Below are 72,089 nucleotides of genomic sequence, written 5' to 3' on the forward strand. Positions count from 1 at the left end.
TTACTATGTGTGAGTAGTTTTCTTTCTAGGGTTATGGGGATCCATAAATAATATGAAGGGGTAATTTATTGTTGTTGATTGTCAATGCTAGATTAATTTCCTATTGATTGATTTAATGCTCTGTGACTAGATTTGCGCAGATCTTTTATGCATGAGTTTAACAATATTGATTCGAGATTCGACAGATGAGAATTGATGTTTAGGTCTAGTTTCAATAGGCAGGTTAATTTATAAATGGTGAGGTCAAGATTCGAAAGATGAGATTTAATACCGGTAAATTAATTGTGTGATTATAATACGTAGCGAAAGCCCTTTATAATCTGATTAATACATGCATTGATGAATGATTATTGTATTCTACCCTGGAATATTATTTATTGGTGAACCTATGCTCTAGATCCTTTTATATATTATTCTCTCCTTATTCTTAATCTTCGTAGTTTAGTTTTACATTCAAATTCACATATTGGTTACCTAATAATCTATATTATAATAGTTAATTATGAATAGAAAGACTTGTTTCCCTATGGAGATCGACCCTACTTCCCTATCTACGTTAGTTAGAGGACTTAGGAATTACTTTTGATTAGGGGATACGACTTTACTCTGTCAGCGGCGGCGAAACAAACCCATTATTAGCAACGTCCTGAAGAAGACCTGCCGGCGCTGAGGAGTTAAATGCGTGAACGATGTTGCTGCCCAATCCGAAATTCCCAAGGCGTTGAACAAAGTCGACCCATGCCCTTGTTGTTGGCTTTGATGATTAGCAGCACCAGAGGATTGCCCCACCTCGAAGGAGGAATTCGAAAATCTATGCTGCGGAATAGGGGGAATTTCGGCCCTTTGTTGAGATTGGGTTGGGCTCCAACTTGACGGGGATCCGGTTGTAATCTGTAACCAGCCACCAAAGCATGTCATGGCTAGTTCTTCATCTTCAGATGGGCCCCTTCTAGGCCCCTGTTGCCGCAACGGGAAAAATTAGGCATATGGATCACCCTACAGCCCATAGTTTATTTGTTATACCCACGCTTATATGAGGTTTTTAGTTCAATGATAACTAATGCAATTAGGCACAAGGGATATGATTAAGTGTTCTATATGTAAGAATTAATTATTATATTATATTTAAGCTATCTATATACATTGTTATAATTAAGTATTAATGTATGTGTATATGAACACTTTGTTTGATACATGAGATTGTCAAGACTAAATTAAAAAGCTTGCATTGTAAAAGGCCGGTTGTTGAATTTATCATACCTATATGCAAGGATTAACGGGAGGTTACCTTTGTTTATTGTATGTAATCCTTGCACATATATGATCAATAATATATATTGATGATCAATTTTACACACATTTTAGTTTAAACGACGTTGATGCAAGGAATTATTAAATATATACATTTACACCATCCGGAAGATGGATATGAAGAAGTACCATTGCTTATATGATTAAGACATTATTCAATCAAATAAAAAAATTGATATATACCCAGATTACATAGGAAACTCCAGAAGAGTGACATATGATGTCCAATAAGATTAGCATGTATCAAGATTATAAATATACAAGAGCATAAATTACTATTAAATAGAGTATCAATTGATCGTCTTAGTAAAAACGTAACTCATATTAGAGTTATCATATCACATTATATACATGGTCATGCATTAAATAATTTGTATAAAGAAATCAATAATAGAAAGTTATCAAAATAGTTTGAAGTTAGATTTGGGAAAATTATTTGATGTGATATAAGTAAGGTCATCCGAACTTACAGACTTGTTATGAAATCTTGAAGATTTATTTGATATATATAAATAATGTGCTGACTTTATTTCCTGTCATAAGTGTAAAATGAATTGAAAGAACACTATTTGAATAACGTGAAAAAAAAAATCAAGAGATAAGTATTAAAATTGAGCAACTTTGTATGCAAACAAGAAATAGGTGACCAGAAGTTCACCACAATAATTTATATGTAGCCAAGCATTAGGTGACTTGAAGATCACCATATATAGTGGTATATATATTATACAAGTAATTTAATTAGTAAAATGATCTCTTGATTGGGGCTATCGTGTGTCAGCACATAAGAATTAATATAAGAAAGATATCACTGCACAATTCATGACCCCCCCTTCCCCCACCATTGATATTGATCTCCAGAAGAGAATAAAATTATGAAATATTTATCAAAATACATTTGAAAATTACATTACTCTCTAGAAGAGATAAAAGTTTGTTGATTATGGTTCTCTTAAAGGATGGTATTTGTTGCACATAAAATTACATGCTAAATTTGTTAAGAATTTAGCGCCCCTATATTTAGGATATTTTACCAAATTAGGGGGAGAAGATTGAAAGTTGGCAATTATTACTTGATCCCCATAATTGGAAATATAATTAATCTAAGAGGCTTATATGTCATCTTTTATCTATATATATTATCAAGATATATTGTGAATAACTCTACGATTTGATTTGTATTCCGTTATGACTCTATTCAGAGACATAGAAGATATATTTTGGTCATAGTGAAATTATGTGCGTACACTGAGATAAATCTTGCCATTATCTATTACTCAAATCTCTACGTACACCTATAGTGTAGATCATATGATCAGTTCCAATATAAAGATATGATACATGGCAAGATAGTGCAGTTAATATTTTTGGATAGCATAAAACATTGTTAAATAATATTGTATGGAATACCTTATAAGTAAAAGATCAAGATATATCTAAATTATAAATGTTGGCCGAAAATATGAGCAAAGTATGATGGCGGAAGATGCATTCAGATATCATTGTTTATATAGCATTTAAATGTTACATGAAAGAATTTTATGATACCGGTATACGATGGAACTGATAAATATGCATATGCATTAAGTAATGGACTTGTGAAGAGGGGATGTAACACCCCCAAATTACTCTCTAATAATAATGATACAAAACCTGATTAAGAGAGTAGTTTAGGAGCATTACCGCCACGTGATTATGTAAGGCTTTTCAAAATACAAATGTTTGTAGCGGAAAAATACATACTTAACTTTTATTAAATAATAATAGTTTTCAAAACTGAACCACACGAGAACTCTTCATGCAAATCGTTAACCAATAAATCTAGACTAAGTGATTATCGCCCTTTGTTGCCAATGCAACATTTAGATCACGTCGACTCATCATCGCCACCTATCTACTTATCATATGTGATAATTTGTAGGGCCAAGCCAAAAACAAAAGAGAAATACGCGTTAGCAAAAATGCTAAGTACATAACAATGCTAGATACGTAAATCATCAATTTTATTTAATTAAACATGCTTTTGTAGATTTCGCATTTTGTAAATAATCGATCATTATTCAAACCTTTCATAAATAGAAATTTCATATTTAGAAACATTCCATAATCAACAACTTTTCAAAAGTAGATTCCAATAGAAATGGAAGATCAACATTTTCGTAAACTATTTTTCCAACCTAAGTGTGCACACCCCTCAAGCTAGTAACTCATTTACATAGTCTATACTCGAGGAAAGACTAGATCATACAAAGCTCATAGTCTTATCATTTATCTCCGCATAGTGGGAGTCAAGAAAAATCCAATAAACACCTTTGATAGATCAATCTTCCAATTCCCATGTATGGGATGATTAAAATAATAACATTTCCTTTTTAAACAATTAAGTAAACAAAGTAAGTTTACAACCAAGCTTATAAAGCATTTAAATATTTAAGATCAAACAATCGTTTTTATTGAAACAAGCTTATAGAATTTAGATTATAAACATTCATAAATCATTGTTCAACATTCAAACATAATTCATCATTTAAAACATAAAACACATTTGCATATAAAATCATATAGTTAAAAATCTAGCCACGAATATGTACCTTGATCTTTTCACATAAGTACGGAACTCCTAATTACGAACTTGAAACTCTCCCTACAATAACCAATAACTCTTATTCAATAACTCTTCAACAATAAACCCAGAGATATAGAATACAAACTCTAAACTAGTTGTACATGAACAACTTAAATAATACACCCTTTTTATAAAATTAATACTTACTTTTATAAACTAATCTTTGGTAATCCATTAATAATAATAATAATAATAATAATAATAACTAGTAGTGGTGCATAGGTAGTAGTATATAATTAGTAGTTGTAATTAAACTAATAATAATAAGTAAAGAAAATAATAATTATTTCCAAACAATTAGTCCAAAATAGAAGTGTTTAGGAGAGCCCACTTACTTTTAAGACATTTGGTGGGTTTTTTTATCAACTAAATTAGGAGAATATAAAACTTAACACTTTTTTTTTTTTTTTTTTTTTTTTTTTGGTTTTGTTTCTACAGGAAGCACGAAAGGGTGACTTGGGTTGGTGGTGTGGCTGGCTGGGCAGAAGGTGGCGGCAGTGGTGCGCCGGTGAGGTGGAGGTGGTGCGGCTGGTGGCGCGCGGCCAAGGGATGGTGGTGCATCGGTGGGCGTGGAGGAGAGAGAAAGGGGAAAAAATGGGTTTTGGGTATTTATAATTTGCTGAAATTTTGTGGTTATAATTTGTAAATGAATTTGTTCAAATCCTTGCTCTATTAATAGGGAAAATTAGGGATTAAAATAAGATTAAAGGTTGTAACTTTAATTTGCAATTGGTTGTTTTGGAGGTGAAACTTTGAATTGCAATTGGTTAATTTGGGTGGTGCATCTAATGGTTGAGAAGAACTTGATAATGGTGATGGAGTGGATGAACTCCAAGTGTAAGAAAACATTTTTATCATTAGATTAATAGACTAGGGGAGGTAACATTTGGGGAGGTAAATTGAAAGAATCTTCCATAGTTATGGTGTATGAACATCATACGTTGATGTTGTTGATTGGGGAAGATGGGGTGGGTTTCTATTTTCTTTTTCCTTTAATTTGTGGCTACAAAAAAATCTAATTTGGGTTATGTGTAAAATGGACTTCAAAGTATTCTTATGGGCTAGGGAAAAATGAAAGTAAGTCATTGGCCCAATAACTATGGTCATGGTTTAGAAAAGGGTTTAGACTCATAGAAATTTTATTTCTTTAAAGTCTTAAAATAATAAATTTATAAATAAAGTTTAGCAAAATATAATTTGCTTAATAAATCACTTTGAAATCACAAAGTTTAGAAACTATTTATAAATAAATAACTCAAAATATCTTAGGGAACACACCTTAAAATAAAGTGTATAATATAATTTGAATAAATAAAGGTGAAAATCTTATAAGAAAATAACTTTTCTATAAGGGAAATTAATTAAACCCAAATTAAAACATATTTAAATCTAATAAATATGATTAAAATTAATTAAATAGGCTTTAAAATATGGGGTATTACAGGGGATTTGTACTAAACGTCCATTTGATGAAGTCGACCTGATTGTGATTATGAAAACTTAAAGAGCTCAAGGACCTGAAGTCCAACAAATTATGGATCCAAAAAAAACCACATTGTACAATGTTTTGCATTTTTGAGTCTTACATTCATGTCCATGTATGTATAGGAAGTAGATATGCATCATTCGTCATATACATATATCATCTATATTCTATCATTGTATGATATTACTTTATTCACATATCTTTACATTTCATATTGCATTTAAAATTATTATCATTCCTTCCAAATTAATTATGACTTTGATATATAAATGAATATGTATGGCAAGCATTGTAAGAACATTTTGCATGTTTTATGAAAGCATATAAGAAAAGATTCAAACTCCAATTGGCTAATGGTTTTAGAAGCATATAATGTTCTAATAGCATGTGTATGAACCATGAATGAAATCAAGAACTTAGACATTGTTTATTTATATGATTATCTTTAAAAAATTTACTTTTAAATATTGCAATATTGATGAGATTTTATCCAAAACTCTAAAAAGATTATTTTGGACTAAATTCATGACATCTCAACCTGTAGTTAGAGCATGTGAGAGTAGTAATGTTTTATTATTTGTATTCTCAAGAGAACTCTCAAATTAAATATAAAATGTATAAAGAACTGAAATTATGCAATACTAATCTGTGTGAATCATTTGTTCCGATCTGGAAGAACCAGAAGGGGTGCATTGAGATGATTCATGTTATCGATAATTCTTATTTGATAATGATGATATCAATATGTTTTACGAGTGCTTGATCAAATATTGATAAAAAATTCAACTATTTATTAATGACCTCCGGAAGAAGGTACAAATACGTCAAATATATAAAAATGGATAAGAACCGTGATTTGTGTATATGAAGATATGTGTTATTATCATGGTATATGAATTTGAAATTTTGTCAAAACGTTGGTACATAAGAAAGAGATCTATACATCATTGCATTATATGTGTATTATTATTCTCATATGTCTGATGACAAGAAGATATAATTTAGCGATTCAAGTAAAGATTTAAAGACTCGAGTGAAATTTGGAAATTAATTATCAACGAAGATTTTGCTTCTACATAGAAGAACTTGCTTGTGTACATATATTGGATTCATTCATTGAAGATCTAAAGTGATGTAAAAATTAGGGGGAGTAAATGCGCTCTACACTCTTTTTCCCTTAACCATAGTTTTATCCCACTGGGGTTTTCTTGTTAAGTTTTTTAACGAGGTAGCATCTCAAGTGTATTATGAAGAAGAATGATGTACTCTTTTTCCTTCACTAGGTTTTTATCCCACAAGGCTTTCCTAATAAGGTTTTAACGAGTCACAATCTTAAATAATGGACATCCAAGGGGGAGTGTTATGAAATAGAGTTATGTATGTCCATTAAGTCTTTGTAACTCCCTAGCTTTATTACTTCCTTTTTAACCCCCCTTATGGCTTTACTTCCTTTGTAACCCCCTTATGTTTTTACTACCTTAATCCTTCACAATATGATGTCTTTACATATTTCTCACATGTATATATACGTATGACATGGCCCAATGAAGAATGGATATAAACAATGAAGATAACTCTCTACATCTTTCTTTACTCTTCCTCTAATCTCATGTAATTCATAACAATTTTCTGATTTTTAAACTTTTTTTTAAGTGTTAACCCAATTAGAACGGGAAACGCGTCAAATTAATAACGCCAAGACACCATTGTTGATAAAATAACTTAATTTTCGTTAACGGATATGGCTGACAAAGGGTATTGTTGATAAAATATCGTGAGGTGGAGGGCACAACTTATAACTTTGAAAATGCATGAGTACATCTTAGAAACCGAAGAACTTGGGGGGCATAGCTTAGAAAAACCCAAAATATAATTATTCTCCATCCATTTCAAAATAAACTAGTGTGTGGCCCGGGCTTCGCTCCGGTCGATACTTTAAATAATTTCACTAAATTAACCCCGTGCGATACACGATTTTAAAATAAGAATTGAATTATAACTACTATTTCCTCAATTTTCCTAACTAATTTCTAATTAAATATGAATATAACATTCCCAAAAGTGCATAATTTCATATTTAATTAGAAAATTTCAAATAAAATATATTATTAATTATTGTTAACAACTGGTAAATAAGGGGGGCTTCTGGGGGGTGTAATGGTCTGATTAATCGGCGAAAAACCAAAAATACTGATGATATGTATTACGGAAAGAAAGTCTCATCCTTCACTCCCTGGGGGAATATTGATGAAGTATACTATCGTTTCGTTCGCTTTAACCTAGATGAATGGTTTGGTTAAAAATGTGAACCCTTGGGAGCACCAACCCTACTGAGGTTTCCAGCAACCCCCCAACCTTTTGGGTTGAGCACCCGCCTCCTCTTCCTGTAGGGGTCGGCCATCCATCGTATCGGATGACTGTTCAACAAATCTTAATAGCGCATGCGCTATAATAGCATAATATGTGTAGAAACCCAAAATTTAAAATTTAAAAATTCAAATGGAATATATTTTCAAAGCTATGTTAAATAGGGTAGCTTAAAAAGGAAAAAAAATATGACATCATCCTTCCATTTTGAAGGGAAAAAATTAAATAAAAAAGTGACACGTAGGCACTATGTGGTTTTATCCATCACTCACCCTAACCACCAAAAACCAACCCACCACCAGGATACCTTCCACCGCCCACCCAACCTAACTACCTTAAACTAACCCACCACTATAAACCCATCCAAAACCACCACAAACTGTGTGAAACCCCCACAAAACCACCGCTAATCATTGTAACCCACCACAAATAGTTGAAACCCACAAACCCACCACAAAATAGACCCCTACAAGCCCTCGAAATTCACAAATCCACCACAAAACAACCCCCTGAAACCCACCACAAAAACACCACAAGCTTTCGAAACCCAACCAAAAACACCACAATCAAAATCGTCGAAACCAACAATCCCACCTTGAAACCAAACCAAAATCCCACCACAAAATAAACCTATAAACTTCTAGCTGTCGAAACTTTTGATGAGGGGTTGGTTGTGACTTGAATCTTAACGAGGAGGGGCAGGCGGAAACAACTTTGATCTTGACGAGAGATGACCATGAGGTCGGTGGTGGTGCTTATAAAGGAGGATAGAGAAAATATGGTGGCGGTGCGATGGTTGTGAGAAAAAAGAGAGAGAAAAGTTATCGTGAGTGAAGGTGGCTGAGAGGGAAGAAAGAAAAAGTGTGGTGGTGAATGTTGTTTTGAAGGAGGAGAGAGAATGTGGAATAGGGTTTTATTATGGGATGATTAATTAGAATCATAAGTTAATACCATATGATTAGTGTTAATTGAATTAAAGTAACAGTTTGTTGGTAAAATTACACAAAATTTTTTTCTATAAAATAAACTTTTTTTTTGTTTGTTGCATATAAATCGAACCATCCATTTTTGGCAAAAGTTGTACAAAATAAGTGACGAAAGTAGTAGAAGGTGTAGATATACAACTTATGAGTTATTACTTATGATTTTTGTACATCATATTAGGCTAGGTGAATTTGCACGAGTATATATAGTAATTGTAGACACCCATTTGTGTCTCCCCAAAACCAAAACCAGTGATGAATACCTTTCACGTCGAATCATAATCGAATGAAACGAAAGTGTGGAAAAGTCTAGTGTTGCGGAAAGTTTTATTTCTTTTCTCTTCTCTCTGTTTTTGAAAACTTTATTTTAAGAAAACAGCTAATCCAGTTTGGTTGGTCCATGATATGGGTCCAATAGTAGTGTAGTTGGATGGGGCTTGCAAAGACCTTTCCAACGATATATTATAAGCCCAATTCCGATGAATATTGAGGAAGTTATGGCCAATTTACCAAACTGGGCCCGGTTTGAGCCTAATATGCGGCCCAATGATCTAGAGGAGGGCCTATTATTAATTATCATTCCTAAAGCTATTAGGATTGATTATAGTCTTTTAGAATACTCTAGAAGGTTCTTTTAAATCCTAATGGAGTTAGGATTGATAATTATGTTTTAAAGAGTTTGAAATTGAATAAAACTACTCCTTTTAAGAATCCTTGTTTTGTACGAAGTGGAATATATTCAGATTTTATTTTCGTGCCTCATAATATTTATCCAAATTTTATATGGTTGGATAGATCTTTAAATTATCTTTCCAATGATATATTATAATATTAAATCCGAATTATAACAAAAAAGATATGAATGAGACATGAAACTTTATCCAAAACTGACACCCTTCCACTATTTTGGCCATATCTTTTTATCTACAAAATATTTTAATCTGATTCTAATTTGGTTGTAAAGTAGACTTTAATAGCTTTCCAACGACATATTATATGCCTTATTTGGACTTCCGGATCAAAAGATATGATAAAAACAAAAACGCGTTAAAAACAGGCTTGGCGCCTGACTCAGGCATTTGCGCCTGGAATCAGACCTGGCGCCTGGCGCCAGCCATTGGCGATTGGCGCCAATAGCCAATGCCTGGTGCCAACCTCGTTTTGCGTGCGCCAGACTCTGTTTTGTTAATTTTATCTTTTTGGCTGATTTTCTCTATAAATATCGTATTATAAACTCCGTTTTGATTCATCAACAATCAGTTTTCTTTCGCAATCATTAATTCTCTAACTCTCTCTTAATCATTCACCAACTCTCATCAAGATTTTCTTGATTATTCTCTCTCTCTCTCTTTTTCTAAACTAGCTTTTTCTCAAATACAAAATTCCGCATTCACAAGACTTAGAAACACCTAGCCATATTCGAAGTTGCCTTCGCCCTAGACGTGAAAGGTTTTAATTTCTGAGGGTTTGGTCCCAAATCTCTATTTCAATTATTTAATTTAATTGTTTGTTTATTATTTTCCTTGAAGTTACTGACGTGTGTATTTTGTTATTAGAAAGAGGTACGAGGCATCAAAGTAAGTACTTTAATTGATTAATTGATATTATGATGTAGAAATCATGTTTATATTGTTATTATGATATTCCTAGTATCATGTCTAGGTTAATTTTAATATTAAATATGATTGCTATGATGCCTTTTATTCTCTTCCTAATATTTATTCATGTTAGTATCATGTTAGGGTTAAAGCTTTGATTTTTATTATTTAGTGACATGCTAGGGTTTGTTATTAATCTTATTAGTATCATGCCTAGGATCTTGCTATGCTTTAACATGATTATGATTATGATTGATATTATTATCATTAATGATGTTGATTATTTATTATGTTGCTTGACACATATTATTTTATATTGTTATTGCTTGATCACCTTTATTGCATGCTTAAAGGGAATTTGTACTTGTAACCACGCTTAATAAGATAATTAATAATCTTGTTAGGGTTAATTGTGATTATAATTCAAGTGATCGCCAATAATATTTTAGTTGTGCATTAATATTCAACCAACATAGATTAAACAGGTTTAGGGTTAATCCTATTGATTGTATGTTAATTGGAAAGCGCACATGAATACGATCAGAATAAAGTAGAGGCCTATTATTAGGGCAGGTTCAATCTCTTTTAGGTTGGATTTGTACCATCATCCCCGAACCCTTATTTGGTTCATGACCTTATGGAGTTGACGATCTCTTGGATCGTTAAGGGGTGTAACCTTCACCTCGTGATGGTTTACAAGTTCCTTAAAAACTTGTTGGCGACTCTTTTGCTCTATCTTCTTCCCTTTTGGACGCCACCGTACTTTAGTGTATGATCACAGTGAGGTTCAAGCTAGTGGGATTTTTAAGGCTTGAAATTATTCCCTATAGTAATGCAATTCACTGTTACATTGTGGGCTACTATCTTAGGGGGGGGGGCAAGAAGGATGCCTAAACATTAATGACAAAGAAAACAAGGTTTGAACCGTCACATTACATTGACTAATAAGCTACATCTTTAATAAATCAACTCTAACCTAAAAAACATTAAACTTTAAACTTTAAAATGTACGAGTATCAAATAAATCAACTCTAACCTAAAAAACTTGGTTTGTAATCCTCAATTTTGCTTGAATTTTTTTTGGTTTCCAAATTAGGGTTTTATTTTTCTTTAAAAACATTATTGTAAAAAGGAAAATTCCGTATTTCGTAACATTTAACTTTGGTAGAGACTAGAAAGGATACGATACGACTACACAAAGGGTATAAAAGCTAACCCTCGTCCGTGGCATTATCGCCACCCGCCCACCCTCCAAGCAAATTCAACAATTATACGCACCTCACATAAGCAAAACCCAAAAAAATACCAAAAAGAAAAAAAAAAAAAAAAAAAAAAAAAAAAAAAGGGAAAAACAAAAAACAACGAAACACACCAAAACGGCAAAACCCCAGACTCTGGCCTTTCTCTCTCTCTTCCCTCTCTCAGTTAATCAGAGCAAAATTGAGATTATACTAAGAGAGAGACTGATTTAAATCCCTTAAATTGGCGCAAATTTCTGATATAAATCATCAAATTAGCCGTTGAATAAGAAACCCTTTTGTTCATTCATTCCCGCCATGGTTACTCAGGTGGTTGAGGCCAATTCTTCAACCCCACCTCCTTCTCTTGATCATGTTCAGAAAACCAAGACTTTGATTTGTGCTCTTAATCTTCTCTCTCGTGACATTCCTCTTCCTCCTGAAGTTTTCGCCTCGGTTTCTTCTATCTATCGCGGCGACGATGGTGATGTTGATGAGGGTGTTTCGCCTTCCGGTGATGCTCAATTGGGTGATTCTTCCTCTAAATCGAATAAAGTGAGGATTTTTTTTTTTATTTATTGTTTTGGATTTATGATGAGTTTTGTTTGAATTTTGATTTTGTGGTGAATTTGGGGTGTTTTTGTTTTTTATTTTTGTTGGAATTTTGTTTTTTTCTTGCTGATTTGATTGTTTAGGTGTTTGTTCTTTTGATTTTTCCGGGTTTTCTTTGATGGGTTTTGTTCAATTTGTGATTTTGATTGAATCTGAGCTGCTCTAGTTTTGAATTTTTCAGAATTTGGTTTCTTTGCTTGTATTGGAATTGTTGTTTTTTGCTTGATTGAATTGTTTAGTTGATATCTTTTTGGGATTCTTGAAATTTCTGATAATTTTTTATTTATGGTATTTAATTGGATTTTTGGGTATTAATATTTTGTTGGACATTGTTCTCCTAAGTTAATCTAAGCTGTTTGTTGTGTGCTTGCTGTTGTATTTGATTTGATTGGTAAAATTGGGTTGCAGGACGCATCTTGTATCTCTAGTTATGGGGATTTAATTATGGAATTTGAGGATGCTGTGGTTAAGCAACGACCGAAATGCATGTCCAGTAGCGCTCTGACAGAATTGAATGAGAGCCGTTTTCAGAGCCGGGTTGAGCATCGTTTGACTGAACTTGAAGGTTGGTGTATTTTATCATACTTTGTATCACTGTTAGGTTATGACCTGTTATTTGAGTTCTTTTCTGTTAGCTTTTGACTTGTTATTGAGTTGTTATTCATAAATAGTATATTGTGCTCTTTTATTCGTGAGTATGAACTGTGTGGCTTCATTGGGAGAATGCTTACTCAAGATTCTTGGAAGATGTTGAGCTTCAAAATCGGTCACATCTCACATGATTGGTTTAATATATGGGCCTGTAAAGTAATTTACTGTTCCCAATGGCTGTTCTTTCTGCCTGTGAAGATCCTCTTGCTAATGGAGAGACCATTAATTACTACTTTCAGTGTGATAAATAATTGTGCTAAATATGTGTATCGTAAACTCAGCTGTGCTTGTTGAACTGGTGTTTGATTACTGATGACGAAAGGGTATTCTAAAGGATTTACTTTGTCCACATTGTGGTGCTTTCATGCATTTGCATGTAATAATCTTTGAAAGTATACATTTAGGGCTTGTAGACCTTTAATTCTCAGCTGTCCGCTTTTCAAGCATCAGTAGCCCAATGTGTCCTCTTTTCTGGCAAGGTCACAATGTCTTAGGCATTGATGATTTAAGACAATGAATTGATGTATTATTGACTTTATTTACTAGCTCTGTGAATGTGAAATGTTACTTTTAAGTTTTAACTTTATTTTCTGGTGAAATGGGTTATCTTTAGTTGGAAGGAATTTCTTTTGTGTGGGGTATAACTCTGTTAACAAGGTATTTATACTTTTTTTAGGTAAAATTAGTGCTGATCCACAGTAAACCAGATTTTTGTGTGTTATGGACTGCAGTGATGCGTTTATTGTCTTTACTTGCATGGTTGAACTTGATGGGCTATATTAGGTTAATTTCGCTACTAAAATTGAATTTTTTATTAAATACCAAGTAAAGTTTCCCTTAAAGTTTGCTGATATGTTGCACTATCCATTTCATACCGTATGAGAATTTAATATGTTGATTATGCTCTCTATTTTACTAATTCTTTATTATAAAACCAGAGCTACCTTCAAGTAGAGGCGAGGATTTGCAATCAAAGTGCTTGCTTGAGCTTTATGGTCTCAAGGTAAATGCTATGCTATTTCTTTTGTGAGCTGTTTGGTTAAAGCCAATACAAAATTGGGGAAGTACCTACCTCCTGAGCTTATTGTATCAAATCTTGGCTACTTTATGAGCGTTATGACTAGCTTTTGAATCAAGAGCCAGGACTGTTAAGATCTCAGATGTCACTGAATTCTCTTGGGTTCTTTCAATTTTTTTTGTTTTTATAACCATTTGAATGTGTAGTCTATCCAATATTATATTTGAACTGGCTGGATAACATGCTCTGTTTTGTCTATTCAATCAGCTTGCAGATCTGCAAAGTAAGGTCCGTTCTGAAGTAAGTTCAGAGTATTGGCTGCGCCTCAAATGTGTGCATCCTGAAAAGCAGTTATTTGATTGGGGGATGGCACGATTGCCCCGTCCTTATTATGGTGTAGGACACCCTTTTGCTAGAGATGCTGATGATCAATTGAGGAAAAAAAGAGATGCAGAGGTGATGTGATTACTATTTCTGTCTTACTCTCGTCCATCCCCTCCTCTCTTACTTGAGTACAGTCTTCATCCCCTTCACTTCTATATGTTTTGCGCTTAGTAGAGTTTCCATCTACTGCTTCAAAAAAGTTGTGCATGTGATAATGATTAGCTGACTAACATTTGAAATCAGAGGACAAAGGATTTAGTGAAGGTCTGATGAAAGCACACTATCTCCAAAAGGGAATAGGTTAAGTGTTGTTATGCATATTTTAGTTTCCTTAAAGGATGATTCAAATTTGAGTCGGAACTTTCTATTTCAAATTTAGTGTCATTGTTATGTTCAGAAGTAAGCTAATAGTTGGTGTATAATATTGATTTGGTGAACTGTGTAATTGCAGAGATTATCCAGATTTGAAGAAGAGGAGAAGAACTTTGTGGAGACTAGAAAAAGGAAATTTTTTGCAGATTTGCTCAATGCAGCTCGTGAGTTCCAGTTACAAGTTGGTTCTATTTCAAAACGCCGGAAACAGAGGAACGACGGGGTCATGGTATTTTTTGTTTTTCCATTTGCTGTCAATTTTCTGCGACTTTGATAGCTGTAAATTTTTTTGAAAAAGTGAGGGAAAGGGGAAGGGGAAGGGCCAGGGCCAGGGAATAGAGAATGTGGAGGCATTATTTAGTATAAGATATTTTCTGAATCATTGATTTTCTAGGCGTGGCATGGAAGGCAAAGGCAACGCGCTACAAGGCAAGAGAAAATGAGGATGGATGCTCTCAAAAAAGATGACCAGGAAGCATACATGAAAATGGTCGAGGAGAGCAAAAATGAGAGATTAACTATGCTTCTAGGGAAAACAAATGATCTCCTTGTTTCTCTTGGAGCTGCAGTTCAACGACAAAAAGATGCAGAACATTTTGATGGCATTGAGCCATTAGATGAGTCTGATGTTGATATTCAAGAATTAGATGTCTCGAAAGATGGAACTCCTATCCCTGATGAAGATATTGATGCAAGCGAAGAAGATTTTGGCAAGGCAGGCAGTTTACTTGATGGTCAGAAGAAGTATAATTCAGCTGTCCACTCCATTCAGGAAAAGGTAAACAAGTTTGGAATTTGGAGATGGGTCTTTGGGATCATAATAATATTTACTTAATGTTCTATTGCTAATTTAATTATATCAAAAATGAAATTAATGATCGAAAATCTATGAAGTCATGCTGTCACTGCTTTGATCATAGTTGTTTGGTGTCTATCCTTGGAGGTGGAAAATGGCACCTTTAACTGTTCCAGGCCAGAAATCTATTAATAAACTTTTGGACCACTTTCTTGGCATTGCTTTGGCTTGTGGCAATTATGTGGTAGGGGGATATCTCTCCCTTTTGTAAAATTTTCTTTTATTTATTTATTTATTAATTTTTTTCATTTTTTTTACTACGTATTTTAATTTTCAATAGGGAAGCTTATCATCAATTATATGGAGCACTTATGTTAAATTATAATAACTATTCTTGTGATTAAAAAGAATGCCTAAATGCAAGCTGAACACCGAGCTCTGCTTACAAGTATTACAACAAGAATGCCACGAACATAGCAGAAGCAGTTGTGATCAGTATGTTATTTTAAATCCCTGCTTTAGAGAACACCCATTTGGCTCTAGATACTCTGCACTTTGCCATTCTTTTTTTCTTGGCCACTGATATGAAGCAGAACAAGTCTAGAATCATATACTTGACCAAAACTTCAGATCTTAGTTGATATTCCCCCCTTTGACAGTATGGCTGCAAACACATTGCTGCCTGAGCTTCCCTTGCAGGATTCTCTGTAATTGTATTAGCTTTTATTGTGGCATTCTTGTCCACGAGGCACAAGCTGAGCAAGCTGACTACCTTTTCCTTAAATTATTGAAAGGAAGCTTGAGCAGCTGGCTGGATCAAACAAAATGATTTGATATTTAACAGTTCTTATTTTCTTCTAGAACTCTACAGTAGTACCTGAAATCAGATCTACCTTTGAGGCAAACACCTGAGCCATGGAATTTACCATCTAATTTAATACCAAAGTGCACACCTTTTTCCGGGCAACTATAGCAGTTTTCTCAAAAAAAAAAAAAAAAAAAGCCTTGTTTGGTCACAAGTAAAAACGTTTAGATTGCACAATCATTTGCGAAACTCTATGAACTGCAGTCTCTCTTCTGTGACTAGAGGCTGTTGAATCACTTATTCTGATATTAGAATTTGAGGCAGGTTAGCCAGATTCCATCTGCTTATATGAAGTAATATATGTGTGGTTTATGACTTGAAAGTATTAACACAGCACACTGTAGTTGACCGTTAGACTGTTGCTCCCTACATTATTGCTTTATTAATTTTGAAGATGATTGCATAGAAGTTTTAAAGGTTATGTTGTACCCTAAGCATGACCGATGCAGTATGGAAATTCTTTGCTAATACTTGAAAAACAAATTTTAGAAATAAGGCTTGTGCAATTTTCTACAGGTAACAGAGCAACCATCAATGCTTCAAGGTGGAGAGCTTAGACCATATCAGTTAGAGGGTCTCCAGTGGATGCTTTCATTGTTCAACAACAATCTGAATGGAATATTAGCAGATGAGATGGGATTAGGGAAAACTATTCAAACCATCGCTTTAATTGCATACCTATTGGAGGTAAAAGGCGTGGGTGGGCCTCATTTAATTGTAGCACCGAAGGCTGTTTTACCTAATTGGGTTCATGAATTCCAAACATGGGTTCCCGGGTATATAATTTCTGCTTAGTTTCTGCCATGTCATTTCCTAAATTTCATATTCCACAGTACTTATAGTCAATTGATTTTTAAATATAATTTCTTTTTGATTTAGTATTGTTGCTGTCCTCTATGATGGGCGACAAGAGACTAGGAAAGCAATCAGGGAAGAATACTTCGCTGAGGAAAAGTTCTGTGTGATGATTACTCATTATGACCTTATCATGAGAGATAAGCAATACCTCAAGAAAATTCACTGGTATTACATGATCATTGATGAAGGGCATCGATTAAAAAATCATGAGTGTGCTCTTGCGCGGATTCTTGTCTCAGAGTATGTTCTCTACTTATTCTTCTCACTGCCTTGCTCTTCCAAATTTCTATATGCATCAATAAAATATAACAAATGAAGTGCTGGATGAACTTATTGTGTTTTTTTTTTTTTTTATTATTATTTTTTTTTTATTATTATTTTTTTACTTTTTTTATTTTTTATTGATGACAAGTGATAGTCTCCATGTTACCATTGAATTTCTTTTTTTTTTTTTTTTTTTTTTTTTTTTTCAATTTTTCTCTAGAGAAAAATTGTACAGTAGTAAATGATAGAACTTGAATTTTTGTTGAAGTAGGAGCTAGTGAGTTACCATGACCTCGTAAGAATGAGTGCTCAATTATGGTTGGATGCTGTACATTAGTGTTAATGTCTGCAACTATTTCACGTTAATTCTAAATATCCCTGGGCATAGTGTCCTTGACCTATGGTCATCACATATGAATTTGAGTGTGGGTAACAATATCCTATAATTGGACATGGATGTGGGGACTTGATATTCATAAAAAATATTCTTGATTTTAGAAGAATTTCTGTACGTGAATTTCACATTACAAATACATACAGACATTTCAAGCTCACTTGTTTCGTAGTTCTTGTTCAAACTTTCTCAAGCCCTTTGTAAACACATTCAATTTATCACATCATTTCCTCCTCTTTCCCTCTGAAGACTTTTTTTTATTCAAACATGTGATTTAGTATCATTGGTCTGGTTGAAAGTTGAAGTGTTGAGTAAGGATTACATACCCTTGTCAGAGTGTCAAATGTCCGACATGAGTGTTTGAGACAAGATGAAGAGTCAGAGTAACCTTATTATTAATTTATTCTCCTCTATTATGTTTGTCTGCATTTTGTTAAACTTGCCCTTTATGTAAGTCATGTGGCTTTATGAAATCGTGCTTGTATTTTGGACTTGAGCTTGCAGAGATGTTCTGTTATAATGAATCTGTGATCACTCTTGGTGAATGTGATAATTCAGAGTGCTACTTACCTTTTGCCTAAAACTTTTGCTAATTGGTATTCATTATTGAATTTTCCTCACTTAATGCAATTTTTATATATATCCAGATATAGGATTCGGCGCAGACTTTTGCTGACTGGGACTCCAATACAGAACAGCCTCCAGGAGTTGTGGGCCCTGCTCAATTTCCTTCTTCCCCACATTTTTAATTCTGTTGTAAATTTTGCAGAGTGGTTTAATGCGCCATTTTCTGAACGATCTGAAGTTGCACTTACAGATGAAGAACAGCTATTGGTCATTCGACGGTTGCATCATGTGAGTGCCCATTCATCCTTCTAGCCTATGTCCTATTTCATAACACCATGATTTGTTTTGCTCATTAAATTTTCTGTGGTTAGGTTATAAGGCCATTTATTCTCAGAAGGAAGAAAGATGAAGTGGAGAAATATTTACCTGGGAAGACGCAGGTCATATTGAAATGTGACTTGTCTGCATGGCAGAAAATTTATTATCAACAAGTTACAGACATGGGCAGAGTAGGCATGGATTCAGGTATTCTATTGATTCCTTAAATTCTAGCATTTCTTTGCAGTGAGCCTGCTATATATTTGATCCAATGAAATTTTTTTACGCAGTTGCTAGTATGGTGTGCTTTAATATTTTTTGGTTTGATAGAATTTTTTCAGATGCTTCTCTCCTGTAGAAATTAATGCAGGATAAGATGGGCTGGGATATAGTCTACGGAGGGAACTTACATTGGAGGTTTAATTGTTAATAGTTTTATGCCGAAGATTTTTAGAGCTATATAGCAATGTGGTTACATACTTTTGTCCGCTTTCATCTCATCAAATTCCTGTCTTTGTTCCAAATTTTGCGGATGTCCTTTTGACAATTCTTATTAGCTGACCCCAAATCATTTTGGGACTAAGGCTTTGTTTTTGTATTATAGCGGTATGGTTACATTTTCTTTTTCCTGTAGATGTTTAATGGTTCCTTGAATATCGGCTTTCCTTTGATAATACATAATGCACTCTCTCTCTCTCTCTGAACATTCAGATGTGTAATGCTGAACTTTGGACAAAGAAGTAACTTATTAATTACACATTTTTGCATGAATTATAAGCTACTCCAGTACTCTTGGGTTGGGGATGGAAGAGCCATAGCTTGGGAGTATAGAACAAAGCCAAGCCCATATAACAGATCTAGGAAGAGCCATAGCTAGGGAGTATAGAACAAAGCTGCTCCATGTCATTCCCAGTGGTTTTTGACCCAGATCTAGGAAGAGCCATAGCCAGGGATTATGACGGTTTCCTTACCTCCACACTTTGTCTTTTATTATAAAAACTTTCTGAATAGGTATCTACACAGACATACACAACACACGACACACAACAGAGAATACACACACACACACACACACACACTGGTCCCTCTCCAGTCTCCATTTCAACCCAGTAGGTTTTTTAATCCACCAAACCAGTGCAACTATTGTCAAAACAATGAAGCCTTTATCCACCGAAGATAGTGCAACACCTAGAATGTAAAAACAATGCAGCCTTAATGACTCGGATCACTGTAACAGCCATGCACTAGTCTTCATATAACAGTTCTTATTATACCTTAATTACTATAGATGTCTTATCAGATTCAGTTATCTTATCATCTAAAAACTAACAAGATTTATTTTATCTAGTTATATTTATATCGAGAGATTTTTCGAATTCCCTATAATTACTTGTCTCAGTTCTTGCTCCTTGTTAGGAAAACTAGTGTAACACACCGCACAACAAACCGTTGTAGGATAGTCATTAAGGAACAAAGGGAGTATATGACAAACAATAGTAATTATGAGGCAGTATTGTGGATTCATATCTTGAATTCAAGAGAGTATAATGAAATCAATCAATCAAACATACATTTAACTTAAATGACAATTCCCTCGTTATTGGTTTTAGGATAATTATCTATATTGTCTAATTACAATTCTGATTGGTTGAGAGTGAGGGATACTTAGTTGGTTAGAGCTTCCCATCACCCGCCTTTGTGGTTCTCTAAATACTTAAAAGAAAAAAATTCCGATAGTTTAAAAATACAAAGTATTTGCTTCCTTTATTACACATTACTTACAAGTTTTGGAATTCGTTATAATATTGTGAATCACAACTTAAAAACTTGCAAAAAAATGTGGGATAAATGAAGTACTATTGTATGAAACTAATCCCAAAACCCAATTTAAATCTTACTTAGGATATGTGATAAGTAAAACATAGATTCGATTAAGCAAGAATCAATATCATATATATGTACCAGAATAATTATCGGATCTCTGGCAATGTATTTATTATGATAAGTAAGTATGTATGTATTGGAACTATTACAAAAGTAATAAGTGAACTTAATAATGACATATAAGCAAAAAAATCTTGAATGATGATATTAGAATTCAGGATTACCCGATTTAACAATCACCACAATAATATTATTGCTTCATGGCACGTATTAAAGAGAAATACTATACCTTTGAAATTTTTAAAGATTAATAAGAAAAATTGTGTAAAACGATGATCGTAATCAGCTAATAGTCATTGATATTCGATTAGAACCTATTTTAGCAGAAACGAGAAATAGGAATTTTGTTTCTGCATTTGCTTTAACAAATATATTAAAAAAAATTATAGATTTCTTTTCATTTTATTCCTCTTAGTTGTAGCACGTAGGTATTAATATTCTACTACTTAAATTAATAATGGTAATACTCCTCCGGTTTTTTTGCTCTACTTACTTTCCATATTAGTCCCTTTTTTTTGTTGTACTGACTTTGCTGTATTCTATTTTAAGCTTACCCTATTTACCATCTTACCCTTTAACTCCATATTAATTACACATTTACACCTTTCCACACTATCTTTTTAATCTATTCATTTTTTTCTTACATTCACCTACCTTTGTACACTCTATCTTATTTTATCCTACTTTATCTTATTCCCACTCACCTTCTTCTAGCATTTTCTTAATTTGCTTATCTATATTAAATGAGTAGAAGAACATAAAAAACAGTGGGAGTACTTATTACTATTATTGTTGAACTTATTGTAGCAACAACAATAACAATTATTGTCATTATATCAATGACACACAACAATGGCAAGTCATAACTGGAAATACAAATTTTTTAGAACATAATTTTGATTGTATTTATAACAAGAAAATGAAAATTGTTTCCAAACCTAGCTTCGTCTTTCATTTTTTAAGTTGAAAAGAATAAAGCTTTAGTCCAAATGCAATTGTATTTACTTTTGCTTATTTAAAAAAATAATTAGCTACACTTTGGACATTTAGATGAAAATTATGTCAACCATACAGTTTAGATTAAATAGACAAATGGATTGGAATAAAGGTTAGTAGCATATTAAAAGGCGATATCCACATCACACAAAAGTAGTTGATTATAATTAAGAGGGTAATAGCATCTAGGATGGAATTTTTCTGTTAATAGTATGTGTGAGGAAGAACTGGGATCTTCTCCTATTAACATAAATCTGCTACCAACTCTTAACTTCTTTAAAATTTTTGTAAATGTCTCTAAAGCGAGTGGGTGCACTAGAGGTAGATATAGCTTTGTTGCTTGTGTGGCATAACTTATGTCGTATTGCCATGATGACTTAGACTGTCACCATCAACTCCCCCCCCCCCCCCCCCCTTCTATGAAGATTAAAAAATCGCATGAGTTTTCCCCACCATTAAATGAATGATTTTATACTTATCTCCTAATATCAACTTGGTTGCTCTTGTTGCCTCATAACTCGTATATGGGGTGTTACACTTCATATTGGACCAATATCGCGCATAATTTTAATTAATGGCCATGTCTGACACTTTGACACTTGCCCTTTTCAAAGTCCAAGTAACATAGTTTTTCGGGAAAGCTTTTTGATATAGTCTCTACTCTAGTTCAGATCTTTTTTATTTTTGCCTTTGTAACTATTTAGTTTTAACCAAAAGAACCCATACCTTTATGCGGGCTTTCAAGAGATTGGGCTTGGATTATATGTTAACAGCCACAAGGAGAAAGAAGTTGCCCTCATACCCTTTTAGCTGCTGATTGGGGGTGTTTTTTTGAACAATGATAAGGACACGAAATGGAAAGAATGAAATAATGCATTGTTGAAGCTGAGTAATCTAGGAAAATTTTCAATAACTTGAAGGCAGATTAATGACAATCCTTGTGTTTTAGATATGCATTTGATGTGATCCTTATATATTTGCTTGGGTTTGTTTTCTCCTCGCCTCTCAGCAAGGTATGTAATCGCCTTATAACATCCTTGTTGTGAGCCAACTTATAACATCCTTTTTGAGAAAAGCAAGCTGTGATGATTTTATAGATTTACTATGTGGGAACCGTCAAAGTCACTACTTGTGTGTGCAAGATTAATAATAAAGCTGACAACTTTGTTTGCCACCCTTAAAAAATGTGATTTATTTATTTTATTTTATTTTTATTTTTATTATTAACTTTAGATACCCAATATTCGCATTAGTATAGAAAAGAAAGGATCAGCAGATATTGGTTCCAGACCTGGAAGTATTAATTGCTCAAGAAAGAGGTTAATTATTACATGACTGAATTAGTTATTTTGTATTAGGACCAGATTAGTATACCGTTGTATCTGAGTTTAAAACTGAAGTATTTTTTCAATTGCTCCCAGACATTGTTCTGCTTGTGCTCATGGGTGTTGGTCCTTTCTCATCTTTTCTCTCCTTCCAGTGATGGTGGAACTGTGGAAGTGGAGGTGGGAATTTGTATAGCTTAGCTTTGTTAGAATTCTTATGCTAGGTGTATATGCAGCGTGAGGGAAAAAGAAATGAACTTATGGCATATGTAAGGGTTGGAAAAAAAGGGGTTATGAAAACTGAGGATCAAGACCTCTTTGAGCACAAGATTTGAGCGGTTATTGGAGAGCACCAAACTCATGTGGATGTCTCTTGATTTAGTGGGCACTTAATTTGTGCTGTTTAACTGCTAAACCATGTTAGTATAATTTATTCCACTGCTCTTGTGTTAGTATCTTTGATCTTTATTACTTCGCTTATATATTTTTGGTGGTGCGTGTTTGAAGACAGTTTGACTCTCTGGACCAGTTTGTCTACTACTGATAATCTGATAACTTGCAAATGTTCCTGTGTCTTTCTTATGTAATACTTTAACATTATCTCCATACTTAAAGGCAAGGCATCTACTTATAGTGGTTGTGTTGGATGTACAGAACTTCTTTATTTGCAAACAGGATATTTTATGGCCTAAGAAGGAAATTTAGTACCATAAAAAAAGGGTAAAAATGAATGCATTCAGACCTTTAATACGGTTGATAATAATCCCAAAGGTTGAAACTGCCCTGCTATACAACGTAAGTAGAAATGAGTGCATATATATATATATATATATATATATATATATATATATATATATATATATATATATATATATATATATGCCTCAAGTTTCGTTTCACTAGGTATTAGGGTATTGATGAAAAGGAACCCAATTGTCCAAAATGTAATGACCGGTGCAAAATATTCCATATGTACAACAAATACATGTATGCTTGCCTTTGGTATGGAGATTATGATTTGCTGTTAAGTATGAGTTCAAAATTTGTAGTTGTTGTGATTTACTTTGTTGTTATTGGTGTTATTTTTGTTGTCGTCTTTATCATTGTCGTAGTGCCTTTTGGATGATCATTAAATCTATAATTGAATGTTGCAGAGCGAGGGAAATCAAAGGGCCTACAAAATCTGTCAATGCAGTTAAGGAAGTGCTGCAACCACCCTTACTTGTTCTTGCCAGAGTATAATATATGGCGTAGCGATGAGATAGTGAGAGCATCAGGAAAATTCGAGCTACTTGATCGACTGCTTCCTAAACTGGCTAAATCTGGACATAGAGTTCTCTTGTTTTCACAAATGACTCGTCTCTTGGATATTCTTGAAGTTTATCTTAGAATGCGTGAGCACAGGTTCCTTCGACTTGATGGCTCATCAAAAACTGATGAAAGAGGGACTTTACTTAAAGAATTCAACGCTCCAGATTCTCCATATTTCATCTTTCTTCTCAGTACTCGCGCAGGAGGTCTGGGTTTAAACTTACAGACTGCAGATACTGTGATTATATTCGACAGTGATTGGAACCCCCAGATGGACCAACAGGCTGAGGATCGGGCCCATCGTATTGGTCAGAAGAAAGAGGTGAGAGTTTTCGTGTTGGTTAGTGTTGGATCTATAGAAGAGGTAATTTTGGAACGCGCAAAACAGAAAATGGGCATAGATGCCAAGGTAATTCAGGCCGGGCTCTTCAATACAACATCAACAGGTATGCTGCCATCTCTCTCTAATTTTTTTCCCTTTCTTATTGGAGCCTCAAGCATATTTCCGTAATTTGATTTTTTAATAAAAAAACTGGCATTGCTGTCGTTGTCCTGCATTCTTGTGCGTTGTGCCTACCATCTGAGTAATTTGTATTATAGTGTTTTCCATGAAATTTCAATACATTTTATACATATATTGAACTTATGAAGATAATGGAATTCTCCCCTTTCTTTATGTTCAAGGGTGGAAGTATGAGAAGTGGATAATATATTTCTGTGATAGAGACCCAGCAATTCTTGAAGCATCTTTCCTTTTCTTTTACCTCTCATTTCTTTTGCACATGTGCTATCCATCCCCTGCCTCTATATCTGTGGTTGTCAAGTGATTGACTGAATGCAGTTTATGTTTAACTCATGACTCTTGAGACGCTTGATTTATTTATGGCTCTTCATCTATTGTATTGTACCTTTTGTAGTTAAGTACATGCCATGTGAAAATTTTATTTGGTTCATGCAGCTCAGGACAGGAAGGAGATGTTGGAAGTGATTATGCGTAGAGGAACAAGCGCGCTTGGGACAGATATTCCGAGTGAGAGAGAGATCAACCGGTTGGCAGCTCGAACAGATGAAGAGTTCTGGCTATTTGAGAAAATGGATGAAGAGAGAAGGCAAAAGGAAAACTACAGACCTCGTCTTATGGAAGACCATGAGGTGCCTGAATGGGTGTACACTGTTAACACTGATGCCTCTGAGCGAAGCAAAGGTTTTGATCATGAAGTGGGCAAAATAACAGGTAAGCGGAAGAGAAAAGAGGTGATTTATGCTGACACCATCAGCGACCTACGATGGGTAAAAGCTGTAGAGAATGGAGAAGACTTGTCCTCAGCTATTAACAAGAAGAAGAGGAAGGAAGCTGCTTCCTCTGAGAACTTGAACTCGCCAAACAATAATCATGGAGCAATTGAAAAGGTATATGATCTTGGGGATGATGATATCACTAGTTTCAGTGATGGAAAGAGTGAAGAATTTCCTCATCCTTCCCCTCGGAAGATGAGGATGAATGGGCTGAACTTTGGAACACCCGAACATGAAGATGATGGCGGATATGGATATGAAAATGGAAGTGGAAGTGGAAGTGACGCTTGGAATTTGACATGGAAGACCCATAAAAAAAAGAGATCAAGTATTAATGTTTTGGGATCTTCAACCTCTATGTCTGAATCTTCTAGGGGTCAGAATTCTAGTGGCCGAGGAAACCGATGGAGTTGATTTATTTAGTTTCTGCCCTTCCATCGTCCCCTTGGAGGCAGTTTAATAGTTGATTGGTTTTCACCTGGGGATTTCTTTAGGATTGTGGTTGAGATATTTGATGGCATTGAAAAAGCTGAACGGAGAGGATCGATACTAATGGCCTTCTATCAACCCCTGATGAGCATTGACGAAGGTTGAGAACTGTATCTAAGCTGTTGCACCTGGGGACTTCTTCTGGGCTGGGATTGGATGATCGGCTTATATTTTGCTGTGATTAGTTGTTATTAGGCTCTATTTAGCGATTAATTGTGAAGCTTCCTATCATTATGAAAATCTAAGTAGCACTATATTATGCTATATGTAAAAATTAAGAGAATTTTCGTTAGTTTTGGTGGTAGATCTTATTATCTCTAAACTTGAGCTTAGGGTGAAATCGAGTTTTAAGTTAGAGGTTGCCAAAATGTGGTACGATGCTATAGCATGGTGCTCCTTTCTTAAGCATAGGTAAACTTCGATAATATTTCAATTAACAAACTAATAAATGTTTATAAACGTTAATTATCCCTACAAAGTAGAATTGAGCGTGCTTATTTGTTTGGAACTACAGTTACTTTGTTATTTAGAATAAGGAGGATCGAACCCTCAACCTCTTATAAAAGCAATAACTAATTTACAATCTAAGTCAATTACCAAGTATGTTATTAATATGTAAAAAAAATTATACAAGTGCAAATCATAAATTTTAATTGAAAAAAAAAAAATCAATTTTAGTTTGACAATGACAATTACAATTTTAAAAAGCCGTTAAAAAACTCACTAGTTGATGTAATCAATTACAGATTTACAGTTGTATGTTACAATATGGACTCTTTTTATGGACTCTTGGTCTGTTGGATTTGGAAAAGAATCTTCAAATATTCCAATTACTTTGTGTCCTTAGATGGAAAATTGGTAACTATACTAGTGTTCTATTCTTGATAACTGTTGCTCTTCTGAAAACTTAATTACTATGCTTAATTTAGAAAATTCGGATATCAACCTGATCCAAAGTGAGTAACTTTTACTTGAACATACCCGACCTATCGTAATACAATCAAAATTCCTCTTCATTGAACTTTTCAATTATTCACTCGAAATTATTTTTCGCTTTCACTTTCATTATTGCCAATTACGAAGTAGTTTTTACTCGTATTGTCCTAATCACTATAAACTAAATCTACTAATATTTCATATTTAGCTATTTGTAAATTGGCAAGGAGAGACAACTTTGTTACCTATTACAGACAAGTATTTGTGAGAGTGAGGGGATAACTCAAGTGGTTAGAGCTTCCCTTCCGGTTTCGGGAGATATTGGGATTGATTCTCACCCCCGCCTTTGTGGCTCTCTAAACACAAAAAAACAGATAAGTATTTGTATTTAAGCATCTTTTTTCTGTAATTGTTTTAGTGTTAATAATATTCGGCCAGTTTATATGAAAAAAAGACAGTTTAGTGTACTATTGATAAATATTTGTGATATTAAACATTATTTTAACACCTTTTTTTTTATTGGTGATTAGTGAGTAGCCCGGGAATTGTCCCAAAATACTATTGTCATATTGTGCTACTGTTAATTTTAAAAACATTTAATAGTATGTATGTAATATGTATTTTCAATATTTTTATTGTATAATATTATTTAGTGTGCAATATTAAAGCATAATTGGTTATTAGCCTAGATGGTTAAACAATAACCCAAGAGGTCAAGTGTTTGAACCTTAATTGGATAACAAGGGGTAAGAGTGTAATTGCACATAGTTTAGTACTTGATGTTAGAGTAGTACTCCGTACCATTGAATATTCAGTGGTACTAACTACGTACATACTAATTGGTCATTTCATGCGGGATTTAAAGTTTTCCATTTTAGATTCAGTGGTATAAAATATAATTTTAGTGGTATTTAAAAAAAAGGTTCAAATGTCTAATTAGGCTGTCAAATAATGTCATTACAGCTCAGTGGTACAAAATACACTCCCAGTGGTACTCAATGCGGTTTTAGTGGTACTTATAAAAATCCTCAGTGGTACAAAATATATTCTCAGTAGTTGTGGTCCCAATTTTTTTTTTTTTGTCGTTTTTGCACGTGAAACCATTTCTGAAAAGTTTTAGTGGGGCACACACCACCTTTTTCACTCTTCCTATCTCTCTCCTCCTTTCTCTCTCTTCTTTTTACTTTTATGTTATTTTAATGGTTGTGAGACATTTGCATTTGTTTCACAACCCTCCATTTTTACTTCCTCCTAAAACTCCAAGGCATGGAGTGGCATTATGCCATGTGTCAATTTTTTTTGGTCATTTTGCCACGTCACTTTTACAATTTTATTATTGTATTTAAATGTGTTTGATTTACACCTTAGAATAAATGAAGTTATTGGTTTTAACTTTAAAGAAAGAGAAGGTGTTACTTGCAAAATTTTGATTACAATTGAAAAGTTGAATAATTATTACAATGTTTTAAATTGCTTAGACCCATTTAATTTGTAAAATTGTAACCGATATGTATTCAATATATTTATCTTTATAAAATAACTTTCCAAGGGAATGATACACTAAACGGTCTAAACCTCTTGGAGAAACATTTTACTGGGTGATTATTGTGTTAGGTGAGTGTTTGTTTACTATACCTTTCTTGGTATGCAATGGATATATTATTTTTAACTCATATTTTAACACTTTCAATAAATCACCCCAAACTAATATGACCTATATATGTTGTAAGCTATAAGTAGCATTTTGGTTTGATGATTGTGTAATTACTATAATATATAGGATTTGCTATATTTTGATATGAGATTTCATTGGTTGATTTGCTTTATAGTTCACTAAAAGCTCTCTAGGTTAGTGCGTGTAAAATTCTTCATTACTCGATCACTACTCTCGGTGGTTGAATATTGGTTTGATGGTTCATTTGTTCATCCAATTTAAAATGGGTATTACATTTATTTAATGCATGTACGGAGTAATTATTTGTCATTTATTAATTTGTCATGAAGAAGAGAAACAAACCTGGGACATTGTCCGGGTCACTAACTAGTTTTTGAATGAAATCAAATCGTTATATACTATTTTATTTATTTTTTATATTTTTTTTTTAAAAAAAGACTTAATGGGTACCGAAAATTTGAATATGGTAGTTCTTAATTACTCCATATATTGCGTCCCATGATTTAAAATCAATTGACAAATCATCATCGACCATATATCCATATGCATGTTTCATTAAACATACGAAGTAATAAGTACATTATACTAATTACAAAATCTTATCATAAATATTATAAATTGCCTTCTTAGCTCAGTGGTAGAGCGCGTGGCTTTTAACCACGTGGTCGTGGGTTCGAATCCCCACAGACGGCGATGTAGAGGAAGAACATATAAGATTAGCAGTATTCCACTGTCACACTAATTGATTTTAGGATATAATTTTGGGGTCTTTAATATTGAATTCATAAGAGTGATTATAATATTTCAATCTTAGGGAAATTCTACATGGTGGCCTCCTACTTTTAAGTTTTCCACGTGGGAGACACACTTTTTTCCAATTCTCTCAAGTGGCATCCAAGTTTTGAAAAATTACATACAGTGCCCTTTTTTAGGTTTTATGGCTAACCTTTTGATTTTTTGGTTAACCACAATTATTTTTTTTTTTTAAAAAAAAAAATCAAATTCTTTAAAAAAAAAAAAAATAAAAGAAAGAAAATTCGCAGCCCCCATTCCCCCAACCTACGACCACCCTCCCCACCACCACCATCCCGGAAGGCGGCGACCTTCACCATTCCGACAACCCAGCCCTCCCCCACCCTTCGCCGCCACCCAGACAACCTTCACCATTCCGACAACCCAGCTCGTCCACCTACCCACTAAACCCACCACATGAAACCCCCAAATATCCGACCCAAAACCCGAATAAACCACCCCCGCCACTTTAAACCCCAAAATAAGGACCTTTCCCACCCTCAAAACCTTGGGCGTCAGAGTTTCAAGGGTGGGGGAGGGTCTAATTCGGGGTTTAAATTGGTGGGATAGGGTTTTTAAGGGGTTTCGAGTTGGGTATTTGGGGGTTTCGGGTTTGGGATATGGGGTTCAGGTGGTGTCGTGGTGGGTTCAGTGGGTAGGGGGACGGGGCCGCCGGCGCGGGCGCGGTAAAAAGGGATTCTGGGCGCCGGTGGTGTATGGGGGTTGGGGTTGTGGATGGTGGACGTGGTGGTGGGAGGGTGGACGTGGTGGTGGGAGGGTGGTCGTGGGTTTAGGATGTTTTTTTTTTTAAAAAAAATTCTTTTTTTTTTATTTTATTATTTTAAAATATAATTTAATTAATTTTTAAACCAAAAAACCTAAGGTTAACCATTTTAATTATAAAAGTTAGCCATAAACTAAAAAAAAGGACACTATACATAATTTTGCAAAACCATAGTGCCACTTGAGAGAGTTGGAAAAAAGTGTGTCTCCCACGTGGAAAACTTAAAAGTAGGAGGCCACCATGTAGAATTTCCCATCTTATTATTCTTTAAAAATTATAGTTAAAACGAGACTAGAACCATCACATTCAAGGGTGAATGTTTTATTTGAACTATTATTTATTGATTAACAAAGTTAATGGCGTATAAATATAATAATTTGTACGTGGTGTCAATTTTCATACACAAAATATGAACAATTAATATGCGAATATGAACAAATAATATGCGAAATATGAATGCTAACAAATTATTATATAAAATAAAAAATCAATTAATTACAATATTATATACTTCACACTTTGATGGTATATTACCATACAATTAATTAATATTCTTAGAAAGATATACCTATTTTCAATATTTGTAATTTTAATATACACAATATCAATATAATATTTTTTTACATTAAAAGTCATGTGTTGTACCACTAAGCTTATATAATCAGTTAGATGTGTTACAAAACTAATATGTATCCAATAAATAGATCGATTTAAATGAAACATAAGTATTTTAAAGCATTTACTTTTTACTTAGGAGTGTCCGCTCTAACACAAATACCAAATGCCAATATCTATTGTTGTATAATGTTTCAGAAAGTTACACTGTTAGGGTAAATTATTTGTAAAATAGGCATCTTATAAGATTCTATTTTATATGTATATCTATATGGTTCTTAGTTGATAAACTAGTTTTAGGTACGTCCTGGGTCATTTTTTATATATAAAAAATTATAATAAATTAAAGTAATATATATTTGTATTTTATAATTTAATAAAATATTATTGAATTTTTCAAAATTATGAAATATGCAATAACCTAACTTTTATACTTCATATTAGTTTGTTTTATTTGTTACAGGAATCTTTATATATATATATATATATATATATATAAGTTGAATAAAAATTTAGAATTTATGAACATAAATTTTTTGTGAGGAAACATTGATGATCGATTTTAATATGACATGAGTCACATGACCCCACATTATTTATCAAGTCATGACGACACATGGCAAGAATCATGACACGTGGCATGATTACAATTCTTGCCATGGGTTTTAATATATAGATTATCAAACTCATCGTCATTTCCTATATAAGAAAAAATATAAGCGGAAACGAATTTTTATTTATAACATTAATATAAATATTGAAAGATGTTTATTATAATCAACATAAACATTAATAAATTACTAACTTTTTTCGCATAAATATTTTCATCTTCTTCCATGCACCATTTCAATTCACTTTTCAACTTTTCATTTAACCCGTGAAAGGGTTAATTTTAGGATAATATTTGTTTTTTAATTAAAGAATTATACTATTGTGTATTTGTATTGTTATTAATTTTTTTAAAATCATAACATCTTAGATATAGATTGCATTTTATTAGTAAAATAAAATACTACGTAAATGTAATGAAATATATATATTTTTTTTAAATTAAAAAAACAACGAAAAAGTTTGAATCTTGAAAAGAAATTTGAAAAAAAGAAAAAAGAAAAATGAGCTACAAATAAAGTTGAGAAAATTTACATTTGATTGCTCCATTAAATTCAATACCACTATTCTTGAAGTTTATATAGATGATAATCATAAAAATATAATAGAATAAATATTAATATTGGAAGCAATCCAACAGGAATCCCTCAAAAAAATATATGACAAGCATAATAAAAATCGTTAGAAAAATAATAGAAACAAAAGGAACATGATTCCTTACTTTGATTTTGTTTGTCTGTAACCACAAAATAATAAACACATTAGTAACTTCAAGGAAATTAATAAAACGATAATTGAAATTAAATTAAATAAAGTTGATTTGAGGCCAAACCCTCAAACAGTTCTACCTTTCATGCCTTGGTTTAAGGATGGAACCTCGGGTAAAGTATGGACTTCTTGGAGAGCTTGGGGGAAGTACTGTAAGAGAATAGGGTAGACTAATGTTTAGGCTAGAGCATAGAAGAGAGAATAGAGAATTATTTGATGCCCCGAACTGCAGAAATGAGGCTCGTATTTATAGAGGAAATGAATAGGGGATGCACGGAACCCTAGAGCTGCAGATAAACCCTAATTTAGGCACCGTGACACTGTGTGTCTGTCGCAACACGACAATGGGCATCGTGTCACGGTATTTTCTATCGTGGCGCAGCACAAAGTTTTGCCCTAAATACGTCTAAATTGATAAAGAACGTGAAGAGTTGTGAGCGGAGAGTACGCAGAAAAATCCCATGGGGCAAAGGACATCGCAACGCGACACTGTCCACTGTGGCGCAACACGTGGAGCCATGTCACGGTGTACAATTTTTCTTGAAATCCGTCCAAATTCAATTCACTTGCTTTTAACCTAATTTAGCTTTGTATTTTTAAGTGTTGTTTTAGAGTTTTGGGCTATTTAGGGTTATTATTCATTGATCGGGATTAATTAATAAGTAATACAAAAATGAATTAATAGGGTTCGAGCCAGAATACAAATTGGACTATGATTTGACTAAACATTAGGACTGATCTGTTGACTATTTTTGTGAATTGAGTTTGATTGAACATAAGCACTCCCGGGATTAAATACTTAACCCAACCAATAGTGGCGGTGAAAGGTTGTTCATCATCGGGTTTGATTTTAGGAAGATATTTTTAGGTGTCTACAAAATGTCATACCAAAAATAAAAGCACAATCTCATTATCTAGCCAAAAATTAAAGTAAGGCTTGTAGATTTTTAATTTTAATAATTAAAAATTATCAATTAAAACTCTTAGAAATTTTTTATTTTAAATATACATATATATATATATATAGAACATTTGTGTGAGTAATATGTTTAGAACATCTAATTTAAGAATTAGAACAAGTGATTAAAAATTTATAAAATTTGCTTTATGAAATTTTAAACATATGAGTAAAATTTAAACATATGATTTAAGATTATGAACATGTGAATAAAAATTTAGAACAAACTGATATAGAATATAGAAAGTGTGAGTAAAGAATTTAGAACATACGAGTAAAAAAATTGAACATACAATTTAAAATTTGGAACATATAATTAAAAATCTTAAAACACACGTTTTAAAATTTAGAACATACAAGTTAAAATTTTGGAACAAGTTATTTAAAATTTATGACATCGAACTTAACTAAATTATGGTTTAGAACATGTGAGTACTAAATTAAAATATTTGATTTAATTTAGAACACCTAAGGAAAAATTTAATAAATAAAGAGTGTTCTCACATAAGAAAATTTCTCACGAGAGCCTTCCCATATATATATATATATATATATATATATATATATATATATATATATATATATATATATATATATATATCAATTAACCTATACTAAAAGCGAACCTAAGATGACATTTGTCATGATGTCATTAATAATTTTCCCTCCTTTTTGCACTTTCCTTTTTTTTTTTTTTTTTTTTTTTTACCAAATTTTAATGACTTCCATTTTATAAGCTACAATAATACTTATTTCTATTTTGACAACATATCTAATCCAATCATACTCAATTAATATTTTTTTTAACATATATTCTATATACTATTAATCTTTTAGTTACAAGTATACAAACATAGATTAAAAATAAGGTATTAAATATTAAGGAGTATCAATTTTTTCCTCCAAGCTCCAACATTAATCATTTGACATTAATCGTTATGCAATGTGATTATTAAAATTAAAATAAAAACCGCTACTACTCACTATAAATACATTTTAAAAAAAGTTGATTATGGAATACTAATTATCGTAAAGTAATATAAATCAACTAAATTTTTATTTAATGCCGGTCAAAGTGTGTCAACAAAAATATAAGGACAAATGTATATGAGTTCGTATGTGGGTACTAACCTTTTATTTTTTTTTCCCTTTTTTTTGAAGACATATACGGGTACTAACCTAAGCTTATATTTTCGTTTTCTTATATAAAACCCAATAGTTTCTAAATTTCTATTAATAAATTATTTTTTATAAAATTCAAAACAATAACCTTTACGCATTTGGTATAAATTAAAATTCAAGTTATTTTGTCACAAATTTTTTTTTTTGATATATTGTTAAATTAACAACCATTCTTTATTCCCCTCAAAAATAAAAATAAAATATAATTAAAAACCATTCTTTATAATTTTTGTTGTAAATTTTAATTATAACCGTGCATGGCACAGGACTTAACCTAGTATATATATATATATATATATATATATATATATATATATATATATATATATATATATATATATATATATATATATATATATATATATATATATATATATAGAGGGAGGCTCTCGTGAGAATTTTTCTTATGTGAGAACACTTTTTATGTTTTAAATTTTTACTCGTATGTTCTAAATTTTAAATATGATGTTCTAAACTTTTTCCCAGGTGTTCAAAATTAAATCAGATGTTCTAAATTAGTACTCACATGTTCTAAACCATAAATAAGTTAAGTTAGATGTTATAAATTTTGATTGACTTATTCCGAAATTTTAACTTACATGTTCTAAATTTTAAAACGTGCGTGTGTTCTGTGTTCTAAGATTTTTAGTTATATGTTCTAAATTCGGAAGCATATGTTCCAATTTTTACTCACATGTTCTATATTTTTACTTATATGTTCAATATTCTTACTCCCATTTTCTATATTTTATACCAAGTGTTCTAAATTTTTTTATTCACATGTTCTAAATATTAAATCAGATGTTCTAAATTTTAATCATATGTTCTAAATTTCATTAAACAAATTTTTTAAATTTTTACTCACATGTTCTAATTCTTGAATCAGATGTTCTAAATTATTGCTCACACATATGTTCTAAATTATTAGTCATATGTTCTAAATTTAAATTTGAGTCGCATGTTCTAAATTTTTACTCGTATGTTCTAAATTTTTACTCATATGTTCTAAATTATACATCAGTTCTCATATAAGTATGCATGAATTCTCACATATGAACCTATTTTCACCGGATCCCTCCCCTATATATATATATATATATATATATATATATATATATATATATATATATATATATATATATATATATAATTTCCTCATTAAAGCTTTAAAGTGTTATCACATATCAGTAGTTAAAGGCTGGTCTCGAGACCTCGTAAATATTTATGGTCCCTCGTTCAAAAATGAACATTTACTATAACAAAAATGAACATTTTCTAATTAAACATATTTTACAATAAATTTGTATTTCTCAATAATTAAATGTTTATTTTCATGCAGTATGATGTAACTTTTTAATAAATAAATGTTCATTTATATATTAGATGTATATATATTTTTTCCCACTGAACATTACTAAATGAACATTTACTTACACGAAAGTGTACAAAATAACATGTGCACTTTTTATTGCATAAATGTTAAACAATAACATTAACGAGACTATGAAATGATATGTTTATTTTTTACAATTGAAATGTTCAGTTATATAACATTTTGCACAATCTTTTTTTTCAGTTTCATAGTCTCTTTATTTTATTTTTAATATTATAAAGGTTCAATTACTAAATGTTCATGTTTCTAATAATTGTTCATTTTTTCTAATAAATGTTCTGTAACACCCCAATAATTCTCTCTTTAAACCTGTGAGTAACCTGAACAATATTCAAGAGAATTACTGACGTGCTACCGCCACGTGTTCAAACATTAAGGCTATATTAGAAATTAGCAGCGGAAAACTAATTCAGTTATAAATAAGTTTCAAAACCAATAAATAAAACCAAGTTAAATCTTAAAAATTGGAACCATTAAGGGCCTTATTCAAAACCCAAATTAGTTAAAGTAGTATAACATGAAATCGTGTTTAAGGAATTCAAAAGTAAGTAGCAAAATAAATTGTGAAAAGCAACCAACACTCCACTTAAAATCCCACCACCAAGATGCGGATGCTGGATTTGTAAGAACATGTGGTTAATCTGCTCCCTAATATTAGGGATGTCAATGGGGCGGGGCGGGGCGGATGTTGGCCTTCCCATCCCCATCCCCACCTAATATTTTCATCCCCATCCCCATCCCCGCGGCGGGTCCAATTTTCATCCCCATCTCTGCCCCACCGGGTACAACTCCAAAACCATCCCCGCCCCACCCCCCACTTGGATATCCATCCCCACCTAATCCCCACCAAAGACCCGCCTAATCCCCACCCAAGATCCACCTAATATTTGTATCTCAAATACACAATCTTACATAATTAATACGAATTATAAAATAAAACATTCTATACACATTTTTGTGTTATAATATAAGTGTCTGTAGACACCCATTTGTGTCTCCCCAAAACAAAACCCGGTGATGAGTACCTTTCACGTCGAATCATAATCGAATGAAGCGAAAGTGAGGAAAGTTTAGTGTTGCGGATAGTTTTAATTTCTTTTCTCTTCTCTTTGTTTTTGAAAACTTATTTTAAGAAAACAGCCAATCCAGTTTGATTGGTCCATGGTATGGGTCCAATAGTAGTGTAGTTGGATAAGGCTTGACAAGAGCTTTCCAACGATATATTATAAGCCCAATTCCGATGAATATTGAGGAAGTTATGGCCAATTTACTGAACTGGGCCCGGTTTGAGCCGCGGCCCAATGATCTAGAGGAGGGCCTAATATGATTTATCATTCCTAATGCAATTAGGAATGGTTTTAGTCTTCTAGATTCTTCTAGAAGGTTCTTTTCATTCCTAATTCAATTAGCATTGATAAATTGACTTTAGTTGACTTTTCAGAGTTTTAATTAGAATCAAAGAGCATTTTTGAGGAAAAATACGATTTTATCCTCATGTACTGCAATTTTTATCTGATTTTAAGAAAATGCGTGAATTTCCAAATCAGCGCCAAACGCCAGCAGTAGCGCCTGGCGCTACGCTTGGCGCCTGGCCCTAATGTTGGCGTCTGGCGCCAATAACCAGCGTTGGCGCTAATCAGGTTTTATGTGCGCCAGAACTCTGTTTTGATATTTTATCTTTTTGGCTGATTTTCTTTATAAATAACGTCGTAAAAACTCCGTTTTGATTCATCCACAATCATCAACAACCAATTTTCATTCATCTACAATCTACCAACTCTCATCAAGATTCTCTTGATTACTCTCTCTCTCTCTCTCTCTAAACTAGCTTCTCTAAAATACAAAATTTCGCATTCATTAGATCTAGATACACCTAGCCATATTTGAAGTTCCCTTCGCCCTAGACGTGATAGGTTTAATTTCTGAGGGTTTGGTCCCAAATCTCTCTTTCCATTATTTAATTTAATTGTTTTGTTTATTATTTTTCTTGAAGTTACTAACGTGTGTATTTTGTTATTAGAAAGAAGTACGAGGCATTCAAGTAAGTGCTTTAATGGTATTTATTGATATTATGATGTAGAAATCATGTTTAGGTTGTTATTATAATTCCTAGTATCATGTCTAGAGTAATTTTAATATCAAATATGATTGTTATGATGGTTTTTATATTCTTCCTAATGTTTATGATTGTTAGTATCATGTTAGGGTTAAAACTTTGATTTTTATTGCTTAGTGACATGCTAGGGTTTGTTATTAATCTTGTTAGTATCATGCCTAGGATCTTGCTAGTATTATGCTTTAACATGATTATTATGATTATGATTATTATAATTGTTGTTATGATGATTATTGTTATAATGATTATTTTAATTATTATTATTATTTTAATTATTATTATTGATTATTTATCATGTTGCTTGATATTTATTGTTATTGCTTGATCACGCCTTTTATTGCATGCTTAAAGGGAATTGGTACTTGTAATCACGCTTAATAAGATATTTAATAATCTTGTTAGGGTTAATTTGATTATAACTCAAGTGATCGCCAATAATAGATTTTTTTGTGCATTAATATTCAACTAACATAAATAAACAGGTTTAGGGTTAATCCTATTGATTGCATGTTAGTCAGAAAGCGCACATGAATACGATCAGAATAAAGTAGAGGCCTATTATTAGGGCAGGTTCAATCTCTTTTAGGTTGGATTTGTACCTTCATCCCCGAACCCTATTTTGGTTCAAGACCTTATGGAGTTGACGATCTCATGGATCGTTACGGGGTGTAACCTTCACCCTGTGAACGGTTTACAAGTTCCTAAAACTTGTTGGCGACTCTTTTGCTCTATCTTCTTTCCCTTTGGACGCCACCGTACTTTAGTGTATGATCACAGTGGGGTTCAAGCTAAGGGATTAACGCTTGAAATATTCCCTACAGTGTCGTACAAAGTATTATAATTAATATTGTATTTCATGTAATTATTTTATAAATAGAATAAAAGTATGTAACTTTGCTTTAAAAGATATATAGATGTGAGTATGAGGTGGGGATGGGGCGGGTACGAAGTGGGGCGGGGCGGGGCGGGGATGGGGCGGGTACAACTTAAAATCCACCCCCGCCCCATCACCCATGGCGGGTATGGTTTTTATCCCCATCCCCGTCCCACCACCCGCCAAACCGAGACCCATCCCCGCTCCATTGGGGCGGGGATGGGGCGGGTCTCCTACTTGACCGCCCCACTGACATCCCTACCTAATATTACAAGTGTAAAAATTGGATCATCACAGGCTCATTGAAAGGCGAAGGCCATGACCAAAGAAAGACACACAAAGCACGCAATCAGCAAATCTGAGTACAAACAAGCTGCGAAACATAATAAGAAACCCCTAGCATGCTACTAATAATCAATCATCACACATCATTAATTTGTAGACTCAACACATGACTAAACTATCAATTTACTAAGACTTCCCTAGTTAAAAGTAATTAACTCATCATTTGTTTTTATTCATTGGATTAAGCAATAGACAAGGTTGTCCAACCCATGCTCCATTTGGAACATCAATAAAAGAAAAACCCCATGCCTCCTTTAGGAAACATCAATAAACATCCAACGACCACGGGCGCGACTCCGTGACCGTAGTTAGTATGAAATCTCACCTAACTCCTAGTTTTTAAAAAATATATTTGAAATAAGAGACTCGTAGATCAGACGGCCTCGAGAAAAGTACACGGCTAATACCCCATGTACCCCAACCCCTGATTGTCATTACTCCAGATGTGCACCAATCCAGAGTTTTATTGCTCATCCATCTTGCACTTTACGTGATTTACAAGTTTAGACTTGGTGATGACTCATATGCAAACAATACAATCAATCCAATCAAGTAAAACAACTTTCCAATTTCAATTCTTGATTTATTAGTGACAAGCAACATTTATTATTTATTCCTTTACTACCTCGGTGTATAAACACCTTGAGTGCATAAGGCACCCAAAAAACCTTGACCTCGTCTTATAAGACTTGAATTCTTCCTTTACTCATTCTATTTCAATAATCATGAATGATTAATAAATAAATCATTTTACCAATCACATACCTTTGCCTCTAAGCGCACCTTGCATAATTAGAGCATAAACAATACTTGCAATATAGAATAGTGCACATCATATGAAATTCACAATGTATAACCAAACAATTTAACCCATTCATCCCTATACATGATACTAAGTTCTCGGTTCGTCCTTAAACATGCACCTAAAAGCAAGGTTTCGTAACTTGTACGTACCTTGAGTAATAAACAAATTGGTAAACCGCTTTTCCAACTAAAAACACCTTCTATAAAGTCTTCTCCTAAACCAAACAATAAGATTTCGATCAATATCCAAACAACCAAATTTACAGCAATACTAACTTAATTTAAAACCTTCAAAATCCAATTAAACAACACTTTAAAACCTTCCCTTTAATTGAAATCAAAAGCTTATATATAGTTTTTAAAGTTTCCTTCATAAAAATACATCTTTGTATATGAAATTACAGCATGTTTAAGCTACTAAACAAATCTGAAAATTTAGTTTATACGCATCCTTTACAAATTTACCAACCAATACTTGTAATAATGGAATAATAGCTTAAATATATATGTAGAAACCTCAAAACCTATTATTTTTTATACCAAAACAATAAAATTCAGATTACAAAAATCTGGAAAATTAATTTAAACCTTAAACTTGATACATTAATAAGCTATTAACATAAATCAATCATAACGGTCGTATAGTGTATAGAAAACTCTAAGAAACATGATTTAAAATGTTTTAAATTCCCAAAGCTACATTTTAAATAATCTGAAAATTAGTATTAATCACTAAAAATATAATTTTAACATAATATAAACACTATATACTTACGAAACTTGACTAACACGTTTTAAGCCCTAAAATCATTAAAAAACCAAGGTTTAAACCCTTATTTTCTTAATTATACAAATCCGAAATTTTATTCAATAAATTAAACATAGTATAATTGTAGGGAATATTTTCAAGCGTTAACCCCCTAGCTTGAACCCCACTGTGATCATACACTAAAGTACGGTGGCGTCCAAAAGGGAAGAAGATAGAGCAAAAGAGTCGCCAACAAGTTTTAGGAACTTGTAAACCGTTCACAGGGTGAAGGTTACACCCCTTAACGATCCAAGAGATCGTCAACTCCATAAGGTCTAGAACCAAATAAGGGTTCGGGGATGAAGGTACAAATCCAACCTAAAAGAGATTGAACCTGCCCTAATAATAGGCCTCTACTTTATTCTGATCGTATTCATGTGCGCTTTTTAATTAACATACAATCAATAGGATTAACCCTAAACCTGTTTATCTATGTTTGTTGAATATTAATGCACAAATAAAACTATTATTGGCGATCACTTGAAATTATAATCACAATAACCCTAAACAAGATTATTAATTATCTTATTAAGCGTGATTACAAGTATAAATTCCCCTTAAACATGCATAAAAGGCGTGATCAAGCAATAAAAATAATAAATATCAAGCAACATAATAAATCATAATAAATTATAATCAAAATAATCATAATAATAATATTCATAATCATCATAAATTATAACAATTATAATCATAATCATGTTCATGTTAATATTAAAGCCCGCATAATAAAAATAGCAAGATCCTAGGCATGATACTAACAAGATTAATAACAAATCCTAGCATGTCACTAAGCAATAAAAATCAAATCTTTAGCCCTAACATGATACTAACAATCATAAATATTAGGAAGAAAATAAGAAGCATCGTAACAATCATATTTAATATTAAAGTTACCCTAGACATGATACTAGGAATATCATAATAACAATATAAACATGAGTTCTACATCATAACATCATTAAAGCACTTACTTTGATGCCTCGTACCTCTTTCTAATAACAAAATACACACGTTAGTAAATTCAAGGAAAATAATAAACAAAACAATCAAATTAAATAATTGAAAGAGAGATTTAGGACCAAACCCTCAGAAATTAAACCTTTCACGTCTAGGGCGAAGGCAACTTCAAATATGGCTAGGTGTTTCTAGATCTTGTGAATGCGGAATTTTGTATTGTAAAAGCAAGTTTAGAAAAGAGAAAGAAAGATGAATGAATGAATGAATTAGAAGAGAATGAGAATTGAAAACTGATTGTAGGTGAATATTAATTAAAACTGATTGTTGATGAATGAAAACGGAGTTTTTAATACGTTATTTATAGAGAAATCAGCCAAAAAGATAAAATATCAAAACAAAGTATTTGGCGCACGTGAAACAGAGCTGGCGCCAGCACCAGCTGATTGGCGCCAGGCGCCAGGCCTAGCTCCAGGCGCCAATGCCTGGCGTCAGGCGCTAGTCCTGTTTTTGACGCGTTTTCGAAAATCAGATAAGTTTGCCGTACCGGAGGATAAAATCGTATCTTTTCCTCGAAAATGTTTTTTGATTTTACTTAAAACTTTGAAAAGTCAACAAAAGTCAATTTATCAATGCTAATTTAATTAGGAATGAAAAGAACCTTCTAGAAGAATCTAGAAGACTAAAACCATTCCTAATTGCATTAGGAATGATAAATCATATTAGGCCCTCCCCTAGATCATTGGGCCGCATATAAGGCTCAAACCGGGCCCAGTTTAGTAAATTGGCCATAACTTCCTCAATATTCATTGGAATTGGGCTTATAATATATCGTTGGAAAGCTCTTATCAAGCCCCATCCAACTACACTACTATTGGACCCATATCATGGACCAACCAAACTGGATTGGCTGTTTTCTTAAAATAAGTTTTCAAAAACAGAGAGAAGAGAAAAGAAATTAAAACTATCCGCAACACTAAACTTTCCACACTTTCGCTTCATTCGATTATGATTCGACGTGAAAGGTACTCATCACCGGGTTTGGTTTTGGGGAGACACAAATGGGTGTCTACAATAACTCATAAATTTGTAGTCTTTTACAATTCATATACATATTAAAATCATAATACTAATAATTAAAAACAAAAACTTAATAAAAGATTGAAACTTGAAATAATTTAACAAAAGAGAAAGAAAGAAAGAAAGAAAGAAAGAAGGAGAAAGGAGATGAGGGGCGAACTGTTGCCAGGTGGCTGGACGGCGAGGTCGACGGTGGAAGTAGGGGGGAGGTCGCCGACGGTGGTGTTGCGGTGGCTGCAAGGCTGCTTTTTTTTTTTTTTTTTTTTGTTTCTTGCTGATTGTGAATGAAGGGGGAAGGCAAAGGAGAAATTTTGGGGTTTTTCCTTGCTTATTTACGTAGAATAGGTGATGAGTTTGGGTACAAATTTTTGCCTAAACTCTAATGTAGGCATCAATCCCTACATCCCCCTTTTATGACGCAGTATCTCAAATCTCAACCCCACTTTACTGCTGCTCCTTACATCCTACTGCTCCTGCAGCACCATCTCACGCACCTAACAACTTCCACGTTGCCACAATTAGGCCATTCTCACCAGTGGCGGATCCAGGAATTGCATCCAGGGGGTTCGAACTTCATTAAAAACCTGATGTCCGAATGCACGGATATAAATCGGGAATTCAAGTATAAAATAAAGTGTTCAAATGAATACCAATACACAAGTACCCAATAAAATAAGTCCAAATTCCAATAAAAAATGCAAAATAAAAATGACTTACAGTACTCTACTGCAATACTGCCCATTTAATAGTTAACAATACAACAAAACAATCAACCTATTAACAATTAAGAAATTGAAAAACTCAAAATAGATTATTCATTATTAAATTAACAATTTACAATTGACAATAATTCAATTCATTAATCAATCAACTAAACAAGTAACAAAATTAACAATTTATATAGGTAATAATTAGTAAATAGATTTAGATAGAGTGAGGGATAGCTCAAGTGGTTAGAGCTCCCCTTCCGGTTCAAAGAGATGTTGGGATCGATTCTCTTCACCCGCCCTTGTGGCTCTCTAAACACCAAAAAAAAAAGATTTAAAATTTAAAACAGAGTTAAACATATAACACTACTAATCTACAATTTAAACAAGTATAAAACGTACATATTAAAACATTAAAGAAATTGAAAAGAAAAAAAAAAAGCAGACCTGCCGACGCTGCTAGCAGATGTCATGGGTGAGTTAAGCAGCGACTAGGTTTTATCTTTGTCATTAGACAATGAGAAAAGAAAGAGAAACTGATTAACTGAGGAGTAGGGAAAAGGAGAAGATTAAAAAGAAAAAAAATAAAAACACAAAACGCGCTTGATGACCCTCGAACATTCAGTCCGAAAATTAATAACCTTACCAACTGAGCTGCGCCCCATTACATTGAATATCTATGTTCTGAATATTATTTATATAGTTTTTCAGTTTTTTTTAAGAAAATAATATTCCCTGTATATTTTTTAAGAAAATAATATTTATATAGTAAGCAAAGAAGATACCGAGTTCAAAGTATTGCGATATGATCGTAATAATGAGAATTTAAGCCAAGACCTTGATAAACATCCAAGAGTTATGAAATTGTTTTACAACAAACTCCGAAAGAAAACCTTATGAAGTGTTCATAAAAAGGAGCTATCAATCTATATGAGATATATTTTGATAATGGATGTAAATTACCTATCTTCCAACCATTGTTCAAGGGATATACTTTTAAGATAAGCTACAAAACTAAACAAAGAAACATAGGTCAAATCAAAATGTAGCAAAGGTTTCATATGTGATATGGATAAAAAAAGTTCTTATTAAGTCTTTCTACAAAGCAAGGAATAAAAGTTGTATTAAATCGTTTACTGCACAATCAATTCCTATACAGAACACAGGGTACTACTACACAAACCATACTTAGCACAAAATGTTTGTTGCTCAAGTAGGTGCCCTTATGGAAATTGTTCCAAAAGATCAAGTGGGAGTAGTATAAATCTCGAAAGAGTTCGAGAAAAGCAACAAACAAACAAACATGGTTCAAACCATGGTTGGCTCACCCTATGAATGTGCCTCCTCAAAAGGCAAGTGGGAGTATAAGAATCTCGAAAAGTTCGAGAGCCTTGAATTTCAAGAACAGTGAATTCGAAAATCTTGAAGAAATTTGAGAAATAATCGAATAAAAGCAACAATATGAGAATGATTCACCTCGTGTTACAAATGACAACGCCTGGTCTCATTAAGTGTAATGGGAATAATAACCATGTGTCGAAGTTAGTACATTCCAAGTGCACATCCTCAAATTGTCATTTCTCATTGAAAGCTAAACAAAGTTGTTGTATGAGTTTCAATTGTTGCATAAAAACTCACAATGATGACTAGCAGACGTAAAACTTAGCCAAAGAAATATGATTTCATATTGACTAAGAGTTCTAAAATATTTATTTTGGAACATGATGATTATGCAAGTAATGAAAATGATTTGACAAGTTATAACTCCAAATGGTTTAACAACTAGGAAATCTGAAATAGATTCTAAGTCTGTAAGCAAGCGTATGACACTTGAATAATTTGCCTAAATTGGGTGAAACCCATTATAAGCAAAACAGACAAGAAAGGAAAATGTTTTCTAACTAAGCAAAGACTTGTTAAAGGATCCAACTAATTCATAGTATGACTATGATTACGATGAAACCTTTACATTAGTGTAGACACCCATTTGTGTCTCCCCAAAACCAAACCCAGTGATGAGTACCTTTCACGTCGAATCATAATCGAATGAAGTGAAAGTGTGGAAAGTTTAGTGTTGCGGATAGTTTTAATTTCTTTTCTCTTCTCTCTGTTTTTGAAAACCTATTTTAAGAAAACAGCCAATCTAGTTTGGTTGGTCCATGATATGGGTCCAATAATAGTGTATTTGGATAGGGCTTGAAAAGACCTTTCCTACGATATATTATAAGCCCAATTCCGATGAATATTGAAGAAGTTATGGTCAATTTACTGAACTGGGCCTGGTTTGAGCCTTATATGCGGCCCGATGATCTAGAGGAGGGCCTAATATGGATTTATCATTCCTAATGCAATTAGGAATGATTTTGGTCTTCTAGATTCTTCTAGAAGGTTATTTTCATTCCTAATTCAATTAGCATTGATAAATTGACTTTTGTTGACTTTTAGAGTTTTTAATCAGAATAAAAGAACGTTTTTGAAGAAAATACGATTTCATCCTCCTGTACGGTAATTTTCTATCTGATTTTAAGAAAACGCGTCGATTTATTAATCAGCGCCAAACGCCAGCTGTAGCGCCTGGCGCTACGCTTGGCGCCTGCGCTAACGTCAGCGTTTGGCGCTAATCCTCGTTTTACGCGTCAGAACTCTGTTTCGATTTTCTATCTTTTTGGTTGATTTTCTTTATAAATAGCGCTCTAAAAACTCCGTTTTCATTCACCAACTCTCATCAAGATTCTCTTGATTACTCTCTCTCTCTCTTTTTCTAAACTAGCTTCTCTCAAATATATAAATTCCACAATCATTAGATTTAGAAACACCTAGCCATATTCGAAGTTGCCTTCGCCCTAGACGTGAAAGGTTTAATTTCTGAGGGTTTGGTCCCAAATCTCTCTTTCAATTATTTAATTTAATTGTTGTTTATTATTTTTCTTGAAGTTACTAACGCGTGTATTTTGTTATTAGAAAGAGGTACGAGGCATCCAAGTAAGTACTTTAATGGTTTTAATAGATGTTATGATGTAGAAATCATGCTTAGGTTGTTATTATGATTCCTAGTATCATGTCTAGGGTAACTTTAATACCAAGTATGATTAAAAGTATGATGCCTTTTATGTTCTTCCTAATATTTATGATTGTTAGTATCATGTTAGGGCTAAATATTTGATCTTTATTGCTTAGTGACATGCTAGGGTTTGTTATTAATCTTGTTAGTATCATGCCTAGGATCTTGCTATATATTATTATGCTTTAACATGATTCATGATTATTTTTATAATTGTTTTGATTATGATTATAATTTTATGATTGTTATAATTATTATTATTATGATTATTTTGATTATAATTTATTATTATTTATTATGTTGCTTGATGATATTTATTGCTTGATCACACCTTTTATTGCATGTTTAAAGGGAATTTGTAGTTGTAATCACGCTTAATAAGATAAATAATAATCTTGTTTAGGGTTAATTTGATTATAATTCAAGTGATCGCCAATAATAGATTTATTTGTGCATTAATATTCAACAAACATAGATAAACGGGTTTAGGTTTAGTCCTATTGATTGTATGTTAGTCAGAAAGCGCACATGAATACGATCAGAATAAAGTAGAGGCCTATTATTAGGGCAGGTTCAATCTCTTTTAAGTTGGATTTGTACCTTCATCCCTGAACCCTATTTGGTTCAAGACCTTATGGAGTTGACGATCTCTTGGATCGTTAGGGGTGTAACCTTCACCTCGTGAACGGTTTACAAGTTCCTAAAAAACTTGTTGGCGACTCTTTTGCTCTATCTTCTTTCCCTTTGGACGCCACCGTACTTTAGTGTATGATCACAGTGGGGTTCAAGCTAGGGGTTAATTCTTGAAATATTCCCTACAATTAGTCATGTTGCAAAGATCTATTAAAGATATTTTATTGATTACTACCTTATAAGATTTGGTAGATGGACTTCAAAACACTTTATTGAAATTGTTCATGAAAGAAGATTTGTATATGATACAATCAAAAATTTGAAGATCCAATAATCCCAAGGATGCATAGCATCATGGAGTTAGTGTTCTTAATTTTGTGAGTAAATCAAATCGTTTGATGTTCTCGTAAAATGAAGAAAAGGTCTTGTGTGTACAAGATGTTTAGTGAGAGCTATGAAGTCTTCTTGGTCTAGTATAAAGAGCAAATTATTCATTGATTGAAGAGTCAAGTGGCGGGTAGTGCATTTTGTATGAAAAACCTTAAAGAGGATGATGAGTACATTTGAGATTCAAGATCTATAGTGATAGGTCTCAAAGGATGTTTGAGTTTGGTTAAGCAGCTTATATTGCTAAGATTCTTATAAGGTTCAACATTATATTGAAACGAGTTTCAATCCCATGTAACATGACAAGTTGCTTAATGATTCAATGCTTTGAGAAAGGTTGATGAAATTAAGGTTTTAAGTGATGATCCTCATGCAATATTCAAAGGATGCATCATGCATGTCATGGACTATACTCGTCTATTTGATTCACGTGTTTTAAGAACAAGTGATGATATATTTCAATCTAAATACAATGTGATGTTGGAATACAAATTAGAAATTACTAAGTTCCTTGAGAAAGGATGAAGGAAAATTCTTAGTGTATGGAGGTGAATATTATTATAAAATTTAGAAATAGCAAAATTCATGTTTATGAGAATGTCTCATGAACTCTACTTACTAAACCCCTTCCATAACCAAGGTATGAGAGTCATACTAAGGTTCTTGGATTGAAGCAAGTTATGTAATTTAAGTTATGTATGTTTTGAGAAAACATATTACATAAGTAATACATTAACTTGCTGAATTATGTTTATCAATTGAAACAAAGTTTCAATCTTATTTAATTATGGTTTTCGATATTAAATAAAATGTCCAAAATAATTATGAATTGATGGGCTCATCAGGTTTATGACCTAGTGAATGAAACCCCACATGTGAACTAAATTCATATATTATTTAAGTTCCTAGTTCTAAATCATTAAAGTGGACATAAATGATTTCAATAAATGGACTAGCATGTAAGATTGATTGGATAGCGCAGTTTCATGGGCTATAGGAGGGTAGTGAAACTCGGTCAATCACATGGATATGCATGAATGATGCATGATCGAACAATAGACCTACTTTGAAGTTCAAGTATAGAGCTTCCGGATATATTAGTGGATTCCTTTGACATGAGTGGAGCACTGATTCCATTCAATGGCTGATTTGACTGTGGTACATTCAAACGTCTGCCCGTAACTGGAGATTATAAAGGATGTTTCCCGGTTACTTCAAAAGTTGAGTGGGAGCTTTGGTTGCCACAATATTGGATTGAGTCTACCTATTTAATTAGGAATGTGTCTTGGCTCCTTGAAGAGGGAGAATTCAGAAAATGCATGGCCATGCTCAAATACATTACATAGTAATCATTTGTTCTGTGAATATAACTCAGTTTTTCAAGAAAAGATTTGTATACAGCAAGATCCGGGCTAACGCCTGGCATCTCTTCCACTTTAAAGGCAAAAATGTCTTTGAATTCTTTTAGCAATAGGTTCAGGTTTGCACCTAGCTTAACATAAGCAGCCGTCCCAACCTTGACAGTACGCTCTGGATGGCTATCGTCCAGAGGTATATCAATATGTTCTCCAGCCGGTTGGGGACGGAGCTCATCTGACCGTTCCCCGGTCAGTGATTGCTACTTTTTCTCTTTCTTCACCTCCACCAGCAGAGGAGCCTTTCTTTTCTTCCCGGCTGCTGGTGGGGCTGGGGCGGCATCCTTGACATTGTCAAGGTCTATTGGTTCTTGCCCTTGGCCGTCTGGGGCCACAGTATCCTTGACGGCTGAGAGGTAGCACTCCCGGGCTGTCTTTTGATACCCATTCAAGGAACCAACAGAGCCATCATCCCTCTCATACTTGATGAGCATGAGAGAAGGGATGATTACAGCCTTAGCTTCGTTGAGGGTTGGTCAGCCTAGGATAATGTTATAGGTGGTCAGTTCCTCAACGACCAACAATTTGACAACCAGGTGTCGTCCTTTTCCTTTTTCACCCAGCCGGATAGGTAAGTCGATCCTACCGACTGGTTAAACCATCCCACCCCCAAAACCAACCAAGGGGTGGGTAACCGGATGCATGCTGCTGAGGTTGTATTTCAGCTTTTGCAGACACTGGAGACTGATGATGTCCGACGAGCTGCCAGTGTCTATAAGGATCGTCATGCGGACAACGGACAGTGCCCCTATCCTTCTCAGTGATCAGAACATCTGGGAAGGAGGAGCTACCTGCCGCCTGATCATCATCATCATCATTGTCCATCTTTCGAAGATGGCTCTTGGCCTCGGATGGTAGGGCCACCACATGAGAACCCGCCTGCTATGGTGTAGACCGACTCCTTATCAGTGTCCGAACTACTAGTAGGCTGGGGTGTCTTAGATGACTTCCCGGGGTTCTTCTTATTAGTCCCTTTGGACTTAGAAATGTAGGACTTTAACATCCCCTTATCAGCCAGACGGTCCAACGCCTGCTGAAGGCTGAAGCAGTCGTTGGTGTCATTTCCAACTTCCTCATGGTATTGGAAGAATTTATTTTTGTTCCTTGATTGAATGGAACTTTTCATTGAATTCGGCTTCTCTAGAGACAACCGGTCCTTGATCTCCATGAGGATGGAGTTGCAGTCCTTGTTAAACTCGTACCTAGGAAAGTACAGTTTAAATTCTTTCTTTTTCTTCTGGGACGGCTAGTCAGAATCACTCACCGCCCAGACTTCTTTCTCTTTTTGCTCTCTGTAGGGAATAAATTTCAAGCATTAAACCCCATGCTTGAACCCCACTGTGATCATACACTAAAGTACGGTGGCGTCCAAAAGGGAAGAAGATAGAGCAAAAGAGTCGCCAACAAGTTTTAGGAACTTGTAAACCGTTCACAGGGTGAAGGTTACACCCCTTAACGATCCAAGAGATCGTCAACTCCATAAGGTCTAGAACCAAATAAGGGTTCAGGGATGAAGGTACAAATCCAACCTAAAAGAGATTGAACCTGTCCTAATAATAGGCCTCTACTTTATTCTGATCGTATTCATGTGCGCTTTTTGACTAACATACAATCAATAGGATTAACCCTAAACCTGTTTATCTATGTTGGTTGAATATTAATGCACAAATAAATCTATTATTGGCGATCACTTGAATTATAATCAAATTAACCCTAACAAGATTATTAATTATCTTATTAAGCATGATTACAAGTATAAATTCCCTTTAAACATGCATAAAAGGCGTGATCAAGCAATAACAATAAATATCAAGCAACATAATAATAATAAATATCATGATAATATCATGATAATCATAATAATAATAATAATCATCATTATAAAATTATAATCATAATAAAAACAATAATAATCATAAATAAAATAATCATCATCAAAATAATAATAATAATAATAATATTCATAATCATCATAAATTATAATCATTATAATCATGATCATGTTCATGTTAATATTAAAGCATAATAATAGCAAGATCCTAGGCATGATACTAACAAGATTGATAACAAACCCTACCATGTCACTAAGCAATAAAAATCAAATCTTTAACCCTAACATGATACTAACAATCATAAATATTAGGAATAACATAGGAAGCATCATAACAGTCATATTTAATATTAAAATTACCCTAGACATGATACTAGGAATATCATAATAACAATATAAACATGATTTCTACATCATAACATCAATTAAAACCAATAAAGCACTTACTTTGATGCCTCGTACCTCTTTCTAATAACAAAATACACACGTTAGTAACTTCAAGGAAAATAATAAACAAACAATTAAATTAAATAATTAAAATAGAGATTTGGGACCAAACCCTCAGAAATTAAACCTTTCACGTCTAGGGCGAAGGCAACTTCGAATATGGCTAGGTGTTTCTAGATCTTGTGAATGCGGAATTTTGTATGAAAAAGCAAGGTTTAGAAAAAGAGAGAGAGAAAGATGAATCAAGAAAACTTGATGAGAATTGGTGAATGATTAAGAGAGAATTAGAGAATTAATGATTGCGAATGAAAACTGATTGTAGGTGAATGAAAACGGAGTTTTTAATACATTATTTATAGAGAAATCAGCCAAAAAGATAAAATATAAAAACAGAGCACTTGGCGCACGCAAAACGAGATTGGCGCACGCAAAACAGAGCAGGCGCCAGGCGCCAATGGCTAGCACCAGGCGCCAGGCCTGGTTCCAGGCGCCAATGCCTGGAGTCAGGCGCCAGGCCTGTTTTTGACGCGTTTTCGAAAATCAGATAAGTTTTGCCGTTCAGAAGGATAAAATCGTATCTTTTCCTCAAAAATGCTTTTTGATTTTAATTAAAACTCTGAAAAGGGTCAACAAAAGTCAATTTATCAATGCTAATTGAATTAGGAATGAAAAGAACCTTCTAGAAGAATCTAGAAGACTAAAACCATTCCTAATTGCATTAGGAATGATAAATCTATATTAGGCCCTCCCCTAGATCATTGGGCCGTACATAAGGCTCAAAATGGGCCCAGTTTAGTAACTTGGCCATAACTTCCTCATTATTCATCGGAATTAGGCTTATAATATATCGTTGGAAAGCTCTTGTCAAGCCCCATCCAACTACACTACTATTGGACCCATATCATGGACCAACCAAACTGGATTGGCTGCTTTCTTAAAATAAGTTTTCAAAAACAGAGAGAAGAGAAAAGAAATTAAAACTATCCGCAACACTAGACTTTCCACACTTTTGCTTCATTCGATTATGATTCGACGCGAAAGGTACTCATCACTGGGTTTGGTTTTGGGGACACACAAATGGGTGTCTACAGAAGCCCCCACTTTGACTGATTTTGGAGAAACGTGAGTTTCGAAAACGAAAGTCAAAGTAGCGATAGGGACGGAGAATGATTCAGAACGTTCTGCGATCCTAAATCATTCTTGCAACGCCGATACCTGCAAAGTAGCGTTAGTTAAACAGATAAAAGAGTTAAGAAACGCGTATCTTGCACCGTCGAGCACACGTCTCTCAAAGTAACCGATTTGCTGTCGCTTTACTGTTGTTTTGATGACCTCCTGCAAGCTAGAGAATGCCATCCCGCTTGAAAACTGCTACGCCCGTAACTACTTCCAATTTGGAAGATTGCTTCGCCTTAAACGATCTTCCTCCGCTATGATAGTATTCCACGTCCAAGGAAATACCATCGAAGATTATTTCTCTTGAAACAATCCTCATCCGCATTGATAATATTCCGCGTCCAAGGGAATACTATCGAAGATTATTTCTCTTGAAACAATCCTCAGTTGTTTGTGACAACTCTCCATAATCCACGGAACGCCACCTTGTTGTTTCGATGTTCACTCGTCTCTGAACAAAGAGCTTCCTTTTGATATGTTCACGTGTCTCTGAACAAAGAGCTTCTGAATGATATGCCTCCAATTTCCGCTGTGATAGTCTTCGAAAAGATCACTAATTTTTAATTCTGAATACTGTCATGCCAGTACGTCGGCGCTTTGCTGCTTGTGAACCAGTATGTCGACAATCCTCTTGTATTTGGGAATAGTTTCCAACACAACTCTTGTACGATGTATGACAATCCGATTTAGGGAAAGTTGTCAATGCCACGTAACAATCCATCCTTGGAAATGTTGCCACGATGAAGCGACAATCCGTACCTCGGAAAATTTGCCAAAATCCAATTTTGGGAAAAAGTTGCCAATGCTTAGTAACAATCTTTCATAAGAACTTTGCTACGATCGACAATCCACATCTTGGAATATAACTCTTGAAAGCAATCCACCTTGGAAATTTGCCATCGCTATGCGACAATCCTTTTGGGAAAATATTGCCACTATTGACAATCCGTGTCTTGGAACATTTGCAAAAAAGAATCGACCGACAATCCACTTCGGGAAAATTTGCCACCTACTGAAATGAATGGCAATCCACGTGGAGGAAATTTGCCGATATTTATGATGAATAGAGACCTACAACAATCCTTTGGGAAATTTTTCCATAGGGAACTGGGTGTATGACAATCCAATCTCGAAAAACTTGACAACGAGCCGATGAATGTATGACAATCCGAACTTGGAAAAACTTACCAACAAAGAAGGAGCACGACAATCCACGCTTGGAAACCTTGCCAGAGATGACAATCCAATCTTGGAAAAATTTTCGTTTGAAGAAGATGCACGATAATCCATTTTAGGAAATATTGTCAATTGGGGATGACAATCCAATTTTTGGAAAACTTTGTCGTTTAATAAGAATGCGCGACAATCCATATTTGGAAATATTGTCGTTTAAGTGCTTGCTTTTGAATCGATTGTAATGAGCCAGTGTTTTAGGCGCTTAAGCTAAGTGAGACGATTTTTTGTCAGGTCAATCACTTACTACGATTGTAATTGAGCCAACTACTAATCATGTCAAATTGCTTATAGGGGCTAACTGGCGTACCAAGGAACCCGAAATTGCTGCATGAGCTGCATGAGGTCGAAATCAACTTTCTGAGAGGCTTTGAGCTCTATCGTTGCTGAGATATTTCTGGCGCCAAGATTTGGAGTAGGGTCTTCCCTATTCTGCTGCACCTGTATTTATTTTTTACTATAGAACTTTTCTAATCTTTTTAATTCTCTTAGGGTTGACCTAAGGTTTAGCATTGCTTGACTCATCGACTTGACACGACTCAAGGTATAAACTTGACTCGATATGATTGACTGACTCGAGTTTGACTCGACTTGAAGTGAAATGACACGTGTGACTCGTGACCCGTGTGTGCATTGTAATGTGATCGTGCGACTCGAAAATGCAAAAAGCAAAAATTTTCTGTCATTTTTGTGGAGGGTACCGACTTTCTCCCGAAAAAGAAAGACGCGAAAAAAGAATTGAAGTTTTGAAGGTGCATGTTGAATGAGCTTAATCAAATGTTGTTTGATACTATCTCTCAAGGTGCAAGGATTAATCCATCCTAGGCTATCTCAATTGTTGACTCCATGATGAAAGCATTTAGGTAACTTAGGCACGGAGGCTAAGCACTGTTGGGGTTTATAGGTACTACGCAGCAGAAATAAACATGAATCATATTCATACAGTACCTAATCCCAAGATCTAATGCATAACACATAAAGAACATATAATCGTACCTTTGAAGCGTGATTCCACGTGCGATCGAGCAAGAACAATGGGAGATAAAGAACCTCAAGCGTGATTCCTCTACTTGGTCCACATGCACAGATTAAGACCTCCACTAATGCTAGTTAGTTGCAATTGAACTCTTCAATTGACCTTCTACAAAGAGGTGCGAGCAACGAACCACCATGAACTACCACGAACCACCACACGCGCCACCAAGGTGGCCGGCCGTGCGGACGAGGGGAGGAGAGAGAAAGCCGTGAGTTAGAGAGAGGAATTAAGGTCTTTGGGATTGGTTGCCTTGATGTCAAAATACACTGTGTGTGAATTATAACTGCTTTTTTTTTTGCAACCCTAGGCATGGATCTTATTTATAGATCTCATCTCTAAATAAGAGCCCATGTCAAAAGCCCAAAACTTATTTCCAATCTACCTTGCTGGCCCAATCCATTTCATGATTAGTTAAATGCTCATGAGGCCCATTAATGGGCCTCTAACTTGCTTAACCCAATACCCTTGTGTGTGACCTCATAGGATTCATTCTAGCGGGCTTTGGACCATTTGACTAGCCCAAAGATCATCTCTCATAGTCTAGCAACAGATGATGACGCCCCAAGAGAATGAACTTATTATCTTCATAATAGTGATCTTTGATATATCTAGTAATTGCACTTATCGAAGACACAACTCCTTCAATCTCCCACTTGTCTGAGACAAGTGCGCAATATTCAAATTCCTTAAGTCAATGTGTGTCGATTTGATAATATGATTGCATCTCATGTCGTGATCATATTAGTCTACAAATCTTTTTCTTGAAAACTGAGTGAGATTCACAGAACAAATGATTACTATGTAATGCATTTGAGCACGACCATGCATTTTTTTGAATTCTCCCTCTTCAAGGGGCCAAGACACATTCCTACTTAATAGGTAGACTCAATCCAATCTTGTGGCAACCAAAGCTCACACTCAACTTCTGAAATAACCGGGAAACACCCTTTATAATCTCCAGTTACGGGCAGACGTTTGAGTGTACCACAGCCATAACATCCATTGAATGAAATCAATGTTCCACTCATGTCAAAGGAATCCACTAATATATCCGGAAGCTCTATACTTGAACTTCAAAGTAGGTCTATAGTTCGATCATGCATCATTCATGCATATCCATGTGATTGACCGAGCTTCACTACGCTCCTATAGCCCATGAAACTGCGCTATCCAATCAATCTTACATGCTAGTCCATGAATTGAAATCATTTATGTCCAGTTTAATTATTCCGAACTAGGAACTTAAATAATATATGAATTTAGTTCACCTGTGGGGTTTCATTCACCAGGTCATCAACCTGATAAGCCCATCAATTCATAATTATTTTGGACATTTTATTTAATCTTGAAACCACGGTTAAATAAGATTGAAGCTTTGTTTCAATTGATAAACATAATTCTGCAAATGAATGTATTACACATGTAACTTGTCTTTCCCCAAAAACAAATACAACTTCTAATTACATCATTTGCCTCAATCCAATTTCATTAGCATGTTTCTCATGCTTTGGAAATGGAAGGGGTTTAGTAAGTAGAGTTCAGGAGACATTGTCATAAACATGAATTTTGCAATTTCTAAATCTTATAATAATTTTCATCTCCATACACTATAAGTTTTCTTCGCCCTTTCGCAAGGAACTCTGGAATTTCTAATTTGTATTCCAACGTTATATTGGATTTCGATTGAAATCTATCATCACTTGTTCTAAAAACACGTGAATCAAATAGACGAGTATAGTCCATGGCATGCATGATGCATCCTTTGAGAATTGCATAAGGATCATCACTCAAAACCTTAATTTCATCAACCTTTCTCAAAGTATTGAATCATTAAGCAATGTGCCATGTTACATGGGATTGAAACTCCTTTCAATATAATGTTGAACCTTATAAGAATCTTATCAATATAAGTTTCTTAACCAAGCTCAAACATCCTTCGAGACCTATCACTATAGATCTTGAATCCCAAATGTACTCATCATTCTCTTCAAGGTTTTTCATACAAAATGCGCTACCCACCACTTGACTCTTCAAGCAATGAATAATTTGCTCTTTATACTAGACCAAGAAGACTTCATAGCTTCCACTAAACATCTTGTACACACAAGACCTTTTCTTCATTTTACGAGAACATCAAACGATTTGATTTACTCACAAAATTAAGAACACTAACTCCATGATGCTATGCATCCCTAGGATTATTGGATCTTCAAACTTTTGATTGTATCATATACAAATCTTCTTTCATGAACAATTTCAAGAAAGTGTTTTGAAATCCATCTACCAAATCTTATAAGATAGAAATCACTGAAACATTTTTAATAGATCTTTGCAACGTGACTAATGTAAAGGTTTCATCGTAATCATAGTCATACTATGAATTAGTTGAATCCTTTAATAAGTCTTTGCTTTAGTTAGAAAACATTTTTCTTTCTTGTCTGCTTTGCTTATAATGGGTCTCACCCAATTAGGCAAATTATTCAAGTGTCATACACTTGCATACAGACTTAGAATCTATTTCAGATTTCCTGGTTTTTTAAACCACTTGGAGTTATAACTTGTCAAATCATCTTTGTTACTTGCATAATCATCATGTTCCAAAACGAATGTTTTAGAACTCTTAGTCAATATGAAATCATATTTCTTTGGCTAAGTTTTACATATGCTAGTCATCATTGTGGGTTTTTATGCAACAATTGAAACTCATACAACAACTTTGTTTAGCTTTCAATGAGAAACGACAATTGAGGATGTGCACTTGGAATGTACTACCTTCGACACATGGTTATTATTCCCATTACACTTAATGAGACCATGCGTTGTCACTTGTAACATGAGGTGAATCATGCTCATAATGTTGCTTTGATTCGATTACTTCTCAAATTTCTTCAAGATTTTCGAAATCACTTTTCTTGAACTCTTTCAAGGCTCTCGAACTTTTCGAGATTCTTATACTCCCACTTGCCTTTTTGAGGAGACACATTTAGAATAGGGTGAACCAACCATGTTTTGAACCATGTTTGTTTGTTTCTTTTCTCGGACTCTTTCAAGATTTACACTACTCCCACTTGACCTTTTGGAACAATTTCCATAAGGGCACCTACTTGAGTAACAAACATTTTGTGCTAAGTATGATTTGTGTAGTAGTACCCCGTGCTCTGTATAGGAATTTATCGTGCATTAAACAATTTAATACAACTTTTATTCCTTGCTTTGTAGAAAGACTTTATAAGAACTCTTCTTATCCATATCACATATGAAACCTTTGCTACATTTTGATTTGACCTATGTTTCTTTGTTTAGTTTTGTAGCTTATCTTAAAAGTATATCCCTTGAACAATGGTTGGAAGATAGGTAATTTTCATCCATTATCAAAATATATCTTATATAGATTGATAGCTTCCTTCATAAACACTTCACAAGGTTTTCTTTCGGAGTTTGTTGTAAAACGATTTCACAACTCTTGGATGTTCATCAAGGTCTTGGCTTAAATTCTCCTTATTACGATCATATCACAATACTTTGAATGTGTTGCCAAGTATATGTCTTGACTTAAATTTTCACAATTATAATCATATTGTAATGTAATTATTATCTTGTCAAGTTGATACTGAACTTCATACTGAACATTTTGAACTTTTCAAAATTTTCATTCTTATGCTTCAACTAAGCACAAGTAGTGATTGTATCACAAATGAAGTTTCATTGTTCGTCTCTAGCCTTTGAACCTTTGGTTTTCTTACATCGATATGTATTCGACCTCGAGTTCGCATCATCATTTCTCTAAATGGTGACTTTGTCAATAATTTCAAATTAGAATGATATTTACATATATCAATGGATTCATAATCCAATGATATTGAAAGTCCATCCCTTTGGATCTTTCGCATGCAATGTTCATTTTTCATTGGAATTAATTGACATTTTAGAGACAATTTATATATATAGAAATGGTTTAATTATTTCTATCATATAGAACTTTGAACCTATTTAGCAATCTCAAAGCACAATATGACTCAATGAAGCATAGAATAACATTTATTCCACGTTTTTGAATCTTCGATGTTTAGTCATTACTAACATTGAATGGTTCTTTGATAATGGCAAGAGTGAATAACATTTATTTAATTCTAGCCAATAACAAGGTAAGGTGAAATATAGGCTCTACTTGTAAAGTTGCAACTTTTGCTTCCAGACTCGTAGACTCTACTTGTGAAGTAGCAACATTTGCTTCTAAACTTGTAGATTTATTTCTCCTTTAGCCACACTTCTTCATTTAGTTCAACCTCATTCTCAATGAGAGAACTAAACAAGACATCATATGTCTAAGAAATATCAATGTGCTAAATCAATTTCTATAATATACTTCTTAAATTTTGGAACATTTCCATTCTTTTACCTTCCAACTATATGAGGTAGTTTCTAATCAATTGGAATTGGTCCATTTAATTTGAAACATTTGTTTTTCATAACAACTTTTAGCATGTAAGCAGTTCTAGGTTTGAGAAGTAGCAACTTGTTTGCATTTCTTGGCGTATAACTTCTTAATGCAATCCTCATATATTCCTAAACCTTTCCCATTTGAGCCACTTAGAACACTTTTCTTAGGTTCAAAATGATGCTTTGCTTAACTACTTTAAGCACATTTAATGATTTTTCTAAGTCTATTCAATCATCATTCATATTAGAGTTTAATAAACTATTTAACTCTTATATAAAGTGGATGAAGAATAGCGTCATTTGATCAACTTTTGATCATAGAGATTTCCAATCACTTTCTTATATTCAATCATATTGAAGATAAGATATTTTATTGGACTTCTATAATGTCATTTGGAAGGTTTGTACTTCCCATCTCATTGTATGCCTTGAAACATTTTTCAAAATGAAGATGTGTTGGCATTTTACTCAAACATTTTGAATAAAACCAACCTTAGACATGTGACATGGATTTCTAAAACTTGCCTTTTAGAACCATCTTAGCAAAATTGGAATATAGGTTTATGGATTATCTTTTAACCTTTTGAGAACGTTTCTCAACTTTATTTTCAATCGAGGAGATTATATTTAATAATAAAATTAGAATGACATGTTACTTGTAAGTAAACGCAAAATTCAATTATGTTTAATAAAAATTTAAAGTGCCATAAGCGAATTAAATTGGAAACTTTAAAGCATTTATTCAATTTTAATTTGATCCCTATTGAATAAAATGATTCCAAGATCCTTTATTTGTGCAATAATTGTCCGGACTGAGGCCCTACCATCAAGTATTGCATTTTCAAGGTGAGTAAACTCTTTACTGATTACAACTCTTTGTAACTCTTGGTTGAATAATTAACCATCACATGTTTAATTATTACCCTTAGCTTCAAGGTTCTAAACTCTTTAGGTAACCTTGTTGAGTATAACCAATTAAAAGTGTAAAACGTGATTTACCCCCACTCCCCTAAGATATAGTATGACACCCAGCTGAGGCATGACATGTCATAAATATCAAAGGTTTCATCGGGTTTTTAATTGGAAAAGCAACCTCAATATTACTGGGACCTAGATTTATTATGTTGTGATTAAATAGTGAACTCTAGCGCATCATCACAAAACATCAATAAAATCTAACATGCATAATAAACTGAATGCATAAACAAGACATAGCATGGCCCTTAATCCTAAGAAATTAATAAAGCAAAAAACTCCCATTTGAACCTTCTTGGATCTTATCCACCTTGTTCCTTTGGGCCTTCACTTCATGGGCTTCTTGGATTAACTGCAACCTGTAATTTTACTCTATTCTATCTACTACTTAGATAAAATGAAATAAAATTACAAAATACTTTATCGGTACGTAGACCGTATTAAGATTACAAAAATACATCACGATGCGCAGATCGTATTTAGTAATCTAGTGGGCCATACTAGTCATTATATAGCAGTAAATAATATCATATATTATAAAGTGCCACATAATAAATCACTCATCATGCTTTCCTAAACTACAACATCGAATGTTCATAATTAAGGAAACATGGCACCAAAATATCTCATATTTTTAATTAATGCAATTAGATAATATCATATATTATTCATGAACATCAATAAAATATCATATATTCTAAATTAGTCATGAGATAGAATCAAATCTTATTTTAATCTTAAAAGATAAATCATATTTATCCTCAAAGATTATCTTAACAAAGTTAGGAAATTCTATCCTAATTACTAGCCAATCACAAAATTTTAAATCAATTATATCCAAAATTAATTATGGGATAATCACATTATTTAAATCAATTATTATCCTTTTGGAATATGCTCAGAATATCCTAACAAATCTTATCCAATATTAACCACTTTATTATGGATAATTACCAATTTAACAACTTTAAATATGAATAATATCAAATATAACAACTTTTGAATATTTGATTTTATCCTAAAATAAAAGATTTTATCCAAATAAAATCGATTTTATCTTTCAAAATAAAAGATCATATTTTCAAAATATTTTATCTCATCCAAAATAAATCATATTTATCTTGAAATATTTTTAAAATAAAATAATAATAATTTTAAATTTTTTTTTTGAAAATCGTGTACCACCACACCCGTCACTGTGGTTGGCCAGCCGAAGCTAGCCACGGTGGCTGGCTGCCAACAGCAGCCACTGCCGCAAGGGCAGCAGCGTGGCAGCAGCACTGGTAGCTGTGGCAGCAGCCGTGCAACCCTTGCACGCTGCTGCCTACAGCCACCTTGGACCGCCGCCCTCCCTACCTTCCTCTTGGACTGCCACCAGGTCGGCAGCTGCCGTGGCTGCGCCACCCAGCCGCGGCTGCCGGCCTCAAAACCTTTTTTTTTTTTTTTTTTTTGGTTTTCAATTTAATTAAAATTAAATTTATTAAAATTAAATCAAATCAGTCCAAAAATTAAAATTAAATCAATATTCAATCTTAAAATTAGGGTTCTTCATAAAATTAATCCCAATTTAATTTTAACTTTTAAAATTAAATTGATCATCATACATAAAACATTTTTATGCATAAATCAATCCGATTAAAATTATGAATCATAAAATAAATCGAATTAAATCAAAATCAAGCACAAAAATCATATTTTAGGGCTATAAATTTCAAAAAATTCGAAAAATGGGGCTAGGGGGTTCGAAATTTTCGAACATATTAGGGCTAAAATTCGGTCACTTCATGGCTATTTTGAGCATAATTAAATCACATTTAATCGATTCCAAAAGTTTAATCACATTAAAATAATAATTGAACCATAATTAAATTAATCTCCCTCTTAATTGAATTAAAATTGTGGACTATCAAAGAATTATAGTCAATATGCGTAAATGCAATAGGCTAACTTATACCACTGTTGGGGTTTATAGGTACTACGCAGCGGAAATAAACATGAATCATATTCATACAGTACCTAATCCCAAGATCTAATGCATAACACATAAAGAACATATAATCGTACCTTTGAAGCATGATTCCACGTGCGATCGAGCAAGAACAATGGGAGATAAAGAACCTCAAGCGTGATTCCTCTACTTGGTCCACAGGCACAGATTAAGACCTCCACTAATGCTAGTTAGTTGCAATTGAACTCTTCAATTGACCTTCTACGGAGAGGTGCGAGCAATGAACCACCATGAACCACCACGAACCACCACACGCGCCACCAAGGTGGCCGGCCGTACGGACGAGGGGAGGAGAGAGAAAGCCGTGAGTTAGAGAGAGGAATTAAGGTCTTTGGGATTGGTTGCCTTGATGTCAAAATACACTGTGTGTGAATTATAACTGCTTTTTTTTTTTGCAACCCTAGGCATGGATCTTATTTATAGATCTCATCTCTAAATAAGAGCCCATGTCAAAAGCCCAAAACTTATTTCCAATCTACCTTACTGGCCCAATCCATTTCATGATTAGTTAAATGCTCATGAGGCCCATTAATGGGCCTCTAACTTGCTTAACCCAATACCCTTGTGTGTGACCTCATAGGATTCATTCTAGCGGGCTTTGGACCATTTGACTAGCCCAAAGATCATCTCTCATAGTCTAGCAACAGATGATGATGCCCCAAGAGAATGAACTTATTATCTCCATAATAGTGATCCTTAATATATCTAGTAATTGCACTTATCGAAGACACAACTCCTTCAATGCACTTCATACTTTGTGATGCAATGACAATTATGATTGATGAGTGATGTTGATATGACAAGGCATGCTTCAACGTTGTGTTAAGATTCCATGACAAAGGGTTCCTAAGGGAAGTATATTTGGTCATGTATCTGTGACGTGTGTGATAGTGACACTAAAGCTAGGCCGCAAGAGCTAAGTGTGTGGAAAGATATTATTTGTTAAAAGAGTCAAATGGTGGTGACTCTTAGGCTAGGTAAGCTAATGATGTAGGGATCAAGCCCCTAAGTCTAGCTCTAAGTAAATAGGAATGAGCATTGGAGATCCCTTGATATGATCATGGTTCAAGTGTGTGAATGTGAATATAAATGCATGTTTATTCCGGCCGCACCTCAATGTGAGGTTGTCTACGTATCCGTTAGGAATCAGGCCGAACGTAGCTCTAGCCGAACCTCGCACAAGTGTGTATACCTCAAAAAGGTATTTTAAGGGTTGTAACGTGGTTAGGCTAAAGGTTATAGAAGAAGGGGATAAAGGCTCAAGACCCTAGATAAGCCCCCAAGGTGTGCAACCTCGCTTTTGAATCTTTGTATTTTTATGCTTGAGTTTCTACTCTTTTTTAGCTCTCTTTTTTTTTTTTTTTTTTTTTTTTGCTTTAGCATCTATTTTATTTTTACAAGTGTGGGCAATCCCGATCATGCGGTCTATCACTCACTTGGCATTCATGTTTCTCAGGCACGGTACCGAGCACTCGATAAGAGACGCAATATGAGACGTGTTCTAATCGAAGATATTTTCATATCAAAGACATTGGAACACTTGCCCTTTTGTACACTTCTATGATTATTTTTGCTTTTGCTATTTTAATTTTTTTTTTAATCACTCAAGCCTTTCTGAAATTGCATAAGTTACACACCATCCCATCCCAAGGTTAGGTAGATGTAGGTTGAAAAAAGAAAGGTCTATTGTTAGACGAGGCTCAAAGTGGTTTATGAAGAAAGGATTGTATATTTGAAAGGTGAAAGGTAATATAATGTGGCTACAAGGGGTGCCTCAAATCATTGGTATACCTTGTGCTAATTCGACATGGATTTTTTTAGTTTTTTTTATTTATTTTTTATTTATTTTTATATTTAATGCAATGTAATGAAATGATCATATGTAAGGAAATAAATGCTCATTTTTATTAAAGGAAAAGAAAGAATCTACAAAAATTAATCTAAGGGAAAAGAAAAGGTGCCTATTCTAGACTTATTGGGGAAAGAGTAAATAAAAAAGAAAAAGAGGTCACGAAATCTTGTCGTTGAAGCTCGCCTATGTCTTGTGTTGTTTGCTCCGTCATCATCCAGTCTCCTCGCTAGCTAGAGGCAATGGGATCTTATTTGCCTCTATGAGATCTTGAATGAGGTTTTGAAACCTGTAGCATTCATCAGTAGTATGACCGTTTCCTCGATGGTACTTGCAATAGGAGTTTGGATTCCATCTCGAAGATCGATTTTCTGGTGTTGGATCCTCAGTAGGGCCAATAGGTTTGATTAATCCTCGATCATAGAGACGATCGAAAGCAGCATCGTAGTTCATTCCAATGGGTGTGAACTCTAGCCTGGGTTTCCTTTTAGATCCTTGATTGTCCATGGCTAAAACACCATTATGGTCAAAGGTACTAACATTATTACTAGAGTGGGCGTTTTCGGAAGAAGAAGGATTATTGCTCTTCTTTCCTTTCCAGCCACCGTGGTTACTATTGTTAGTAGCTTTTTTCTTTGCGAGGTCGTCTTCGATTTCAATTCCGATGTCATAAACGGCCTTGAAAGTATTCAAGTTGTGTTGATATTTTAAGTGCTTTGAATACTTCCCTTGGAGATTCTTGATAAACATCCTCACAGATTCTTTTTCGGTAGGAGCCTTGACCATATTAGCGGAAGTTTCCCTCCATTTGTTGAAGAAAGAAGTGAACCCTTCGTTTTCTTTTTGTTTTAACATCTCAAGTTGTCTGTGGTCTGTTTCGTCTTGGATGTTGCACTTGTATCTATCTATGAAAGCGTTTGTTATCGACTCCCAAGAAGAGGTCTTTTCTTTCTCGAGAGAAAATAACCATTGTTGACAAACGGTTTTGAGAGATAGTGGGAACAGAGAGGGGAAAACCTTCTTATCAATACCCTTAATGTTCATTATAGTTTCGAAAGCTCTTGTATGGAAGTAAGGGTTATCTGTTGCCTTGAATTAAGGGATGTCAGTGGCGTTAAACTTATGTGGAAGAAGTTCCTTGTCCAGCGAGACCCCTTGTGAACTCATGCCCTGAAATTTATAGTCACTAGATAGCTTGCTTAGACTCTCTTGCATGAAGTCCATCTGTTGTTGCTTCACAGGATCATTGATCTTGAGTGTGAGGAGCTTTAGTGTCTCAGTCATGGTAACCAATTGGTTCCTAAGCTCATTGACTTCTTCTTGACTTGCCATTATCTTTTTAGCCTTCCTCTTTTGACGAATCGGTTTATCAAAAAGTGAGACTTGAATAAAGAGGTTGTCCTTGATTAATCGCCCTTCTCTCCTCGACCAAGTACTGTGGAAAAGGAATTTGGGGATATTTATTGTTAATTATTTGACTCAACTTTATTCAACATGCAATGGATGGAGGAAGTGGAGAAAGACAGAAGAATGTGAAGAAAAATGATGGAGGTGGAGGGATATGAAGAATTAGGAATAGAATGTACCCCCCGACTCAAATGACGGAAAAGACCGACTCATGCATGAACCTAAGATATGGTCATGGTGACATGTGCTCAAAGTGTGTGCTAAGACTAGTGAGTGTAGGTGGTATGTTAAGACTTGTGTCATGACCATGTGGCTAAACTATGTGACTAGACTCAAGCAAAGACTAAGTTAAGACTTCACGTATATGCATTAAACTGGACAGACTGTGGTATTTTAGTCATAACTTTTTATCCGTGACTCTGATTTGGATTAAACCAACGCCAAATTAAAATTAAAACTCGGGGCTACAGATCCATAGGTTGTAAGACTCGTAGTTCTTTCTAGAACTCCAGATATGACCAAAACAAGTCGACGCTTGTGCAGTATACGAGAATAAAAATCCGGGTTGACTTAAAGGAACTATGACTCGATTTTATGTTTATTTATTAGCTCAAATTAATTAATTAATTAATTAAACAAATTCCTTTAGTCATTAATCAGTTTATTTATTCTTAACACAAGTCAAACAAACGGTTAGGAAAAATCACATAGAGTACAACAAATAATGCACAATTAGTCAAGTAGGCACAATATGATGCAATGAGTTCGCAACCTAACCATGGCTCTAGTTCTCTAAAGTTTGGGATATGGTTTAGTCAATAGAGGGTCCATGGTTAATTGTCCGGATGCACCGCGCGGAAGCCTAACCGTGAAGGGTTGGCGCGAGTGGATGGGACACCGCGAGTTTTAGAAAAAACTCGCTTCCATGGTTTGGTGAATTCAACAATCTCGGATGTACCCTTTGTTGCACGGAGCGTTCAATCGGGTAGATGGAGCATGAATTCCCAGAGGGTTATGTCCATATGTAGAACACATATGGGTTTTAGAAAAGTGAGAAAAAATTCAATCAGGAAGTAGGATCGAGCAAACAATACGAAAAACTGGTCGAAATTAGAACGCATATTTCTGGCTCAGTATTGGGGGAGGTTGGCGCCAGCAATCAGAGACTGGCGCAAGTTTTTAACTGTAGTGCCTGGCGCCAATGCTGGCGTCTGGCGCTACGGCTAAAAGTCTGGCACCAAGCTCTGGCCCCTGGCGCTACTTCCCACATGCCTTAGCAGCTTTCTGTGCTCGATAAAATTTTCAAGTTTCGCGCGGTGTTATTTCGGTCCTAGTTGTGAAAGATATTTCTCAAATTTCCTATGTGTAAAATCCTATGTTTTTAACTCATTACGGGTGGTCTTTCCAATGAGATCTTTTTTATGCATATGACAATAATGTTAATCAAAATTACGCACATGAAATACTTAGAACTTTTCGAGTCTCATCCACTCATTCTAAATCATTGCCGAAACAAATTCATGAATTAAAATAGAAATCCTCCCCAGTGGAGTCGCCAAAAACTGTAGGGAATAAATTTCAAGCATTAAACCCCATGCTTAAACCCCACTGTGATCATACACTAAAGTACGGTGGCGTCCAAAAGGAAAGAAGATGGAGCAAAAGAGTCGCCAACAAGTTTTAGGAACTTGTAAACCGTTCACAGGGTGAAGGTTACACCCCTTAACGATCCAAGAGATCGTCAACTCCATAAGGTCTAGAACCAAATAAGGGTTCGGGGATGAAGGTACAAATCCAACCTAAAAGAGATTGAACCTGCCCTAATAATAGGCCTCTACTTTATTCTGATCGTATTCATGTACGCTTTTTGACTAACATACAATCAATAGGATTAACCCTAAACCTGTTTATCTATGTTGGTTGAATATTAATGCACAAATAAATCTATTATTGGCGATCACTTGAATTATAATCAAATTAACCCTAACAAGATTATTAATTATCTTATTAAGCATGATTACAAGTATAAATTCCCTTTAAACATGCATAAAAGGCGTGATCAAGCAATAACAATAAATATCAAGCAACATAATAATAATAAATATCATGATAATAACATTATAATCATAAAAATAATAATAATCATCATTATAAAATTATATCATAATCAAAACAATAATAATCATAAATAAAATAATCATCATCAAAATAATAATAATAATAATAATAATATTCATAATCATCATTAATTATAATCATTATAATCATGATCATGTTCATGTTAATATTAAAGCATAATAATAGCAAGATCCTAGGCATGATACTAACAAGATTGATAACAAACCCTACCATGTCACTAAGCAATAAAAATCAAATCTTTAACCCTAACATGATACTAACAATCATAAATATTAGGAATAACATAGGAAGCATCATAACAGTCATATTTAATATTAAAATTACCCTAGACATGATAATAGGAATATCATAATAACAATATAAACATGATTTCTACATCATAACATCAATTAAAACCAATAAAGCACTTACTTTGATGCCTCGTACCTCTTTCTAATAACAAAATACACACGTTAGTAACTTCAAGGAAAATAATAAACAAACAATTAAATTAAATAATTAAAATAGAGATTTGGGACCAAACCCTCAGAAATTAAACCTTTCACGTCTAGGGCGAAGGCAACTTCGAATATGGCTAGGTGTTTCTAGATCTTGTGAATGCGGAATTTTGTATGAAAAAGCAAGGTTTAGAAAAAGATAGAGAGAAAGATGAATCAAGAAAACTTGATGAGAATTGGTGAATGATTAAGAGAGAATTAGAGAATTAATGATTGCGAATGAAAACTGATTGTAGGTGAATGAAAACGGAGTTTTTAATACGTTATTTATAGAGAAATCAGCCAAAAAGATAAAATATAAAAACAGAGCACTTGGCGCACGCAAAACGAGATTGGCGCACGCAAAACAGAGCTGGCGTCAGCACCAGCTTATTGGCGCCAATGGCTAGCACCAGGCGCCAATGGCTGGCGCCAGGCGCCAATGCCTGGAGTCAGGCGCCAGGCCTGTTTTTGACGCGTTTTCGAAAACAGATAAGTTTTGTCGTTCAAAAGGATAAAATCGTATCTTTTCCTCGAAAATGCTTTTTGATTTTTATTAAAACTCTGAAAAGGGTCAACAAAAGTCAATTTATCAATGCCAATTGAATTAGGAATGAAAAGAACCTTCTAGAAGAATCTAGAAGACTATAACCGTTCCTAATTGCATTAGGAATGATAAATCTATATTAGGCCCTCCCCTAGATCATTGGGTCGTACATAAGGCTCAAAACGGGCCTAGTTTAGTAAATTGGCCATAACTTCCTCATTATTCATCGGAATTGGGCTTATAATGTATCGTTGGAAAGATCTTGTCAAGCCCCATCCAACTACACTACTATTGGACCCATATCATGGACCAACCAAACTGGATTGGCTGTTTTCTTAAAATAAGTTTTTAAAAACAGAGAGAAGAGAAAAGAAATTAAAATTATCCGCAACACTAGACTTTCCACACTTTTGCTTCATTCGATAGATTATGATTCGACGCGAAAGGTACTCATCACTGGGTTTGGTTTTGGGGAGACACAAATGGGTGTCTACACTCTCATATTTTTTCTTTGCCGACTGAGCAGGCCGACTGTCTTTCTGCCTGTCAGACTTCTTGGAGTCCGACTGGCTACCAGGCGAGCAGAGGTCGGTTGCTTGAATATAGCTTTCCGCCTCCCTCAGGGCCACTTGTAAAGTAAAAGCCCCTTTTCTCTCTCAGACCCTTAAAGAAGTCTGTAAAAGCTACCTCGTCAGACAGTCCCTGAATCTGAATTCTAATCAGATTGAACCGCCTGACATAGGAGTGCAATCCTTCTCTCTCTCCATGCTAAATAGTGCTCAAGACAAGACTTGTTTTCTTCGCAGGGATGTTCATTGAGAAGTTGGAAGCAAACAGGAAGGAAAGCTTCTTGAAACTATCGATGGACCCGGCTAGCAAGTTGCCAAACCATTGTTGGGCAATGCCCTTCAATGTAGCCGGAAAGCATCGACACCAAGTGGAATCATCCAACCCCTGTAAATACATGAGGTTGGTGTAAGCCATGAGGTGATCTTCCGGATTGGAGGTACCTTCATAGGTACCTACCAACACATTTTTAACCTTGGGCGGCTGTGCCGCCTCGGTTATTTCCCGGGTGAACGCAGAAGGTTGTTCACCCAGGCGGAGCAGACGAAGCTGCCAGTCCAGTGGCTGGACGTTGCTGTATGCCGCCTGACCTCCGAAGAGGGCCGGCTGCATGAAATGAGGAGAATATGGACCGTAGACCAGAGGTGGTACATACGGTGCATTCCCAATCATCTGAGGGCCAGAATGGACGGTATTACCACCTGTATGGCTCTCATGCGAGGATTGCAAATTCCCTGCAGATGTATTTTTAAAGCTGTCTGGAAAGCTTGATATAGAAGCTGACTCAGACAACTGTTGATTCCTCTTGCGGGTGATGATCTCCCGGGCATCAAGAGTTGATTTTTTGTTTCCCACCGGCTGTTCAGTCCGGCGAGGATTGTTGGTATTCCTTAGAGGCAGAAGAATCTTGGACCAATCAATGGTCCCGGCTGCCTTCTCCTTTGGATGAGGAGTTGGATGCCTATCTCTGACTGACTTCCCGACTAACCCCTGCTTGGGCCAGCCCGGCTCTTGGTGATCAGATCCTTAATTTCACCCTTGAAACTAGTCATGAATTTCATGAGTTTGTCTCGAGTGACGGGAGCGGATCCACCGGCCGAATGGGTTTCCCCTTCCGGCTGTCCGGGGGGTTGTTTTGTACCTGCCTGGCTGGCACCCCGCTCCAGAGTGTCTTTGGCCCGAATGCGCTTGGATATCAGAGAGTCATCACTAGCTATATGAGTTTCGACCTGAGGATCATCATCCTCTTGGTCAGTGAAGACTTCCGGTTTGTTTACTAGACGCTCAGGAGGTGGAACAGACTCTTGAACCATCCTTGAGGTACTCTCCCCATAGACGGCGCCAAATGTTTTGGGTGTTTTTGTCCCTCGGGAGAGTTACGTCACAAAGATTGGTCCGGCTGAGCTGAACCTGCAAAAACAACGGAGACTCCAGGTGGTGGAGCTCCGCCTCCGACGATCAAGTTAGTAACTTGAAAGAGAATAAAGAGTACGGAAATTTAGGTGGGGATCTGCTTGGATTCCAAGCTCAGGTGTTTCTCTGATGAGAGAGAAAGTAGGTGTAATAAATGATTGAATGTGTCCCCAAAATGGGGAAATATCTTCTTATTTATAGGGTCGTTGGTAGGTGTGCCCCTATCTAGGTCACTTGACCTAGGTTTTAGTGGGCTGCGCCGAATTACGACGTTTCTTGGGATTTGGGCTCTTGAAGGCCGCCATTTCAGAAGCTTATCTGAAGGGGACACGTGTCAGGAGGCTATTGGGCCACTTGGGCTATCCTGAACTTGACACGTGGCCTCCTCTCATTGGTCCACATATCTAGGGTATTTTTACCCTAAACAGAACCAATGAAGACAAAATACTTGTCTAATTACCTATTTTATTGACCAACCCCTCTCAATAGGTCATTTGAGCAGATTTTGTCAAAGTTGGAATTATATTGAGAATAAAGATAGTTGGGATATTTTGAGCGGATCAATTAAAGTTGGAATTATTCCATCAGTTTTTCCTATTTCAAAATAAAAGTTACTCTCATTTCAACAAAAAGAAGGTGAAGAGAACAAAAACTAATGAGGGCGTTGGATTAGAGAACTAAAAATGAAAATATTAATTTAATATGAACATTAATTACACCGAGCAACCCGTGCTTTTGTCCAGCATTCTCAAATTAATACTTCCTCTGTTCTTTTTTATTTGACCTGTTTCTTTTATCACGCTTGCCAATGCAAAACTTTAACGGTTAATAACTTTAATTGTCCATAATTAAAAAATATAAAAGTTATACTCCCTCCGTGTTTTTTAAGTGTTTGACCGGCACATAGTTTTAGGCAATTTAATTGACTTAAATAAAATAAGAGGTAAGTTGGGTAGTTGGAGTTTTAAAAAATTGTAAAAGAAAGATAATGGGGTTAATAGTTTATTGAAAAGTAATGAATGTGAGAGGAAAGATATAATAAAAAAATTAGTAGTGAGTTTGGGTGGGGACCATGAGAGGAGAGAGATATAATATTTTAATGTATCTTTTTGCCAAAAAAGGAAGCGTAACACTTATTAAAACACGACCGGATTTGGTAAGTGTAACACTTATTAAAACACGCAGGGAGTATATGATGATTACAAAGACTAGAATAGACCCGGTCTACAATAACTTATTGTAGACCCAACCTTCTTGTATACCATACGAATGTGATTATATCATACGAGATGTGATTATATTACTACAAAAGTGATTATATCATTTTGAAACTGTTATGTAAATGCATAACTCAAAAAGTGAATTTATCATTATAAAAAGTATCAAATAGTAAATTACATCATTCAAAACATGATTTTTAAATTTTTTCATCCTAAAGATAATTATATAATCTCATTAAATGGTTTAATATGAGATTATATAATTCAAAATGTGACTCACGAAAAGATAATTATATCATCTAAAAAAGTGATTATATCATCCAGAATGTGATTATATTATTTGAAAGTGTCAAATTT

The 72,089-nt window shown here is 34.2% G+C and overlaps 1 protein-coding gene, 1 long non-coding RNA gene and 1 other non-coding gene across 3 annotated transcripts; 2 read left to right on the top strand and 1 right to left on the bottom strand.

Annotated features, from left to right (window-relative positions):
• Positions 1–3,064: 3,064 nt before the first annotated feature.
• Positions 3,065–4,545, bottom strand: LOC145630580 (uncharacterized). Its single transcript, XR_014112103.1, has 3 exons — positions 4,273–4,545; positions 3,903–3,955; positions 3,065–3,208 (listed from the first exon to the last, which is right to left on the bottom strand). It is a non-coding gene; the product is annotated as an uncharacterized LOC145630580 (long non-coding RNA).
• A 7,132-nt stretch (positions 4,546–11,677) lies between these two features.
• Positions 11,678–26,558, top strand: LOC145632013 (putative ATP-dependent DNA helicase CHR12). Its single transcript, XM_081684258.1, has 12 exons — positions 11,678–12,164; positions 12,630–12,786; positions 13,811–13,875; positions 14,158–14,346; positions 14,726–14,875; positions 15,041–15,424; positions 16,824–17,083; positions 17,187–17,405; positions 18,471–18,678; positions 18,762–18,915; positions 24,128–24,730; positions 25,243–26,558. The coding sequence occupies exons 1-12, from the start codon at positions 11,928–11,930 to the stop codon at positions 25,992–25,994; spliced, it is 3,378 nt and encodes a 1,125-aa protein (XP_081540384.1). The 5' UTR covers positions 11,678–11,927; the 3' UTR covers positions 25,995–26,558.
• Positions 26,559–29,300: 2,742 nt separating this feature from the next.
• On the top strand, positions 29,301–29,373 carry TRNAK-UUU (transfer RNA lysine (anticodon UUU)). Its single transcript has one exon. It is a non-coding gene; the product is annotated as a tRNA-Lys (tRNA).
• Positions 29,374–72,089: the final 42,716 nt, after the last annotated feature.

Source organism: Chenopodium album, chromosome 5 (assembly GCF_948465745.1).
Source record: "Chenopodium album chromosome 5, dcCheAlbu1.1, whole genome shotgun sequence".
NCBI lineage: Eukaryota > Viridiplantae > Streptophyta > Magnoliopsida > Caryophyllales > Amaranthaceae > Chenopodium > Chenopodium album.

Bases quoted from the DNA above. Each gene is read 5' to 3' on its own strand.
- LOC145632013 (XM_081684258.1), top strand. From the start codon at position 11,928: ATGGTTACTCAGGTGGTTGAGGCCAATTCTTCAACCCCACCTCCTTCT. The intron at 12,165-12,629 runs GTGAGGATTTTT...ATTGGGTTGCAG, and splicing joins CTTCCTCTAAATCGAATAAA to GACGCATCTTGTATCTCTAG. The intron at 18,679-18,761 runs GTGAGTGCCCAT...TTCTGTGGTTAG, and splicing joins TCATTCGACGGTTGCATCAT to GTTATAAGGCCATTTATTCT.